Genomic DNA, 62,506 nt, shown 5'->3' with positions numbered 1-62,506 from the left:
CCAATGTAACACATTCATCCTCAGTCAATAGTTTAAATCAAAATTAAGCTCCATTAACTGTGTAACCACACATTTGTAGTATTTGCGTAAAGCTGTACTCGCTTCTCAATGCTTAAATGCGTAATAAATATAATAATTTTAATTCGGATTTATATAGAAATCATTTGAGAGACAAAACTGCATCTTATTGCGGCCATGATATCGAAGGTACTGAACATTTCCTTCTTAAATGCAGATCTTATGCTTTAAAAAGAATACAGCTTTACAACGCTACACGTATCTTCCATCCACTGAATACGTATCCAGTACTCTCTTGTTTGGTAATGGAAATTATAGAGAGAAGGAAAATTCACCAATATTTATATGTACAAAAATGTATAAAACATACGAAACAAAATCTGTAAAAAGGTTCTTTGGAAGAATGTAACAAAACATAATAAAAGAAGACTCGGTTTAATTAAGTCTGTTCATGAGAGGTAATGAAATATGCAACAACTCTCACGCCCCCTAGCACCGGCTTAAGCGGAAATCTATTATACATCAATTGAATGGACTGTGTGAATTGAGTTCTGTTTGCTGTTAACGAATTAGCTTAACGCGATAGCTCCTCTCCAAATTATGACTGCCTCTCTCTCTCTCTCTCTCTCTCTCTCTCTCTCTCTCTCTCTCTCTCTCTCTCTGTCTTAGCTTTGTAACTGTTTATATCAAATGTATTTTGTCATTTTACTTTTATGAAAATACAATACAGTATAAATTTTCACTGTAATATACATTCGAGGACAGATCTTACTAATGTTAGATGACCTTAAGCTTGTGGTCTAGTCATTTTTCCTTCTTTTAAATGTTTGTATTAAAAGTCAGGAAAGGGAAAAACATGATCGAATGACGTCATATTAGTAGGCTTTCTTTATCATTTTTCCGAAATAAAACACGATTTTGACATATTAACAGTCCCTTTCTGCATATTGTAAGTTTAATCAAGTGTTCATGATAAGTGAAGAAATATCAGCAATTTCCATGTATTTATTGAATACCCCTTTGCTACTAACGTTTTCGTAAACTACATTTAATTTATCTTCTTAACATTTGAAGAAAATTAAAAGGGTAAGGATAGATCTCCCGGAGGCACCGTTTACCTCCAACATAGCCAAAGAGCCATGCCCGCAACAACAACAACAACAAAAATAAATGTAGCTGACGGATTTCTTCACAAATCCAACAAGAAGTACATTTTAATTATATACAAATTACAAAAATGATCAAGGGGAAGATAAAATGGTGAGGTGTTTGAGGAGGTGGAAAAAGCAAGGATGAATATTCAAGAGGGAAAGCCACTCTCTAAAACGCAGTCTACATATAATGCAACGCAAACCACAGCAGCACAACACGCAAGCACATAGGGTAGACACCTAACCTCACTCATTGTAAAAGAAAAGCACGAGTAAAGGCAAGGGACAATGTAGGTGAAGAGGAAATAATATAAACAAAAAAGATACGAAACGGAAAGAAGCAAGTTAAACATGGGGTACCGCTTTGGAACGGTCAATTATCTGTCTTTGGGAAACTAGGGTGTTAAACTTGTTTAGGGCGTGCCCACCTCACACTAATACAATTTTCAAGAAGTTAGACGAAAAGGTGCAACAGTAAATAAAGTAACTCTCCGCTGAGAAAGTCTCTAACACTAGTGACGAAATACGACAATATATAAAGTAAAAGATGTATAGAGAGTCAATCTAAATCATAACACCAATGTATTCAACAACTTGTCGGAAGTCGGAGCACCAACAGTCAAACTTTAAGGGCATGACTAAGCAAGTATGTACGACAAATTTCCACTCCCACCATCTGTTTTTGTAGGATTTAGGAAAATAACATTAAGGATACTTTTATTAGTCTAGTCATCAAATAGGAGAGCGTAGGGGCCAACTGTAGAGGGATATTCACCAAAATCTATATCCGGGAAAAACACCTAACATAACATAACAATAACATCAAACAATTTAATCATATAAATTTGCTTTTTTACAATTATATTAAAGATATTTTCACAATTCCAAGTTCTATGTTAGGGATGATGTTATTTACCGAGTAAACAATGCATTTGCAATATATTTCAGACTGCGAGAATCCAATACCAAAGAATGCCCTTGCAAATTCAACAAACTTTGAATACGGTTCCGTAATAGAGATTACATGTAACACGGGCTTTACTCTCGTAGGAAAATCACTTATTGTTTGTCAGACTGGTGGCTCTTGGAGTGCAACGCCGCCAGCATGTAATCCATTTGGTAGGTTTAGCAGATTTATTATTATAACAGCCCTAATATGCCAATATTTTTTAATTTCTTACTTGTAATTAAAAGCAACAAAATTGATATTTCTTATTTTAGCAGATATTTATTGATTACATGTCTAAGCTTTGTATTGAGAAATATGCACGAGTTCTGCAGCGAAAATATTTCACGGCTTTATTCCGCTAAAGAACGAATGCATATTTCTCAAAGCTTATAATTTTGTTATTACATACGTGTCTACATATATCTGTTCTATAGCCTGAATAAAATTGACAATACTGACGAAACTAAAATACAAAACACGCAACGACACACATTAAACCCAAATATGAAATTCATACGTCAATATGGAAAAATAGTGACGTTTTCGGTTCCGTTGAACATTAACGGAGAATAAACAACTAATGATTATGAATATATTTTGAGGATATAAAACTCAAAGATCAAACATTATTATAACTTAATAAAAATGAGGAATCTTGTTGCTGTAATCTTTATCATATTTATTTAGAAGTAGCTAAAAATATTGTTTAATTTCATGTCCAAAATGTGTTTGTTGTTTACTTCACGCTCTGGAAACCTCAGTTTGCGAGGAAGTCGTACTGCAAATTTAAGAGATAATCTAATAAATGTTATCACTTGTTGTTCTCTTCTGAGTTATTTATTTCAACTCAGGTACCGTGAATATATTTTTGACGTCATTATTAAGTCTCCTTATATTAATCGATAAATGGCTAATAAGCAAATATCATGCCTTAATCGAATTTCCTTGCTCATCTGGATTTCAATTGTAGATTGTGGACATCGGACAATACCTAACGGAAAGTTCAATGCTGCAAAGGGAACAACATTTGGACAAACCGCCACCTATGTGTGCAATATCGGTTACACTTTGTTTGGAGACATGACTGTAATTTGCACAGCCACTGGATGGAACAGCACTAATGCTACATGCGAAATTATTGGTTTGTACATTTCAAACGTTTTGGTTGGTGTTAAAATATAATATATGTCTTTAGTATTATAAATTAACCTTAAACGATCAGTAACATGACTGGGAAATAGTTGTCCTTTTAAAGCAAGGTTTTCACGTAAGCAGGTATCTCGGAAACTACTTGAGTTATTACTTGAAACATCTTAATAACATCAAATATCTCATCTTAAATATAAATCTGGTATAATAATAATAATAATATAATAATTAAATAGCTAACCAAAAAAACACCGAATATAATGTTTAGTATTAATGTCACTTTGAATTAAAAAAACTGCCGTTAAATTATTTTAAATACATCTGTAGATTTATTTGAAACAAAGTGCATACGTATCATTTCTAAAAACAATGCGTATGTAAGATGGTCACGTGAGTACATGGTCTTTTTTCACCATTAAAACTGGAAAATGTGCCCTCATCCAAGCGTTAGAGATGGATGAGGGGCATTATTTGAGTAAAGCCGGAGGCCGAGCATGTATGAATAGCAAGATGTTCTGCCGATACGGTTGAGAAGCGCGCTTTAAAGTTAGTGAAAAACTGTATCACGTGACCGCTCCATGCATCGGAAGCGGTGAACAGCTGTATTCATAGTTTAAAGCAAACTTTTGTTGACGATTACAATACAAGAATACAAGGGTTGGGAATCATACTTTACCATTATAATATATATACAAACATATATATGAGCAAAAAAGGGAGGGTTCATACATGCTCGGCCTCCGGCTTTACTCAACTAATGCCCCTCATCCATCACTAACACACATTAGGGCACATTATTTTTCATAAAGCCTTCAGCTCTCGCATGTATGAATAGCATCTTTAAAGTATCGTCAACAAAAAGTACAATAACAAAGAGAAATAAGTATACTTTTACTCCAAGTAATCCCACATATATTTCATTATATAGAGACCGTACCATAGCTCTTCGCATACTTTGATTTTTCAAACTAAAGTGATTTTTACAAGTGCACCGGTTACGATAAAACTGTAAACAATGGACTCTGTCTATGAAACTTTGAAATGAATAAATGACAGTCGATCTTAGTCATAATACTGACTGACAGTGAATGCTAATGACTCCATGTGTTGCAGAAAGGTATTTAGTTTGTAACTGTAATTTCCCATCAGTTGAAATCCTCTCAAAACTGGTAAAATAATTACTTATATTTGGACAAAACTCACCGTCTTTGCCGTTCGACAGCTGCAAAAAGGGCAAATATAAAATATTCAGTGTAAGTAATATTTCACTGGTACTACCAGTTAGTAAGTTCTGAACAACACGTCAGAGAAATTTGGGTAGATTTGACCGATTATGACGTTGGCAGCATTAGATTATATTTTTTCTTTACACAAAAATTGCCGTTAGGTAACAAAGCGAATACGCCAATAATCCGGAGTTCACCGATTATTGTTCCAGTTCACGCAATGTAATCCAGCAATTAAACTGCATAGCTATTAGCTACTGCTGTTATAGGGAAGTGGTAGAGTGTCTGCCTTAGGTGTGAGAGGTCTTGGGTTCGTGTCCCAGTTAGAGCTTAACTATTTAGATTCTGCTAAAGCATAGTTCTGCTGTTAATAGACTGTTCCAGATGTTCTAAATTTTTAGCACACAGTATCATGGATCATTATTTAGCAATCCAGATCAAAGTTGAATGTTAAATCAAATGCACCTAATTAGAAAATATTGACTATATTATGTCCCTTTGATGTTTATGCCCTACATGTTCAAGAAGAGTTACATTTCCTTGATCACAAAATTTTCGTTAACATGAAAATATTAAATGCTCATAACTCCACATTTCTGGTTAAAATATTGTCTATATTTCTGTTTTAGAGAAATATATGGACATTTGTATTCATTTCAAAGCTTTTTAACTTCAGACCTATGATTTGAAAAATTTAGGTACTATCTCTACATTATATATAATTCATTATATATAGCGCTGAAAAATATTCCAGAACAAAAATCAAAGTTCTGATCAAACAGTCAAACCTTTACGTCTAAATAATATATATCAATCACTACATATAAAGGGCACAACACCTACTTTTTGCTCAAAACTGCTTCAGCGAAAGATAATTCTGATGGAATAACATTTCTAAAAGAGAATTTATGAAAGTTTTTCTCATTACTCCAATCAGCAGTACTCAAAATAGTTTGCAAAGAACATGTACTATATGCTGCTGACACTGAAGCTGAACGAAAGGAATGTGCCTTAAAGAAATCACTGTCTATCCCTGCTAAACTAAGCACTGTCTTAAGCCATCTGGTTATAGTACTCGTAGATACGGCTTTATAAGTCGCGTAAGAAATAAGGAGTTGTCTAGAATTCCTCAAATTTTCAGTCTGTTTTACATAATAAGTTAAAGTATGCATAACACACAAAGATTCATCTGGGTAATGTTCCAGTTTCAATACAAAATTATTAGGTCTACCTGACCTTGTAGTTTTCAATAAATATAGAAAGAAGAACTGAATCTTACTGTCACCAAAATGTACATGATCTAAATTCAAAGACACCAAAGTTTGAGCTCTGGGAGCTGTTGTCAAAGCAATAAATGCAGTGAGTTTAAAAGTCAACATTCTTAGGTTTAAATCCTCTAAAGGAAAAAGGCTTTTCAGATTTTTAACACTACTGAAACATTCCATGTGAATTTATACCGACAACCAGGTGGTTTTAAATTAAAAACTCCCTTCATGAATTTGGGTATCAGAATACTTGAAGAACACCAGGAGTTTCCAAAGAAAGGCAATGTCTGCAGTAACATACGTTTGTGTGTGTTGATTTTACTGTAAGACGAACCACTTTTCAGAAGAAAACAAAGATAATTTACTACCTTACTTTCAGTTGTTTGAAATGGATTGCAATGTTGTTTACGACACCAAATATACCAGAATCTGAAGGCCAAATCATACTGTTTCCTGGTTCCTTTTCGCCAGCCCTCGAGGATGATTTCAATAGCTTGTGATGAAATTCTTGCACTTTGCAGCGATTCCCTAATATGACTGCACCAATCAAGGTGATCTACTTTGCCAAAGGATGAACCTCTCCACTGTGTGTCAGTCGCAACAAATCTTGATGTCTTGGTAACCTGACAGGATAATCAATCAAAGTTGATAATATCAAGGGAAAATAAGCTTGTGATTTCCAGTGAGGAAAAACAATAATTTATCTTTATCTACTTCATCTTGTATGATTTTATTTACCACTTTTCCCAACAAATTAAAAGGTGGGAAAATGTAGGGCGAAAACTCTCTCCAAGAAAAAGTAAAAGCATTGTTATGAAAGGCTCCTGGTTCAGAAAACCATGTGACAAATTTTCCCAACTGTTTATTCAACCTGGATGCAAACAAATCTATATCAGGTTGAAAGAAATGTTTGCATAAACGGACAAAAATGTCTTTTTTCAACATCCATTCTGTTGAATTTGAGAAGTTTCTAGAATAGAAATCTGCCATAGAATTGTTTGAACCAGCGACATGAACTGCAGATATAAAAATACTTCTTTCTAGACACCAATTCCAAATCTGACATGCAAGTCTATCTAGTGATTCTGATGCAATACCACCCATATCATTGATATAAGTAACTGCTGTGACATTATCACACTGGAAGAATATATGAACATTCCTTTTATTGGAATACAAAGACTGCAAAGCATGGAAGATTGCTAATAATTTTTAAAAAATTATATGCTTTACACATTCAACTCTATTCCATCTTCCACTTGCGACTTCACCAGAAAAAACATCATAACAACCCCAGCCTAAATTCGAGGCACCTGTGCTACATTGTATAGAAACTTTATCCGGTCTAATTGGCTTTCCATTTTTGAGGTGTATGTTATTTATCGACCAAAACAACTCTTTTTTTTTCCAACAACTGAAAAGTACACTTTATTCTGAAAATCGAACTCTGAACCAAAACCTACAAGTTTGTCTCTCTCTAAAGCTCTATAGTGCATAGGAGCTTCTAAAACTGCATAAAAGGCGTTAATGATCATTCCAATGAAGGATGCTAAATCTTGTACAACAACTTTTTCCCCTATTAATAAAAATTTTGCTTTCATCAAGATTTTCTGAACCTTATCTCCTGTTAAGAAGACTTTAAATTGAATTGAATCTAAAATAAAGCCAAAAAAGACAACTCTCTGTGTAGGAACAAGAATAGATTTGGATACATTCAAAACAAATCCTAGAGAGGTCAATGTAGAACAAATATACAATGTGTTACCATGACATATTTCATAGATTTGATGCATATTCAAAGAGTTGTCTATATAAAATGAACACCTGACGCATTGATGTCTCAGCCAAGCATAGATTGGTTTTAATATTTTGGTAAAAACCCTAGGAGCTGAAGATAAACCAAATGGGAGTACAGTGAACATCCATAGGATATCATCCTATTCAAATTTTAAATATTTTTGGAAATCATTGTGTATGGGAACAGTAAAATATGCATCAGTTAGATCTACTGAAGTAAAATAATCATTTCTCTGCACAAGATCCAAAACAGTTTTGAAATGTTCTTAACCTGTTATTGTTTGAAGAAACCAAGGATCATTTGTAACTTTTTCCCATGTGTTCAGAAAATATTTTAGTCTACCTACCTTAGGTAAACTGTTCAATTCTGTTCGTTTGGGGATGTTACTGTTGCACTAGGCTTTCCCCGACCTCTAGCACCACGCCTATACATAGCTCTAGATTGCCACGGCTGGTAGTATGTATCTGTACTCTTTGGCTGGTTAGAGGCATAGCCGCCATAAGGGTGAAAACGACGACCCCTGTTTCCTCTGAAGGAGCCTCTATCTCTAATAAAAAGTCTACTAAACTGATCTATACGAGAAGAAATAGAAATACCAGCATCACAATTTTTAATTGCTTTAGCTATATCGTCTCCGAACAATTGCGATGAGATAGGCGTACTCTGACTGCACAGATTTCCATATTTTTTCTTTAAATTTGGTCTCAATAGATACCTTCTACGAAGTGATAAGTGATACTAAACCTGACCAAATAAGGTCATTGCATCAGATACAGTTCGTTTTGCATCATCATTTTTCGACATAACCTCTTTCAGTATAACGTAAATCAACCAACTTTATAATAGAGGTAACACCTGTCGCAACCAGATTTTGTATCTCAACTAGCATTCTATCATAACTTTTGGGCTTCTTATCGAGAATTTTCCAAATTTCTGAATTTATCAAAGGTGGACACAACTTGTCACAATTTTGAGGGACGTTATATTTCGACATCATGTCCTCTAAATCAAACTGTGAGGTACAAGCAGTATTGATCATAGAGGCTAACGATGAAACAATTGGGTCACCCCTGACCACAGATTTTAGTTTTGGCTTGAACCATTCAGTATTAGAAGGATTAGTGTTTTCTTTTTAATCACTGCCAAACATTACATTTAATTTATTTTGTGACATGTTTTTATCTTGTACAAAATTATCTTGGTTTTACCTGTAAGACAAATCAGAGTCTGAAACGTCCCCCGCATCTACTTATACCCTTAAATTTGATCTAGGTTGATTGTAACTCTCAAAATCGTCATAATCTGGCTGAAAAAAATGCTTCATCATCATAGTTTTCTGGGTGCATACCAGTGGACAAGCCCAGACCTAATTTTTCCTTCAATTTTGCAACGTCCTCAGAGGACAAATTATCTAAATCTATCATATTACTTTTCTTTGATTTTTTCTTTGGGTTTTGGATTTTTTTTTTCTGTTTTGATTTTTGAATACTTTTCTGATTTTTACCATTTTTACCGAGTGGGTTGAACAACCTCTTTACTTTTATTTTTGCTATTTTTTGACACGGGTTCATCAACCTCGCATCCAATTTCTACATTAGCACCCACGGGCGGGATATCTTTATCTTCACAGCCCGAAACTTCCCTCTCTGATTCCGAGGGACTTTGGTCATGGCGGGGATCTACGTCCTCGCTTGAGCTCATATTTACAAGCTAAATGATATCACTCGGGATACTACGTCCTCGAGTAGCTCAAATAGTAATCTATAAATGGAAATACTTACGATAGAAACCAATAAAACAACCCGAAAAATAAGAATTTTAGCAAAACACGTGAACGCGATGCTTCTCTCGCCAGCGCAAAACATCGACTGATTACAGCTGTTCACCGCTTCCGGTGCATGGAGCGGTCACGTGATACAGTTTTTCAGTAACTTTAAAGCGCGTTTCTCAACCGTATCGGCAGAACATCTTACTATTCATACATGCGAGAGCTGAAGGCTTTATGAAAAATAATAACAGTATGCTTATACATGTTTAATTGTGTGGATGGTACTTAAAAAACCTTACTTTTCTTTGCTGTTTCAACAATAAATATTACTAAGCACTACAGAAATCTCCAGCTTTTTGTTTTTGTTTTTAATAAGGACTAATTTGATTTAACTGTTGCTGTTATCTAAATAGACTAAGAACTAAATTGTTCCCTGTTTACTGGGACAGTAGGTAGGTATGTTACTTATTGACAGTACACAATTAATGAAACTTCATATAAGCTTCGGGTGGAATGCAGGTAGGGACAAGGACACTACAAAACACCATGAAGAAAATTAAAGAGTAAATTATTAGTTGATGGTTGGGGAAATGTCAAACTTCATATGCAGAACATCATTTTTAAAAAGCTTCATTACTCTAGGTCAAATACTTTCTGAGGTAGGTGCGACACAACCTTTAAGGTCTTTTATATATATGTTTGACTAAATCAAGCGCCATAAATCTGGTTCTGCTAAGAAAATTCCTATACAAAACCCAAAATGCAAAACTCACCCTTAATAATATTCATATACAGTTTCATAACACTATGTCAAATAAATTTTGAGATGCACAACTTCACATGCTGAATGTTTGCCTGCTCAGCTCAATAAAGAGAGCGCAGATCCACGAATCGCGGGTTCGTGAGTTTGATCCCTTGGCGAGGTATATGTTCTCTGTGACGATTGTGAAAAGACATTGTGTCTAAAATCATTTGTCCTCCATCTCTAAATCATGCGGAGAAGTAGGTAATTACTTGCGGAGAATACTTTTACAGCATTCGAGAGAACACTGGTAAGGTATACTGCTAGCTGTTACATAACTGAAATACTGCTGAACATTTGTACTAAATGCAAAAGGAACGAACAAAACATATATATATATATATATATATATTGATTTTGAATATTTACTTAACTACTTAACTACAATTTAATGTATCTATTAACACATGTGTAATGAAAACCTGTCTTCAATTGTTTCTACATATTTCAGACTGTGGTGATCCTACACCAGAGAATGCCATCACAAATTCAACAAACTACGAATAAGGTTCAGTGATAGAGATAACATGTAATACGGGGTACAGTCTTACAGGAGAGTCACAGATGGTTTGCCAGGATGCCGGATTTTGGAGTGCAAGTCGACCATCATGTAAACCATATGGTATGTAAATAAAAACACATCTATTTTGAAGTTTGAGATAGCTTACATCATGCATGTATAAATTCCTCTAAATTTAGAACAATAATCGTTTTATTTCTTCTTCAAAATATATTATCCTCTCGAGGATGTATCTAATGCGATATTGCAATGTTTGTTTATAAGTTATATCTTTTTAAATTTATCGTTTTGATACTTTCCTTAACTTCTAAATACCTCAACATATATATGCAAGTTATTCTCTAAAATAAAAAAAACACATTTAAGAAATAATACTTTTAATATATTTAACATATTATAAGAAAGAGGTCAAACATCTGCGGAATAGTATCGCGAATGAATGATCCTGATATGATATATTATTAATTTCCAATGTCTTTTTTGTAATCAAGGGTTTGAAACACGAAAGAAGTATTTCATAGTGCATGTATTAGTCGGTCAGCCAAAGCAAAAAATAAAAAAATGAAAGTCGTAACCTAGAAATTAGGCAAAGTTTGAACTGTAGCACAATGTAATAGAATCTGTTAGGAAACTTATAAGGGTGGATGTCAATCTTGGCGACATGTCATTAAGTATCTAATCACAAATCTTATCTTTTATTGCATGAAAAATGATTCATATGACTAAAATTCTACTTTGAATATTTTAAAATGATACTTTATGTATTACATACCGAAATGAATGTAAATCGAAGGGGTTGATATATCCCTACTACCATATTACTGCATACACATTTACGGAAGATCTCAAGAACCTCTAATCATTTATAAAAAGCATTTTCCTCATGTTTGATAGAAAAAATAATAACAAAAAGTAATAATTAATAAAACGTTAAACGTATTTGCATTCAAAATTCAATCAGCTTAAAGTGGGTCCAAGGCCTCCGGAGCCAAGTGGTAAAGGTCGCTGACTTCGAATCACTTGCACTTCACAGACGTGGGTTCAAGCCTCTCTCGGGGCGTTGAATTCTTCGTGTCAGCTGGCTTACAGAAGGTCGTTGGTTATACCCAGGTACCCTCCCGTGATGTGATTATGTCCGGAAGGGAGCTGGGCTCTTCCTCCACCATCAAAGCTGGAAAATCGCGATATGACCTATGATTGTGTCGGTGAGAGGTTAAACCCAACAAAAATAAATAACTGTGGTCCGCGTTCTTGCAAATTGTGGAGAAGAAATCATAAAAAAGAAGTGCAAAAGCTGATACAAGTAAAAAACTTTTAACTGGAACGCAAATTTGAAAGTATAAGCCTTAAATCAAGGTTGCAGTGATTTCAAACTGGCTAACTGAAATTATTGCAAAATTATAGAGAAGACCAAACGCTAGCTAGTACTAGTATTTCGGTGCCTGTTTTTACAGTTTTAGTCTAATTTCAGGTAGCCACGGCTATTGAAGTTAAGATGACCACTATCTTCCAAATGACTTTCCGGCCTTAAATTCGATTAAACATGTATATGTGGAAATTCTTCCAATAATCACATCCATTACAAGAATAACCTTATATTGATGCAAATATATATGTTATCAAAATGACCATCGGAAATAGGTTACATAGGTTGCATGTACATATACTAATGAGCTAAAACTTACTATACAAATATTTGTTATTATCTTACTTCCTACAAGATTCTTGCATTTCTATTGGTCAATAGACGTCGCGTGGAGAGAGGATATATTCCATACCCTGCTAGTACATTTCAGATATTAATTTTGATTAAAAAACAAAATGGCTGCCGCATCGCTAGCGTAATTGAATCAAGTCAGATTATAAGCTCCAGCTATAGATACCGTTTCCGAGATGAAAAAGGTGTTTTTTGGCGTTCTATATTTTGCTATCTAAATTAGGTTCATGAAGGTAGTTGCAATAAAAGAACAGTAACTCTGTATGGGACGGCCGCGATTGCCAGGTTGAAATGTTGTTTTAGTTATATCATCGTAAAGCAAAGGAGTTAACACATTTGTAAGACAGTAGTTTGCTGTAGGATCATTTAATCTACCTGCAAGATAAAGGAATTAACAGGAAATGGGACGAACGCCGAAGTTTTAAGATATTTCGACATCGTGTAATCTGATGATTTTTCGAAAGGATGGAATATAAAAGGTTTTCAAAACCAGTTCACATAATATGTATAAATGAGCTTCTGTGTTTTGTAATTCAGTCAAAAGACAGTTCATTTTACATTTTATGGCTGGTGTTAATCAACTCATTCAACTATAATCAAAGCATGGAGACCAGAGAAGATTGCATGATTCCAGTCTGCACTGTAACTGTAAGTAGCTTTATTAATATAAAAATATGTCAATTACAGCAAGGATGTAAAAGGTTGTCAGCAAGATAAAATCGTCACACTGTTTGTTGGTGACAGGTTACTGGATATACGCTGTCTCAAAATCCATATCAGATGGATTACCTCGACAGCGTATATCCTGTCACCAATCAGCAGTGTAACTTATATTATAAAACGATTTATTTACATAAGTACATGTAACATTTCAAGAGAACGAAGAACTTACATTTTCAGTTAAATTCAAGGTTAATGATTCTATCATTTTCAAAATGTCCACTTTAAGTAAAGTCACAAACAAACAGATTGATATTATATAGTTGTAAAAATAGTCATTGCTGCAATAGAAGACATCTGATTTTTGTTAAAATAGTAACAATAATAATTTCAATATGTTTCGAGAGCCACTGTTTTGTTTTAATAATTTAAAGATGGTGCCATTTTTAAAAGACTTTAAGTAATATCAGTTAGATGCACGCTTCATTTCTATTAATTCAAATGTTTCCATTATTTCTGTTAATTTAAATGCTTCAAAACTAAATATACAACTCACAATTTTAATTCAAAAGGTTTTGAATGTATCAAACATTCTTTTTATCACTGTGGTTGCCTGCTAGATGTTACACATAAATTGCATCTGGATAAAACAGCAAGCAATAAAGAAAAAGGAGATATAATGATTTAACTGTAAACTGAAAATCGTCACTGTATAACATTTACAAATGTATATAATCTTTTCATTTTTAAAAGGTTTAGAAAATTCATGTTTAACTGAAATTTCTGGTTGTAAAAAAACAATAAGTTGAATTTTTTACGACCTGTTTTAAAAAAAACAACAAAAGCTGAATCACTTAAAGAAACAAGCCATACTACATAATATTTATTTATTATTATACCTCACTTTTATATACAATGGTAAACCCCATAACCCGAAAAAAGATATTTTGACTATTAGAAACATTTTCTTTTTGACTCGTGACCAAGCGAAAGTGACTGTCAGGTCATGTGACCGCGCTGATATTTTGAATGTCATATAAGGGCAAATAACTGCTTTAATTGTTTAGTCAAATGATTGTCTCCTTTATACACAATGTCATATTGTAATGACGTCACTAGTCAATGTGTATACAGGTGATTACCGCGCTAAAGATGAAACTATTGAATTAAAAACATTTTAAAAACTTTTTATGTGCATAATTTTGTTTCGGTATAATAAAATAAATATCATATGACAGTGTGGGTGACATTGATATTTTCAACCCTCGAAACAGAAACTTTCGCCTCGGGTGACATTCTGCCCTCGGTTTGACAATATCAATGCCACACACGCAGTCGTATGATATTTATATAATGTACTTTAAATTCGCTTAGGCTGTCTTGTATGAAATAAATCGTCAATGTCCTTGATAAAAATCTTTCAATGCGTAAACTTCCGAAAATTTGCCATGATTTTTGCGTTTGTACGGCTATACATTGAGCATATTCGGGATTGAAGAAGTATGTCTCTTATTGTAACATCATTGCACCACCTGCCTGTTTCAAACAAAATGAACAGGTTTTTTCATCATGGGCAGGCGCCTGGGTAGAACCACCGACCTTCCGTAAGGTAAGCCAGCCGGAGAATCCAACGCCCTGAGTGAGGCTCGAACCTACATAGGACACTCTAAGTGGTAGAGGAGTGACCTGCTTTATCATGATTTTTCTCCAAATATTTAAAAAAGAAAACGTAATATGTAGCACATCAAAATAAATGTGAAAGATTGAACTATACCATGGTACTAATGTAATAGCATTTCATGCATCATGATTCTTTTAAAAATATATAAATCTCTATTGTTATCTTCAGTTAGATTCAACTCTCCATCAGTCACTTCAAATGAGCCAGAATTTTGTGCGCAGTATGGGAGGCCCATAAACTATCAAAGTCTTTAACAATTGTTTCCTAATTTGCCAGAATTACAGACAAATTCATTGATTGGGTACTTTTTCCTTCCCCAATGAATTAAAAATGGGTTCATTTATGAAAACACTATGATACACTTTTATAGATCACCATTCAAAGTAACAGAATTTGTATGCAATTTCTTCATAAATAAAGCAATTGAATCACGTCAAATACATCCAAGCTGTGAATGTTTGTTCTGAGAAAAAGAAGAAAATGTATATGAACTAAATCCTTATGTCCCACCTTCAACAAAGCATTAACTTCTCTTATTTTTCTGTCAGTGATTCACACTTCCTCATTATTCCATTCCATGTATTTATAGGTCGACAGTTTGAACATTATTTATAATTTTTCACAAGACATCTCCACTAAAACAACCAGTCAAAATCCAATATAGTTACCTGGGGAAAATCATCCATATACATGTAATTTTGATTACATCAAAGCAATATAACTCCCATTTACGGTCCTTCTAGAGCCTCGGATGATCATAATAATGTTTACTGAGATTCAGAAAATCAAATACTTGGCTGATTGTCAAGAAATACCGTAACTAATTTCATAGCATGGCTTTTCTTTTTCAGAAGGGTGCTTTTGTATACATACGTCAATTATTTGCTGTTTATTCTGGAAATTCATCAAATAAAGGTTTTAAATTTTAGCTTTTAAATTCATTGTTTTAGCCTTTGATAGAGGGAAGTATGGTGAATTTAAATGAAATAAAAACAAACAAAATATCCAATAAATGTCAATTCACCCATTAGAGAATCCTTAAACGCAGTTTCGAACTTAGGTAAATTATATTATCTTTAGAATGAAGTTCTTATTGCACTAATTAACCTTTTGTAAAAGATTTGTTTTGATATTTCAAGAAGACCAATGATATCACAATCAAGAATAGAAACAGATACTCTCCATTATGTGTTTTGTTAAATGAGATGTAATACGATTACTTCCATTAGTAATTCTAATCGCCAGTATCAGTGTTATTTAAAAAGCATTACAGTCACAGATACAGATGTATTTCATAAAAAAATGTTTACCAAAAGTGACATATGTTTCACATCCTATGCTGCACCTGCGATATGCTATAAGATATTACATCAGCAACTTCGAACACATAATATATAAATCGATAAGGTAACTGAAAACAAATATCATCTTCATTCAAATATCAAATTAATACACAAACGCATTGGAACTACAACAGGAACAATAAAACTTGTACATTGTCCTTGCTTTAATATTACCAAATCTTGATAACGTATGTTTCATTTCAACATTGTAACGCAAACAAAACCGAATGACTTGGTGATTTGCAATGCTTATTTGCTTGGTTTATACATTAGACAGAAATACATGTTTATGGGATATTTGACTAATAAAGTGTCATATTAAACAAAGGGAACGTGTGTTTCATTCTTAAATACCATCAGTTTCTTTCCTTTTAGTGAAAGGCGAACATACTCAGGTATCGCACGCATTGTATCAGATCTACATTTAACTTCAAATATGTTAACTTTGATTTAGGCAGAAATCATGAACAAACTCTTATCTTTAATATTAATTGCATCATTGTTTTGTAGTTTAACGACATCTGACAATGATAGTTGTCCAACACATGCATGCATGTTCAGGAAACATGGTTCATTCAAATAAAACATTCAAATGCCACCGTTTGTGTGTTTTTAATGCTGCTGCTTCTACGAGTTGGAATAGCGACAGTAACGTATGTTACATTTTACCTTTACGCACTACAAGTCAAGATTATACAAGTATCTCTTTTGATATCTGTAATAAAAGGAAACTATCGGTACGCTGACACTTTCTTGTTAGGAGTTAGTTAATTATTCTTTGAAACATTAATTGGCTCGGTTTATTGAGAAACAGCGGCTATTTGGTATGTATTGCATTTGTATGCACGCTGTCTGTTTCCTTAACTGATAACTGACAAAATATTACAGTTTGTAATGAAAATATCCAAACTTAATAATCTATATATAATTGTTTGACGATATTCTATTAAAACCAAGTTATTTTGGTTATTTGTTAGTTATTAAAACTGCCAAAAATGTAGCTCGTGAGGTTGGGGTACTTGGGTCCTTAAATTCATGCCACAAAACAAACTATTAGTGTTACAGCAAAACTTAATTGCTTCAAAGAAAGAGAATTTCGTATTTTTTATATACAAGGTTAACTAATTCGTGTTTGAAAATGGTAGAAAATGACATCCGGCCTTTTACGATTTCAAAATGAACTTAGTTATGACTGAAGTAGATGAAAATTTGTATAATTTCTAGGTTATTAACTTGAAAAAAACAACTAAAAGACATGCAGAAACTGGCCGACTGAAAAAGTCGTTTGACGTGATGTAACGTGACCGTGTTTCAGTAATATTAAAGCACAGTGGTGTAGGGAAACGTCCTGAGAAATAATTTATGAATTAATACCCGTCTACAGAGTTATTCTGTGCGTCTATTAATCGATTATTTGGACTGTAGGAATTAAGTGTAACACCGGTCTGTTATAAATTTGATTCCGAAATGTCTTTTTATATAGATACTGGGTGGGATTTTTGAACTTTTTAAAAAAAATTCAGAGGAATAACTTATCAAGTATTACCTCGTGAACGGTCCTTTTGTGATTATAGTTGATGCAAATTAAGTTCGATGTTCTCGCTCCTTTATTGTTTGCAGCTTCGGTCGTGATACAGGTGGCAGACATAAGCACACAGTCATTTTGCCTAAATATCGTTTTCGTGTTTCTGCAGTTATTGAATAGGGTAAAATAATGTCTTCCTTATGAGTGACTTATTTTATACATTGTCTTAACGTGACTTTATATGCAGATTGTGGGAATTCAACAATTCCTGACGGACAAGTCACTGCTCCAAACGGAACAACATTCGGACAAACAGCCACGCTTGTCTGTAATATCGGTTACACGTTGGTAGGAGATACGACTGTAATGTGTACATCTTCTGGATGGAATAGCAAAGCTTCAACTTGCAAAAGTGTTGGTATGTACATTTCGAATTTCAACAAAGAGCTTTTGTTGCCAGTCTTTCGTCGGCGTCGGCGTCTGCGTCGGCGTTGGCATCCGCGACCGCATCGCATTGCATGAAGCAGGTTTACAAAACACTACTTTGCCGGACTCTTATAGTATTAACACATGATGAGATGACCTCATGCAACTAGTTAAATAATTGTAGCTTTTATTTTGTCAAAAATTATTTCATCTTTTAACATAAAGGTTTTTCTGAAAGTAAATGACTGGTTGCTTCCAAACTCATCATTACTCTTTGGCATCATAAGATTGTATAATAAAATTCATGAACAGATAAAGCAGGTTTTATTTTAGCAAACTTCTGCTCTTCTTAACTGAGAAATCTTATTGAATGTTTTGCGAATAAGCAGGTTTAAATGAGCACAGGCTGTTTAAAGGTATTCTTAATTTTATTTATACATACCATCACTTTAAATACTACAATTAAAAACTTAACACATGTATCGGCTTTCGACTTGGTATAGTATTTACATGACTTTTAAACAGGGTGTGAGAGCCAATTAATAAATAGTTGAAACATAATATAATGATGTAGCTATAATGTGACAGTCAATTACTTGATGCTCATGGTTGAATTTTAGAAATTGATATATTAGGGACCTGTACCATCCTCCTGTTTGAAATCAAAGTGCTATGACTGCACAAGGCTAGCTTACAAAATGGAAAGCAATATACCGCAATGGCGTATGATGCCCTTTTTGGATAAATATGTTATCTTAGATATAGTGGAATATAGCAATAACGACGCTGTTCCAGATTCGATACCTTTTTAATAATGACGTTACATACAAAACATTGCAAGGATGTGACGTTTACGTTACGTTACAGCGCGCCAATTCCCGACATACTCGGGGCCACGAAATGATACTTTACACATTAAAGAAAATTACTTAATCACAATAAATCGCGTGTATCAGAATTAATACTTAAAAGTTCATGAATATTGCTATCACATATGAAAGTTCATTAGTTTATAGTTCACACATCGTCAGTGATGTCGTCTGTGGTGGGTACACTTCCTACTTCTAGTGGGTATAGCTTCACGATTGGTCGTGACGTCACACCTGTAGTAGTTCTAAGTTTGACTGCTCGTGTTAACCCGTCCATACCAGTGAGTAACCCGTCTACCAGGCCAAGTTTCCATCGTATTCTCGGAGAGTCGTCATGGATTAGTACAACGTCACCCACTTTTATCGTTTGGGCGTTACATCCTGTCTTCTGGTGGTGTTCACGAAGAGCCGTCAGGTACTCGGACATCCATCTGCGCCGAAAGTGGTCTATTAGCGTCTGCTGCATCCGGGCTCGCTTGGTAAGTGATGTGTGATCTGACGTAATATCACAGTTAGTGGCATCAATGTCGTTGGAATATGGTAATGATGTCGCCTGGCGGCCATACAACAGGTGTGCTGGGGTCAGTGGTCTAGGATCATCTGGACTGGATGGAACGTGCGTCAGCGGTCGATTGTTAATCATGCACTCTGTCTCTGTAGTGATGGTTTGAAGGGTTTCCAGGGTAACGTACGCTCGTCCAATAATCTTCTTAAGGGTCACCTTCGTCAGGCCAATGAGTCTTTCCCAGAATCCTCCGTACCAGGGAGCTCTCTTAGGTATAAATCGCCATTCTGTACCCATTTCACTCAGTGATGTTCTAACAGATGCAGACTGGAACAGTTTTCTGAGACTGGTAGCAGCAGACTGGTATGTCGTAGCGTTGTCTGATATCATGACTTTAGGAAGGGACTTTCTGCTGACAAACCTTCTAAACGCTTGTATAAATGTAGATTCTGATAGGTCGGTGACAACTTCTAAATGTATGGCTCGTGTAGCTGCGCATGTGAAGAGACATATGTATGCCTTTGATGTGGTTCCTGTATTGTTCTTAGTTTGGATGGCTCCGGTAAAGTCAACACCTGTGACTGTGAATGGAGGTGCATTTTCAACTCGTATCTTTGGCAACGTGGTGGATCAGGGGCACTGTAGTGTCTCCCGGTGACTCGTCTGCATGTCACGCACTTACGGGTTATGGCGTTCACACACTGTCTAATGGCCGGTATCCAATACTTCTGACGAATGTTGGTTACTGTAGCGTTCGTTTCGGCATGCAGGTATTTCTCATGGGCGTTCTGTACAATTAGGCGGGTAAGTAGGTGTTTCTTAGGCAATAAGTAAGGAAACTTCGTTGATTCAGCAACAATGGCATTCTGGATTCTCCCGCCACATCGAAGTAGGCCATTACCGTCTTGAAACAACTGTAGCTGATTCACAAGCGTTGGATGAGGTATGCGGGTCGTAGGGGACTTCAGGTAGGTAACTTCATCTGGATAAGCGATTTCCTGGCAATCTCGCAATAACATTTGCTCAGCATCTTGTAGTTCTTGTGTAGACAGAACACCTAACATTCTATGTTGAGTAGTTCGACAATTGTATACGAATCGTCGTACGTAGGCCGTAACACGAAGGAGCTTGCTGTATTTGCTGAATCTGGTTATGTCAATCAACTGGAGTATGCTAATGTCTTGGCTAGACGTCGTCTGCTGGTTGGCGGGTATGTTAGAATTATCAGCTAATGTCGTCTGCTCTTCACTGGTCGTCTGCATTAATGCCTGTGTAGAATCCCAAGTAGGCCACGTACTAGTGTCACATAACCAGGAGGGACCGGTACTCCATAGACTGCTACTCAGGAACTTATCTGCAGTGGTGCCTCGGGTAAGTAGATCCGCTGGGTTACTATCTGTTGGGCAATATCTCCATGACGACCCTGGGGTTAAGTTAGATATCTCGGATACTCGGTTGGTAATAAATCTCTTGGTAGGTTTCGATGACTTCAACCAGTGTAGGACGATCTGGCTGTCGGACCAATATGTAATGTCTGTGACCATGAGCGACTTCTGTAGATGGGAACCTAGTCTTGCACCAATCAAGGCAGTCATCAATTCTAGTTGTGGTAGTGTGAGTTTCTTGAGGGGTGCCACTCGATTCTTCGCCATGACAAGTCGTGCGTCGGTGCTATAGCAGATGTACGCTGCGGCTCCATATGATGCCATACTGGCGTCTACAAACACGTGTAACTGCCCTGAGGTCTTGTCAACTCCGGAACTAGCGGTAGGCAGCAGTAATCTGGGGAAGGTCATAGTTTGTGCGGAATTCAAATCGAGGCTAAGGGTATGCCATATGTGCTGTATATCTTCTGGTAACGGGACATCCCAGTCATAACTCTTCTTCCATAGATCTTGTAGTAGAATCTTGGTTCTGATGGTTACAGGACTAAACAGGCCTAGTGGGTCATAAATTCTGGATGTATACTTCAAGACTGCTCTCTTTGTCACTTTGTCTAGTTGGGGAATAACTCTTGGGGGAAATGACAGCATGTCACTAGTGGGATTCCAACGTAAGCCTAGGACCTTGGTAAACTCATCATTATCGAGTACGCCGACGGTACTTGCGGTATGACGTAAATTGTCGCTGTTAGAGGTCCAGGAACGTAGATTCATGCCGGTGTTGGACATCAGTGTTCTGGATTCCCAGAAGTAGTTCAAGAGGTCTAATTCATTTGTAAAGCTGGATACTACGTTGTCTACGTAGAGGTCTCGCTCTATAATGGTAGCTGCTTTGAGGCTCGGGTTCAAACGTAGATGCTTTAGGAGGGTCGCATTCAGCATGAATGGCGAACATGTAGCGCCGAATAGCACAACTTTAAAGCGATAGGTAATCAAGGGACTGCAGGGATCGTTAGTGTTCTGTAGCCATAGGAATCTCGTAACATCTCTGTCACTCTCGTGCAGGCCCACGTGAAGAAATGCCTTTTCAATGTCTGTAGTAACTGCGTATCTGTTGTACCGGAATCGGGTTAGAAGGGAAGTCAAATCGTTCAGGATTGGCGGGGTTGATTCTAGGCAATCATTCAGGGACGGCTCATCACGGGATTTTCGGCAGCTGCAATCATACACAGTTCTGATGGGGGTGGTAGAGGAATCCTTTTTCACTGGGTGATGGGGTATGTAGTGCACTTTTGTTGTCTGGAAATCTTCGTCAACTTTCTCTATAAAGCCTCTTCTTTCCAGCTCTGCGATGATCTCGCCATACTTCTGCAGTATCTCTGGCTCTGCACTTAGTCGCCTGATAGTGTTCTCAGTTCTGCGTTTGGTAATCTGTTAGTTTGTGGGAAGTGGAGGATGGTCTTGTTTCCATTGTAACTGGGCAGTGTATCTCCCATTACTATACTGAATGGCATTCTGCTGATAATTCTCAAGGTAGTCTGTGATCTTCTCGTCATCGGTACTATCGGCGATCCCCATGCTCTCTAGCTTCCAGAATTTCTCTAGGCTGTGGATTTCATCTGCACAGGAAGTGATAACGTTCAGTGCATGCTGGGTAGAATCTCTGGAGGTCGAATCAGGTAAGCGTCCGGATAATAGGTAGCCAATCTTGGACTTTACTGCCGTGGGACCATCTCCACATCGTACCTCATCTTCAACAAAATCCCAGTAGAAATCAGCGCCGATGAGTAGGGATATGTTAAAACAACTGTCACTGCTCACTGGATGGGCTAACTTAAGACCACGTAAGTATGATAAATTAACCGTGGAATCTTTCAGGTGATTAGTAATGGGATTTGTTATGGTCGGGACAATAATAGTTTTGATAGGGATCTTTTGCTTAGAATCTGTTATCAGGTAGACCGTAGTGGTATCAAGGTGCTGAACTCCGTCACTCCTCCCTCCAAATGCCGACAAACAAATTGTTTCGGTTGTCTCCCTTGGCAGTTGTAATTCTTGCGCTAACGACTGTGTTATGTACGATCGTTGTGATCCTTCATCAAATAGGATAGTAGCGTCTAATGAATGGTTTTCTCTGGAACATATAGGGGCGATGGCTGTCTTCAGTAAAACTCCGGATAGGGATTTTTGGGTTGATGATGCGTGCATCGTAACTTCCGGTTGGGGATAGGACGCTTGAGCTGGTGCCTTTGGGTCACTGTGAGTCTGTGTAGGTCTACTAGGTTGTGGGCGTTTTCTGGCTGGCAAATACTTGTGTGATGCTTCTTGTGGCACTTCTGACATGTACGACGTGACTTGCATCTGGACATCATGTGTGAACCAAGGCAGTTGAAGCATAGTCGATTCTTTTTTACGACGGCTAGTCTGGATGCGACGTCAGGGTACTTGGTACAATCTATGGAACTGTGTGATTCCTGACAGAAGGCACACTTTACTGGGTTTCTATGTGATCTTTTAGGGGGAATCATGGGGTTGGAAGAAACTGGCGCAGTTCATTTCGTCTTTGTACCAGTATAAAACGAAGCTGTTGACCCATACATGTCTACTTCCGGCTGATGACTTATAGGACCGCCTGCATCTAATATGTTTATTTCCCTGGATATTGCCTTGCGTAGATCTAGTAACTGCCAGTCACCGTCGCCGTGCTCTCGGGCTAGGTTACGTCGTACTTCTCCTGGTAACTTACCTAATATTATGGGAACTAGTAAGTTGCCGTACGTGTCCTGATACTGACCATTGGACTCTAGACTACGGATATACGATTCCATCTTATCGTAGAAACTGCGCAAGCTATGGATACTATTTGTCGGGGCTGGAAGCTGAAGAAGGGCTTGCATAGTGGCGTGGGTAATTTTTTGTCGGCGACCATACCTTTCTTTCAGTAAATCTATCGCTCGAGCATAATTTGCATTGGTCAGCGTAAAACCTTCCATGGTATTGGCTGCTTCAGATTCAAGCTGAGATTGCAAGTAGCTGAACTTTTGCACATCAGTTAGATTATAATTTAGATGTATGGTGGATTCGAATGAGTCCCAGAACGTTTGCCAACGTAAAATATCCCCGTTGAAAGTAGGGAGCGTAAGTTTCGGCAGTCTATGGAAAATGGACGAGTTTGTAGAATTAATTGAAGCATTACTTACAGGTTGGCATGTATACTGTACTCTGTCTGTGGCTATACTCTGTGACTGAGCGCTTGCGTTGCTGAATGGTTCTCCAGGGCAGACGTCAGTGGGATACAACTCTGTAGACCGGATACCCTCCGCAGACTGGACACGGAACTCTGAAGGATGGAAACTGGACCCTGTAGGTTGGATACTGGACCTGGTAGGCTGGACATCAATACTGGTGGTAGTTGCGGCTTGGATAGATGGGGTGGAAGATTTGCGGTTGTTCTTAAAAGCTTGAAGACTTTTGATCTGAATTTTTACGCTCAGCATGTAATCATCGGTCTCAGTCATCTCAGGTAGTAAATCTTCGCCATCAGTTTGCGCTAGTATCTTTTCATTAGTACCTTCCAGTGACTTGAACTTGGCCTCTACTGCCTCAAGAATCGTGTCTAATTCCACCATGTCGACATCGCTACTTTATACATCTTCAATCTTTTTCATCTGTGCAGTAATGACGGCTTTCTGTGCCTCTCGTACCTGGAGTAGTTTCTGCTTCATTTCTGTTGATTTTCTTTGGTCACGGCACCAATATCTTAGATATAGTGGAATATAGCAATAACGACGCTGTTCCAGGTTCGATACCTTTTTAATAATGACGTTACATACAAAACATTGCAAGGATGTGACGTTGACGTTTACGTTACGTTAAAGCGCGCCAGTTCCCGACATATGTACCGAAAATGTAGGTGGACGCTAGTTCAAAAGCCGTCATTAAGATATTAGGAGTACAACATTCCTATTAGGTATCTAATACCTTAAAATGTTAATCGCGTACAGTTTATGCATTGCTTGAAGACAATTGATTTGCATTACAATTTCTCTGATAGTATTTACAGGGCAGTTTGAATATGGCGGCTTTCTTTTTGATTGTTGATGCGGCTATAATTAGCATTATGCGGAACTGTACTTCGCCAATTCGCCAAACTTAATGGGCCTTGTCCTTTGAATGTGGTTATTCTTACTTCGCACTTGTACGTTTCGCATTATTGTCGGTTACAGAAATAGATTATATATTTTTTAAGTGTAACTTAGTTTTAACTAAAGTCTTTTTTGTTCAATGTTAATGGATACGCATCATGTCAGACCTATTGTTTTAATGTTTAACATGTAAGTGACGTATTTTCACAGAAAAAAATCGATTTTTAAGAAAAACAAGTTAAATGTGATTGTGATTCCATAAAGTTTGTCATCATGTCCGTTTATTTTGTAGCTTGTATGACTATTTTAAATCTACATGCAGATAATGAAACAGTGAACTGATAGATTTACAAATATGCCAGGAAACGCTGTACATGACATTACCACATTATTTTATATTTTACAGATGCAGAAAATGATACTCTTATTGCAGTCTATGTCCTAGTTCCAGTCATTGTAGTTATTTTAGCCATTCTATTCATAATCTTATTGTTGAGGTAAGAGTTAGCATCATATTATCCCGGTTTAGAAGTGAAACGTCTATAAAATGCGTTTAAATCGAGTACTCGAATATGGTACTACTTTATCATGTTTTTTAGGAAGTAGGTCCATTCAGATTTCGTTGTGTTTATTTAGTTCTGAAATGTGTTACAAGTATTACATAAGAAATCAGTGAAATGCTTGACATTATTATGGGTGTTTTTGTTTATTCAGAAGAAGATTACCAAATTGCAAGAAAGTGTCCGAGAGTAAACACGAATCTCGCAAGAACCCCGTAATGACAGCTTCTAATAAAACATACACTGGAGTAGCTCTCGAAAGTCAAAACTACACAAACAACGCATATGAAGACGGATCCGCACAATTAAATGACGAATATGCAACGATTACTGATGAACAAAATGTAAACTCAAATAACCTTTATTATAATATTGCTGGCGCCGCAGGAACAAGTACGGAACATGATGCACATAACTATGACCACACGAATGAAACAGCAGCACACTTCGTAGATGAATCATATTCACATGTATCGGGAAATAAAAATGCCAAGACGTTTGAGCCTAGTTACAGTACGACACTGCATATGAACTCGGGAAAAGAGTCCGACTACGACCATGCACATGCAGGGGGAATTGATCCCGTTGCACTGGATAAGGATGACTATTCCCATCTTAATGATTTAAACATAAAACAAAAATGTCGTGCCTCTTTTGGTAGCGGCAATGACGATGAATTTAAATATTCATATGCAAATGAAAACAGCCGAAGAACAGGAAAGGAAGTTGAGAAATCTAAAGCTGGATATAAACAAGAAAGAAGTCTGAAATACGAGCTTCAGGATACAATTAACGACGACAGGCACTACTTCGTGTTGGAGGCAGAGGAAGTGAAGGACGATAATCATGGATCTGATAACCATGATTATTTTGTTCTTGAGGAAACTGAAAGCTAGAACTTCATCAGTAGAGCAGTTTTGTCATATATTTTGTCATGTAGATATTATAGTTAATCAGTATAGTTTTAAGTATATATTCTCCTAAAAATCTAAAACTTGTGACACCTGATTTAGATTTTGCATCCATATCATTATAGTGTGTGTGCTCAATTTACTAGCTCTGTGTGTATAGAATGAAAAGTAATGAGAGTATATCAAATTTATACAGTAAAATCATTTAATTTCGTGGGCATGAAATTTCGTGGCTTTGGTCAAAACGGCATTTTCGTGGGGATATGAATTCGTTGATTTCAACTTTTGAACATAAAATGAACGGGCATTTTACTTGTTCGTTGGGGTAAAATTTCGTGGATTGACTCAACCTAGAAAATCAACGCAAATTAGTCCCCCACGATTATTAATGATTTCACAGTATTATCTTGAAATATCGACTCTTAGATGTAATCAGAATTTTGTAAACTTTTAATATTAATTCTATCATTTCCATCCAGTTAACTGTACATAGCGATTCGGACGTTTTATCAACAAATCAGTATATTCCACTGTTTGCGATTGATTCTGGCATCACGTAGATATATTTTCATATTATGTATTGTCTGATTCTTTGTAAATTTCAGTGCCTTGATGTAAAGAGAGACACCACTAGATATATCATTTTGTTAGAAATTCAAAGAAGCAATTTCTTTTGTATGTAAATATAGAAAAAGTATATATAGTGATGTAGTGATGTAGTGAGTTCTAAACAGTATTGTTGTATGGAAATACGACTGTTGCATTAAGAATATATAGAAATTGTCTTAAAGACGTCCATCACTCATAAAAGTTCAAGTGTAATGTCGTCCAATTTAGTTTTACCTGGTTATAGCCTAAAGATAAAAATTATCGTATTCTAATGTTTATTAAAAGCCTCTCTGTTTCGCAAATTATCTTCCAGACAATGAAATTCATGTCTCTGAGGAGGATAACTATGAAACGTTTCTTTTCATATAAAGTACATTTACTAGCAAGTTTCATCCTGGTAAATTACTACATCTACTAACAAATAAACAAGTTTTATTTTGGTAAATTATTACATTTACTAACAAATAAACAAGTTTCATGTCGGTACATTATTTACTTTCAGTACTGTAGCTCCAATATGGTATCATGTTATATTCATAGATCCTACTTGTTACATACCCTGATATCCCGAAAATAAGCCGATCTCGAAAATAAGGAACATTTTCACTACAGGCAAAATGGGCTCAGAAATAAGCCGCTCTCATAAATAAGCCGTCGAGATTTGTTTGTATCAGTACTTGTATAAATGACTTTTTAGGACACCATATGAGATAGCAAAAGTTATCAACGTGTACATAGCTGATTTATTTCCACACGTAATAACAATAAAACATACTTTGGAATAAAACACTTAAACAATGCAAGTTGTGCTGATATTTATGGGTTATTATCTGTTAGCATCGGATTATTTTCATTAAGAAATTGTAATGAATTGTAATAAAACTGGTATGTATTTCAAGTTAAGTATTTATCGACGTCGATGTTTTCACTGATTAGCAATCTATATTACATCCTTATCTTCAGTACTTCGAAAATACTCGAAAATACGCAAGTTTTTAAACCGTTACTAATTATGTACTCAAAAGTTCACTGGACTCAAAAATAAGCCGGTCTCGATAATAAGCCATAAAATCCTTACGAAAAGTTAAAATAAGCCGCGGTATATTTTCGGGATTTGAGGGTGTATATTCAAATGTATCTAAATAGTTATGTACATCTTTATTTGCATCGCAAAATAAAATATGTAAACATCACAAACATTTGATGGTTATTTGCTTTTTAAATGATATTCTAATATACTTGTTTCTGTTAAAACACGCTTACGCTAAAATGACGTCACGTTAACGTGCGATGACGTCATATTTTTTGTTACGACCAAGAAAGAGCGCTACTATATTTTATCTATGGTTTTAGATTAAGGGCATATTCGAATTGAAATAATTTATGGCAATGCCGTGTTTTAACACTATTTATGCACTCGGGCGGTCATACGTCGTACAAATAATTTCACTCGGGCTGCGCCCTCGTGGAATTATTACGCCCGACTAATAACCATCCATCGTGCATAAATAGTGTTAAAGCACTCTTGTGCTATAAATTATTTCTTAAATATGTATAGCAGAATCCGAAACCTACAGTCTGAAAACATCATAATTTTTCAAATTGGACTAGAGTTCAAAACGTCCGTATTTCTATGCCCCCGAAGGGAGGCATATAGTTTTTGAAACGTCTGTCCGTCTGTCGGTCTGTCCGCAATTTTCGTGTCCGGTCCATATCTTTGTCATCGATGGATGGATTTTCAAATAACTTGGCATGAATGTGTACCACAGTAAGACAATGTGTCCCGCGCAAGGCACAGGTCCGTAGCTCAAAGGTCAAGGTCACACTTAGACATTAAATGATAGTGCATTGATGGGCGTGTCCGGTCCATATCTTTGTCATCGATGGATGGATTTTCAAATAACTTGGCATGAATGTGTACCACAGTAAGACGACGTGTCGCGCGCAAGACCCAGGTCCGTAGCTCAAAGGTCAAGGTCACACTTAGACATTAAAGGATAGTGCATTGATGGGCGTGTCCGGTCCATATCTTTGTCATCGATGGATGGATTTTCAAATAACTTGGCACGAATGTGTACCACAGTAAGACGACGTGTCGCGCGCAAGACCCAGGTCCGTAGCTCAAAGGTCAAGGTCACACTTAGACATTAAAGGATAGTGCATTAATGGGCGTGTCCGGTCCATATCTTTGTCATCGATGGATGGATTTTCAAATAACTTGGCATAAATGTGTCCCACAGTAAGACGACGTGTCGCGCGCAAGACCCAGGTCCGTAGCTCAAAGGTCAAGCTCACACTTAGACGTTAAAGGTAATTTTTCATGATAGTGCATTCACGGGCGTGTCCGGTCCATATCTTTGTCATTCATGTATGGATTTTAAAATAACTACGCATGAATGTGTGACACAGTTAGACGACGTGTCGCGCGCAAGACCCAGCTCCGTAGGTCAAAGGTCCTAAATTCTAACATCGGCCATAACTATTCATTCTAAGTGCCATCGGGGGCATGTGTCATCCTATGGAGACAGCTCTTGTTTCTTATTAGACCGGACAGTTCTTCCGATTCCTTAATGACAATAGCCATTCTGGATTACTTCCCTGGTGTACAGCCTTTCATCTTTAAACACCAGTAAACTTTTAAAAATGCGATAACATTTTTATGTCTGAAAAAGACATAAGTACAAACATTGAATTCCTCATTAAGAACATTTGATAATCCGATGGTCACAAACGTTGTTTTTATTGTTTGTTTTTTTATTTCGCGCCGGGTGCGAAAACATCTAATAGTAAATGAACTGACCTATAGATTATATAATATCAAGTGATCTTTACTTGTTTCTATTCAAAATCATTGGCATAAGCTAACTTCCTGGAAAACAATCTAGAGCCACCACGTTATGTTTTTAGAAATGATACGGCGAGCGGTCGACAAATTATCTCGAGTGTACGCACGTCATCTAATATCGACTTATCACGATTGTACGACATCTAATCTCAATGGTTTGATAACATATCTCGAACAAACGACATCTTATAATCTGATCTCTCCAGAAATTTATCTTGAGTGCATAACATCTTCAATCGCTTGACATCTTATCTGAAACATACGACATCTTTTCTCGAGCGCACGATACGTAATGTCGAGCGTTCGAGATAATTTAATTGAAAAAGATCAGAATAATTATGACCTAAACAAACCACCGCAAAAACGTGTTTCATGGTGATGATATCATAGCAAGGAAGGTTTTGATTCACATCTGTCTGATTAAGGAATAAAGCTCTTGCTTTGTTTAACAATATGAGATAACGAGTTTTGTGTAGTTGATTTTAGCTTGACCTTTGTCGAATATATTAAATACAAAATTTCCTTATTTCTTCAAGGAAGATTGTTATTAATTCAGTAGTTTCAAATGAAATATAACGATATTGCAAAAACAAGCACACACCATGTAATTTCATGGATTAACCCTTTTCATGCTGGACACAACTGATTCTGTCTTTTCGATTTGTGCAGTCTCGTCACTATTCGCATTTCAGTCAGTATCTTTTTGGTATGCACCCTTTTTAACAGTTTGTTTTCCTGTCCAAATTGAAAGATAGACAAGTTCATTAACAGAAATTTAGCAGGTTAAGGGTTAAATGTATATCTTCTGTTTATTTCTGAAACTCGGTCGTCACTGTGACACAAACGAAGATCAGGTTCATCAGTGGTATTTTCAGAAAGGATTGCTCTGACAGCAAGTAAAAAATAGCGTGGCAAGATCTGACGGTCAGCTTGTTGATATTTAATAGAGGTACATTCTTGTGATTCTACAGCTAAATTTTAGTGAGTGACCAACGGTTATATTAGTTTTCTACGTATTATCATACAGATGATACTTGAATGTTTTTGTATATGGTATAAAAGTAACGAAATGCTTTGTGTTATGTTATCAAAATGAAGTAATTCCGAGAATACAGGAACTTGCAGAGATCATTTCACAGTAAGGGGAAAAAACAAACGTCATTCCTTATTGGTGAGTTATCTGGAATTATCAGACATTTTAAGTTCCATAATAGTTATCATTTTACAATAGAATTGCAAAAACCATAACACAATAACGGGAAAATAGATCTATTCTTTACTCGCTAGTTTCAGAAAAGTTATCATGTTTATCAATATTTTGAAATAAGGTTGTAAACATAAAAACCCGTTAGGGGGAGTGAAAAAGGGTAGGAGAAACCTTATTTCTTACTTTTAAGTTCCAACAAAGTACCCATTCTGTCTACATTTTGAAATAATGTATTTATTATTACCTACTTTCTCACTAAATTGTACATAAAGGCATTGTAATTATTACGTTCATATTTAACTTCCTGTTTACAATTCGTATGGCAATTATGTCACAGCGTATTTGTTAACCTATTTATTTATTTATTCCTCTATATGTCTGATCACTAAATGCAATTGCTTTATCATTAGTATAGTGTATGCAAGTTTTAGACCACACAAACAATTATCTTTATATCAAAATAATATTGCAGAAGTAAACTCTCATTATATCCATATCTTCCTACTTCTCTGATCGGTATCAAGATTTGTTCACTACATTCCTTCAATGGTGTTTCATGATAATATTTTGAAAGGCAATTGGCATAGTGACTATTACATTTTCCGCTTCAGATGTTTTTTAAAATTGTATGAGCTTCAGATGTTATTCAAAATTGTATAAACTTCAGATGTTATTTAAAATTGTATGAACTTCAGATGTTATTCAAAATTGTATGAACTTCAGATGTTATTTAAAATTGTATGAATGTGAAGTTTTACTTCCGTTATTTGGGATACCAGATATTTAATTTAAATATATCATCGAGACTAAAATCTATAAATGCATAAGATATGGATGGATTTTTAACATATTATATGTTGTGCTATTTGTTTCACATCCCTAAAGGTATTTTTTTTCTATTTATGAAATTACATGTTTCTTTTTAACTTAAACAATTTCAACTAATTTTCCTGAATTTATAAAAAGAAAACAACTAAAACGGATGGACTCAAACAATATGTGAGATTATTTCTGACTGAATGTTTGTCGACACAAGGTAACATTTCAATTGCAAATGGTAGATATTTTTAGACATTAGCTTTTCTTTTATTTGAATGAATTAAATATTACAATACCTTAACGAATAACAAATTGCTAAGGAAAATAAAAAGAATATAATTATCATTTACAATATCTTTAATTATTGGATTTAATATTGGAAATATGTGGAATCAGTAAGATAAATGATAAGATCAATCATACTGACCACACATATTGCTGTCGAATGCCACTAGCAAATCCTATAGTTAATTTTTATGGACCACTTATTTACAGCCCAGATTGACATGAACATCTTCTGCACCTCTACAGATATATACGTGGCATCAATGCTAAAATCTGATGGGAAGTAAAACAAGAGAAAGAAATTTCAATTTTATAAAACACTTTTATCTTATTAAACTAACAATACACACGTGCCCGAAAAATATCAGATATTTATGGTGTTTGGTTTAATTTTACTGATTAAATAAATACATGTTTGACACACTTCAATAGTATGAAATTTTGGTGGTTAAAGTATTTGCTTTATGGACGTGTAATTAAAGTGTCTACTTGAAAATTCTGACAAACTACTTGATTTCAAAGTAAACATTTCCAAACAGCAACCTTATAATTCATCAAATCCATCCTTAAATATGACACGAAATTTCGTAACGTGATTTATTAGAAACTTTCACCTTGACTTATACATATTAGACTTAAATATGTATAAAGAAACTCATTGACAATAAAAACACCCATCAATATCAAAATAATGAAAACGGTCATCCCAGTGAAGGTGATTTTACCTCTGTATGTATATACACTTACTACCAAAAATGGCAAAATAAATTTTAACGTGCAACCCCATCGGAATAAAAACAAAATTTAATTAATATCGTGTTTCCTCTGTATAGAATGATTGGCAATGTAAGTGAACTGAGGCAAGCACGTGATAACGAAACAACTCCTTATGTTTTAAAAGAGAACACAGATGAGAAAAAGCAGACTCCATGAACACGAACAGTCAAATGTTTTAGACAGAAAAAAAAACACCATTTAGTAGAAGATACTTCAAGAATAGCATGAATATCATTTAGTATATTCAAACACCATGCTGATACAAAGTGTCTTCAACTAATAGCTGTCTATTATATAGTGTGTTTCAACTTCTTACAAAATATGTCAACCGCGCGCGATGAATGTTTTTGTACACTTTAACGTACATAAAAGTTCACATGTATATATCGTGATTCTGCTTAGAACGGCCACAGACTAGGTCAAACGTTAGACTCTAAATAACGACTATTTGGCTTACTGTACTGCTATAATCAAAGTAACAGGTAGTTTAGTACTCTAATCATAGGAAAAGGCATGAGTTGTTTGATAAATCTTATTAGCGACCGCTTTAAACAGATGAGTCTGTAGTTTTGACTGGAACTCGCTATATAAATAATATGCGGTATAAATCCGCCCTTAACGATATCTTAACCAAAAACTTCCGAGTAATCGGTCGATGCCAAATAGCAAGGTCTGATAATCAACATTCGCTTGAATCATGTCTAAAGCAATCCTTTCATTTTAAATGGTTTATTTGATTTCCTCTGAAAAATTAGATAAAATATGTATTTTGTAAAACGTTAACTTTCATATAAACGTTTTGACCTTATTTATAATGTCTATACGGTAATATGATCATTTGTTTACATCCACAGGCAATAATTTTTAAAATCGTAGGTACGTATTTATCTCTTATGTCCGTGTATGACACCTGTTTAACAAAAACTGTTTTGTTAAATACTTGTTGATGAAACATTTCATTTAAATCACAGTTTTTTTCAGTAAATATTGTTATATATGAAGTGAAGCATACTTTATCATTATATCTAAATTTCGTCTCTTTCTTAATTTGGTGCAATTGAAACTGCGAATCATATTATGTTTGTCTGACATACGGATAGGGACTTTAATATGAACGTCTGGCAAATCCGTGAATTGCACAAACTCTAAAATAACATCCAATCCTTATATGTACATTTTAAAAGAAGTTTGCTGTAAAAAAGTGGTATCTTTCCATGATAACTGGAAAATAATGATAGATGTATAGATGTCAGACTATCGACATTTCAAACTTGTAGATAGAATAATCAAAAAGACCCGTCCACGTTTTATTGAAAATATATGCTGGTATAATTCTCAGTTTTAATTTGAAAATCGATTTAACCCTATAAAAATCAATACTTTGACTCGATTTTGATTGTCTGAAAATAAGGTGTAGCTACAACTGAATTATAAAAAAAATGCCACCGCTTATTTATGTCCGACTCTGTGGAAAGATGCACAATTGTTGTAGATACATTAATAAATTAAAGGTTTATTTCTTTTTATAAAATGTACAAAATATATAAAATGTGAATATTCATTGTTGATAATTCTTCCCCTTTCCACAATAACTGATATAGAACCTCGGTTTGTTTTCAATTCAGAGTACTTTGCCTGATTTGTTATGTTAAGCACCACGATAAAGGAATCATTGTCTGTCGATGTTCTTGTTGTATTACAACTCTAAATCTATTCACGACAAGTTTTTACACATTGCTGAAAAGTTTAGCCCAAATGTATTTTATGTATCATCTACATATTTCATACCAAATGTATAACTGTCAAATCTGTGGACTCGGGATAAATCTGCATACTCTTTTCAGTTCTATCGAGTGCTGAATGCACTTTCAAAGACGGATTTTGTAACTGGGAGAACACTGGAACAGACGACTGGATAAGAACACAAGGTGATAGCAGGGATGACAGTTTATCGTCTCCCCGTACCAAGACAGGTCAACCTTTTTATGATATTAAAAAGGCTAACTGATTTAAAACAACTTTTTTGATGACAAATCAAATTGAATTCATAACTCGAAATACAGCACCTTCACATACTCTTTTTGTACTCTGTATAAGGCTATATCTCACTTAAAATCATAAATTAAATCGGTTAATAATTATAATAATTATTGTATTAAACAAAGTAACATGGACAGTAAAAGCAGAAAACTTTCGTTTAATATTTACAGATGGCTTTTTCATTGCAATAACTAACAATCAAACAGAAAGTGCAACAAGTACAGTAATTGCGAATGTCACCAGTCCACCATATTCAAAAGGACTTTCATGCATTCGATTATGGCATTCACTTAAAAGTGGTAGGCGAAACAACATTACAATTATCCTTTCGAAGATATTTTCCAAAGTGAGTACAGTCGTATTTTTGTGAATTTGCTTCCTTCAAAATCTGTATATGTTTCCTTATGTGTAACAACTTCTGGAAGTATCAAGATTGATACATTATACAGTTTTGGTAAGGACAAACATTATGGAACAGATTAAGTTCATCACAAATACTAAAGATATGTGTGAGTTTGAATTATTCTATCCCTTGAATTATAGTGTTTGTGTTTTTACAAGTTTATTTTAGACATTGCTTTTAGTTTCGCGTTTCTTTCAAATTCATTGTGTTCCTCTTACCAACTCACCCCTACTTTTCTACATACATGTATATTCGGATATGCCCTTTCTACTTTTCTCCGAGACAAATTGAAATTTACCCGACAGCATGAAATCAATTTGCTTTTGTGTGTGAAGACATCGTTTTGAACATATATATATATATATACAAATCACACGGGGAATAAGAGACTGCATTATTTGAATATGTACGGGTTTACATGTTAGATTGCATTCTTTATCTTTAAAAGCGTTTAGCTGTCAAAATTCATAATATAATTGTACTGACATTAATCTATTGTACAAAGGTAAACTGTGCTTGCAGAACCTCGATAGGTATGTGTTTGTAAAACCTAGCATTAAACGTACATTATAACATCTAACAAGTCTTTCCCTAAACATAATTGGACATTTGGTAATTTGCCACACCTAATTATTCTACTCTTATATACATGCTGCAATCTAACAAGTTTTGATAGTATATAAGGATATTTCCTGTATATTTCAAATTGAATATTTAGTGGCATTTGGTTTTAAATTTTAGTGTATCACCAGTCTCACACAGGCTATACAAACTATATGCGTTTGTTTGTTTTAGCCAATTATAGTTTTGATTTCAGATTAAGATTATCGGAAATCTTGACATCGACAGTTTGGGGTATGTACCAGTTGATGATATTGTTATAACATTTGGCAGACTATGCTCAGCAGGTTCGAATATAAAACATTGTCTGCATTTATTCAGACTTATTTAATTACAAACGTAACTTTGTATACATTTTGTGTTTTCATCTGAAAAACATTGCTATACATGCTAAAGCTACTTCATATCTTAACATCTTGAGCAATTTCGCAGTTTCGAAATATCTATCTATTTCGTTAGACTGAAGTGTATTGTGATATTTACGAATAAGCAATTATATACTCTATCCAATCGGCTCCTTGAAGTTACGTAACACAGGAAAGTTTGTATCATAATGATAAGGAACTGGAACTTAAGTGTATTACACTGATAATTCAGATTGTGACTTTGAAAGTGGATTCTGTGCTTGGGAGCAAAAAAAAAGGATCTGAAGATGACTTCAACTGGAAACGAATAAGTGATCATACTTCTGGAGGTAGCATATATGTCAAATAGTAGAATACTAAAATACAACTATTCAAACATATACTACAATAAGAATATTTGAATAACTTTTATCTCGTGTAGTGCTTACTATGATTACGTGTTCAGTGCTTTATGTAAACACTTTGTATTATATGGGCTGGTTGTTTTCTTTACAAGTGCACTGCTTTTTAAGACTGTTAATAGTTAGCATAATATATTTATTTATATGTAACATCATTTTTTTTATAATTTCCAGATGGATATTACATATACATTGAATCAAATAAGGAAATGGAAAATAACACTGCTAGACCTGACGGCAATGGACAAAAATGTTTCTCATTTTTGTTCTACATGTATGGGGATGATGTCAACTATCTTCACATATTTGTTACAACGCACGCCGATGGTGAACAACGTGTATAATCTGCACACAAAAGCAAGGGAAAGCAATGGGTAGAAGCACAAATCGAGATCATTGATAAGGCTTATCAGGTACAGGATTGACTTACTTCAGTTTTATCAAAAAGTAGATAATCATTTGTTTAGTTAAATGTGTGTTTCTGCCACATAATGCCACTAAACGAATGTCAATCATTGTGAAATGATAGATAATTTATTTTAAACAGGATTTGAAAACAAATAACACAATATAAATAGAAATAATGGAAATCCACATGTCTCCCTACACGGCATAAATGAAAATGTCGCAGGCTAAGTACAATTAACGTATATTTCAGATCATACTTGAAGGTGTAATAGGTACTAGTGATTTAGGAGACATAGCCGTTGATGATATAACGATAAGACCTGGTATTTGTAAACCAAGTACATTGTAAGACCAGTGATCCAGAAGATCGCATCAGTTATACGTGCCCTGTGTAGAATGTATTATTACATTAATTAATTGTTATGGCCTAGTATTACATTAGCACCGATTTGTACGAGGATTGTTCAAATATGAATGCATCTAAGCATATACAATGTATTCTTGATAGATTTCAATGACAATTTTATTTGATCGAAGTATTCACCTCCAACAGATATGCAAACTTTCAGTCTTCTAATCTAATCCTTGAAGGCATTTTCATAGTCTTTTCTAGGTAAACTATGTTGGCACTTGAATATTGCAGAACCGAGGTGTTTGCGCTGCATAAATTTTCGACCAGAAATAGGTACAGCAACCTGAATGGCAGGACCCTGAGTTGTGAAGAATATGGCATACATTACCTTCTTGACACTCATGGTCCGCTTTGCAATGCATGGTCTTTTGCCAGACTTTGTTGCCCATGTCTCGTCGCCAGTGACGACATTTGCGAAAGATCGTGCATTGTAATTTGGAAACTGTTTAAGCAACAATTTTGCGCATTGCACGCGTGCCTTTTTCTGCTCATCTGTCAACAGATGGTGAATCCATCTAGCACAGATCTTTCTAATTTTCGAATCAAGTTTCAGAATTGTATGAGCTGCTCCTAATGAGATGCCAACCACACTAGCTATTTGCCTAGCGGTGTATCTTGCATCAGTAGCAACTATTTCTTTCACTCTAGCAACCATCTTAGCAGACGTTGCTGTTTTCGGCCGACGGCTATCTGATGCATCTTCTGGTGAAACTAACCCAAATTTAAATTTCTTAAACCAACGAATAACTGTCGAAAAAACATTTCATTATGCCCATAAAAGAACATATTTCATCAAAAACGTCTTTACACCCTATGCCAAGAATACATCGATTCTTAATATAGGACCGTATTTCAACGGCGTACGCTGACCTTTTTCCAACCATTTTTGTATTAGTATACACCAGTAGGCAACGTTTAGCGAGCGATAGACAAAGCTAAAGTCGGATTTTAATGGGCGTGGTATCAATGTAAATCTAACATGTTTATCTACCCAATAATCTTAATTTCCTCGTGATTTTCGCATTATTGAGCGAGATAACGTTCTAGATGCATTCATATTTGAACAATCCTCGTAGTATCCTCCATGTGAAGAAGACATCAAACATGGTCTCGGAAGGTCGATTGTTTTGCTAAGATGCCTGTGTATGTCTTAATTCGAAGCACCAGCTGGGTCTTCCTCCACCATCAAAGACCAGTAAAGTCGCCATATAGCCTGAATTGTATAGGTGTGACCCTAAACAATTGGAAACAAAAGAGTATATATAGATCTATGTATGGTTGATTTCTATCTAAAAACAACTTTTTTTAGATTAATGAGTATAAATGTTTTAAATGGTGTTTTTTTTTTAATCCTTCAAAATACATTCATTTTTCCAAAATAACACATTTAAGGTCGATCAGTTAACGTTTTAAACAATCTTTGCATTATTTAATAGGTACACATGTATACCCTTTAAACAATTGTAAATAGTAGATCCATGTTCCAACCATAATTCTCAATCTTCCAATTTTCTCTTTTCGTGGGTTTTCATCATTATGTTTGAAAATACTGCTTTGTTCATTTTAGGTGAAAAAGGAGGCTCTCTTATTGTTGTTTATATTTTGGTTCAACAATCATTACAGTTGTAGTGGTCAGTAGTGTGGCAATATTTATATGGAGGTATGATAAATGTTCGTACAGCTTTGCAATAAACGCGCTCTTTATAAGCTTACAGTTTGATGGAACATGAATATAAGATATCTTATATCAAAGGTATTTATGGATGATATTAAGAATTGAAAATAGTAACAATTTTTATATTACTTTGCTGGACAAAAATGAGTACTAAACGCTGACTATTAAATTTAGGTTTTTGACAGGCAAGTTCAAGTTGTTTAATGTCATTTTATTTTGAACGTTAAGTGCACATAAATTTGTATTTCTCCTGTAAAAGAAAAGATATTCGAGCAAAAGAACATCATCCGATGCTCCACGTGAAATATCGTCAGAAACTACAGGTTATGTCAATTCTTCAGGAACCAATGAAACGTACACAGGTCGTATCGTTGAAAATCAAAACAATAATATGCACTCTAAGGCAAGTAAAACAGCATCTGATGAAAGTGAATATGCGGTAATTACTGACGACAATATTCATCCACATGACTCTAACAAAACGGAATACAGCATTATTGATATGAACCAGAAAATTAAGCAAGACAATGATCACGTTTATGATCGTCTGAAACATGCCTTATAACATACTCGTTTCTATTCCCGTTAAGTTACAATGGAACCGGAAACGTCAACATTTTACCATACACTGACGCCTAAATTTCATATCGGGTGCGTGATGTAATTTAATGTGTGTCATTGCATTAATTCCTTGTAGTTAGTCAGTGCTTTTTAACAAAGCCATATTATTGACATTACATTTATACGTGTAGATACGTATGTGATAAACAGCTTACTGTTTTTTCATCGGGAAATTTGCACTCATTCTTTAGCTGAAGAATATTGTTGTTTGCTGCACCTAGAAATGAAGCTCAGAGAGGAGGCTTCATACTTGCTGTTTAGAGTTGGACGGAAAGACATACACATATAACGACACATACGTGAACAAATGATAGAGAGCTTGAGATTTCAACCTTTGCCTTCCCCTTCAACGTCTCTTGCGAAGTTAACGAATGAAGTTGCAATTGAAGTTCGATTAAAATTCCTTGAGATTTCAAACTTTAGAATGAACCTTACTTCTTTTAATCCGCCCATTCAGTTTATCCTAAATTATGATCGTTTTTTTTTTTTTTCGTGCATTTTGATATCAATTGTCCGAAAGGGCAGGACTTAACAAGAGGTTTTAAAAAAGAAAATCAAATAAAAACATTTCAATTAATATAATCATCGCATGAATATTAGTGCGATTACGATAAAAAGAAAACGAAACAATGTAAACAATGTAAAAACTCGTTGGTATTGCTCCGAACATTTAGGTTTTATATAAAATGATGTCAGTCTACAATGCATATGCACGTATTTGTTTAAATATACTATTTCATAAGTAAAGCATGTGCAGATCCAGGAATTTTGGTCAGAGGGACGCCAACTTTAAAGTGGGGGTCACCCATTTCAGGAGAGGTGAGTGGTTGGTCACACCGAGTTTCAAGACCGATTTTCTTTGTAAAATGTAAGAATCAAAAGGGGGAATTGACCCACACTGCCCCTCTGCCAGGCTCTGGGTCCGTGCATGTAAAGAATGGAGTTATCCCATACGGCTAACAAGAAGCTTCTCGGATCTTGATATCATAGATCTGAAATTGTCTGATTTTTCCGTCTTACTAGTACCATTTTATATTTATAATTAAAACGCGATTGTCGTATTAAGTGTCCGACAGAAACGGATTGATTTTATTTGGAAGTGAACATACAACGTTCAACCAAATGATAATCGCGCGATATTATTCATTTTTCAAGTAAGATGACTGTCATGCCATGTGCCTCCATCCAGATTTCAGTCTTTGATGCCGAGTATGTGGACAGAGCAGATGTAAAAAGACTGAAGTTTTGACTTTCGTGATATCACATCTTCGGACGTTCAAAACTTCACTTCATACGACAAAAAGGTCCATCTGGTATAATCGATACCGCCTGGGGACACAAATATGCCGTAGAAGTTAAAGTCTGAACAAAATCTCAAAGTTTCTAAAATCGGTTGATAACTTCATACTTCCAGGTTCAATTCAAAGTATTTAGTTAAAATCATTAGCCATACAAAACTTCATTATTCTTATACTTATTGATAGTATTTCACATAAAATTTAGTCTTATTATACTTATGGATAATAAAATAACTTAATAAGCAGATATCCTGAAACTAAGCTTTTTATTTCACATAGTAATAAAGAGAAGTCTAAGGCTTACTTGATATTACATGGAAAACTTTAGTAGCAACGTCTGATATAAATGAATACACGGATATCGGTGACGTCTTACCCCAAATATACACGAGAGACGTTGGAGGGGAAGGCGAAGGTTGAAATCTCAAACTTTCTAATAATAAAATGTGTCAACATCCTGACAAACTAGACATATTGTCTGTATTAATATATATTAGAGTTACAATCTAACGTATTTCAAATTTTCTCAGCAAATATCAAAAAAGCGGAAATTACTTAATGTTGCCAACACAATATATAAGATTATTTTTTCAATAAGAAGTACAACGTAATGTTTCATCGAGGGCATAGAAATAAAATATTTCATCTAACACAGCATTCGTGCCAGATGGCTACATTGGATGCTTTAAAGATTACCACAACAGAGTTCTTAACGAGAGGAAAACAGACTTCGACCCTAACAACGGAAAGAGATGTAAAAATTTTTGTAGAGGGCATGGATATAGATATGCTAGAACTGAGGTGACCTCTCATGATATTCCTTTGTAAACGTATATAGTTTTGATATAATTCTGGCTACAATAAGTTTACACATACATTTGTATCTAACTTTTAAATCAGAAAATTATTGATAAATATAGAAGAACCATGTATTAACATGCCGAAACACTATGATGAGGTTATGCGCTTGCGGAATACTTTGACGAGGGCGTGACCAGAGTGAATTATATACGCGGCATAAACCGAGTCGTTTTGTTGAAATATATTGAAAGATGGGTCTGCTAAAAAAAAAATATTTCTATTCTAATATGCCTTTCACGTAAACAGGTTAACTGAAGAAATAAGCACTATTTCATGATGCAAAAATGGCGCCAGATATGGTAGACAGACGTGACATCAACACGTACCTGTGCTTTAACAGTGTTAAAATACGGGAAGTAACATGTCCAGCAGATAATCTTAGGAGTGCGTAGACGTCTGCTGATTCATTATTCACGCCTAATAACCCATACAGTGTTTGCGTATTAAGTTTAACACCAATCTGTTACATCATTTTAGTTCTTAAACGTCTTTTGAAAAAAAAATAGTTGATCAAATATATATTTAGTAGCACTCTTTCCGGGCGCCTGTATGGCGACAAATGACACGTGAAAAAGACGTCAGATGTCTGTGTTTTAACGGAAATACACATGGATTTTTCATATCAGTACACGTCACAAACAAGACTATATTTTGAAAAACTCATTCTAAATTTCAGACCGGAACAGAATGTTTTTGTGGAAATGAGATTAGGTTTAAAATTCCAGCTAGTAACTGTGATTACAAATGTAAACCCTCGGACTTCTGCGGTGGCGACTGGCGGAAATTTTTTATTTGACACTTGGTGTAGGTATATTACAATGCGCGTTGTATGTAGCCTTGATATCGTAACAGAGAGAAAACGTTTAAGAAAGTGATATTTAAAAAAAAAAGCGAAAACAGGTTTTCTATATAATATAGCATTCGATGCTGATTGCTGAATTTGTTAGTCATATTATTTCTAAAGCGTCTCTGAACTATTGAGTTTGTACTTTTGAGGGCTTCGTGGCAAAACGTCACATGACCAGGTCACATAGAAGACCATTTCGGCAATGTACACATTATAATTTTAATGATTTATGATATCCTTATTGTTATGGTACATATGTCTGTAGTTTATGTTATACACATTAAAAACTATCAAATTTCAACATCTAGGTTAATGTTTACAATGGTTTTATATATTATTGGTTGGGTTTAACGTCGCACCGACACATTTTAGGTCATATGGCGACTTTCCAGCTTTGATGGTGGAGGAAGACCCCAGGTGCCCCTCCGTGCATTATTTCATCACGAGCGGGCACCTGGGTAGAACCACCGACCTTTCGTAAGCCAGCTGGATGGATTCCTCACATGAAGAATTCAACGCCCCGAGTGAGGCTCGAACCCACATCGATGAGGGACAAGTGATTTGAAGTCAGCGACCATAACCACTCGGCCACGGAGGCCCCTACAATGGTTTTGGTAAGACCATAACAAGGAGAATATAATTTTCTATTTCTCAGAATGTTTTGATGACCTTTAGACTCTTTGTTTAACTTGATTTTTAACATACAATAAAGAAAAAAAAATAATTATATTTACACTGTTGCAATTTGTCAAAGAAGATATTAAGCTTACTGTATTTCTAACAAATTTATCTTTTTGAGATTTTACAGAGGCTTATGATTCAAATTGGAGAAATGTCGAATACAATGGAAACCAATGACAAAAGGATAGTTGTCCATCCTGCTTCATATTTTAGGTGATCATATCTCATAGGGCATGATGGTGTTGTTCTGAATTTAATTGTTTTACATCTTCTTAGATAAAATATACCATACTAAAATCGTTCGATTTAATTCAATCGAGTACACCCCTTGTAAGATTCAGTGTAACAATTACACCCAAATATGCCTTATTAAATATTCGTACATCTTTTCCATCCTATAACCCTATACTTGACAAAATAAATTACCGTTATCCTTGTCTACCCCGGTCCCCGACCTGAATTGTACTAACCTTTAACCCATGTCTTTGTATTGCAATAATCGAGAGCAAGTGTAAATGCTTCGTTACACTTGAATTCTTGATGTAAATGCATCTATGAATAATAAATGTTTTCTAAGATATTACTTTGTATCAGTGATTGTTCTGGGAAACAAATATTAAGTGATCCCAGGTGTGTAGCACCCAAGAACGAACCCACATCTACCAGCAAAATATACTACTCAACTTTTGCTAAGCACCACAGTCTTTGAGGGGTATATTTTCAAGAATAGTTGCATTACGGGTATATGCTTGTATATGCCTGACCGATACAACAGCTTAGTTCTGTACCGGGGGTTATCTCAAAACCTTGTTTAACCGTCTGGTGAAAGAACTGTAAACAAATCTTGTAAATTATGTGTATAATATAGTATGAAACCTTTGGTGCTTAGTAAAAGTTGAGCAGTATATAAATATTTGACAGAAGGGTTGAGTTAGCCCTCAGGCACGACAAGGAAAGCCCTTCGTCACATATCTTATATCAAAGTTTACCTATTAAGTAAAGCGATGAAGAAAATCATGGTATATGATTGATTAACTAGCTCTGAAAGCTGACTTAGTTAAAAATAACAACACGTGTGTTCATTTCGTGCGGAATTATTCCACAATAAATGTATTCGTGAATGTTAATCATATGGCATTCTACGACTATTCTATCGATTTTCATTGATACCGTCTGTTATTTCTTTTTGTCTTCTCAGATATCAGCCGTTTTGAAATCAGTGAAATTGGGCAGAGTATCTACATTTTCGTTTAAATGGGCTAACCTCAGTAATCATATATCATTTTTATCAACAGATTGTGCCAACAAACCATGTCTGCGTGGAGATATTTACAAACGTTTACAGATGTTTATGCACTGACGAATGGACAGGAACATATTGCGAAAACTATAATATCGACATTTACTCTCATTTATTCATGACACGTAATTTCATTTTTCACATATATATGATATATATGATATGCAATAATAAGTGAACCTCCGGAATATATAGCACTTCGTATGTTTTCCCTAACACAGGACGTGTCATGCGCAAATCCTGGACTCCTGACTCAAAGGTCAAGGTCACAATTGGAGGTCAAAGGTTAATAGGTTTTTCTGTCCGGTCATGCTCACCATGATGAGATGATGTGTCATTAGAAACACCAAGAACCCTAGTTTAAAGGTCAAGGCCACACTTTGAGATCAAAGATCAGTGGGACTGTTTCTTTTCCGGTCTATAACTTTGTCATGCAAAACAGGATTTAAGTATCAGTTTGCACAAATATTCCTCTGGATGAGGCAATGTGGCGTGCGCAAAACCTGAATCCTTAGCTGCAAAGTCAAGGTCACACTTGGAACTGCTCAACAATACTTAAAAAATTTTAATATTACTTGGCACAAATGTTCGCCACTATAAGACAGAGTGTCATGCGCAAGAACCTGGTCCGTAGGTCTAAGGTCAAGGTCACACGTGGAGACAAATGTCAGATACAAGAATGACTTTGTTCGGGGCATTTCTTCTTCATGCATAGAGGGATTTTGATGTAACTCTGCACAAATGTTCACCACCGACCGTGAGGCACCCTTGCTTTTAGAATTACGTTCCTTTGGTGTTACTATAAATAGATCATATTGTAACTTATTTATTACTGGTCGTAGTGAAAAATCAAGAAAATGCCATATGAAAACAAATGTAGGTTTATATACATGTAATATATAAATTTTAATCCGAGTGTTTTGTTATAACATATTATATATATAGTACAATATTGTTTATACATCATTGACATATATCAGTTCATTATGTTATACTGCAGTAGAGAAAATTAGCAGCCTTCCAATAGGGGACTTTGTATTGCATGACAATACTTCATTTACTTGTTTATTTAGGGTCATACGCCTCATAACAGAATGTTTCTCTTATATAATAATTGCGTAGTTATATGCTATTATACGATAGGGGTTATATCACGTACTGGTGACTTTCTATGCCACTACTTATTTAGAAAGGCATATCAACGGCCGATTTATCTAAGCACAATTATCTAAGACATTATAGAATTAAAATGCTAAACGTTATATCCGGATAGTACTTAATTTCCAAATTCTTATTTCGTTTTTTACTGCATAAGTCTATAAGAAAAGAAGGCTATGCTTTTCATAAATAAAGGGTTTCAGTTTCTGATATTAACATTTTTACTACTTACAGATTCAGGAAATAATGGCATGATTGCCGTGTACGTTCTGGTTCCAGTTATTGTAATAACTTTAGCCATCCTTTTTGCAGTTTTTATCTCAGGGTAAGTTGGTCAGTAATGATAAATAAGTTTCAATGCAACGAAATGATAGAATTAATTTGTTTCTCTAAACGAAGGCTTTTTGTTACAGTGTTACTTTTTTTATATTTACAAAGAATATTCATCATACGAGGGATGTTCGAAATGAATTGCTTATTTCTATCTGGAGACTTCAAATTTCAAGTTAGCCCAAAAGGGCTCATTTCATGCCCTCGAAGTACTCCCCGTGGCTAGAAATGCAAAGTTTAAGCCGATGTATCCACTTCTTGAAGGCGTCACGGTACGCTGATTTGGGCACAGTAATAAGGTACTGATGAATGGCAGATCCAAGTGCCTGTCGGGACTGGTATTTCCGCCCAGCAAGGAATGATTTCAATTTCGGAAACAAAAAGAAATCACATGGGGCAAGGTCTGGGGAATACGGGGGGTGAGGCAAAACAGTTACTTCTTCTTTCTTCAAAAACGCCGTAACTATTGCGGAGGTACGAGCGGGGGCATTGTCATGTAGAAGACGGACATGTTTAAAACCAGTGGCAGGGCGTCATTCTGATAATACTTTTTCAGTTTCTTCAGTACTACGTCTTTGCAGTACTTTCCGGTGATGCTTTTGCCCTTTTTCACCGGCACTTTTATTGCAACTCCTTCACCAGAGAAGAAGATTGCATACAAAACCTTCTTTGCACTCAAAGAACGTTTAGCAATTATTGGGCGTTTGCTGTGTTTAGTGGCCCAGATCTTATTGCTAACCTTTCTGACGGGCTCAGAATAATGGACCCAGGTTTCATCACCTGTGACGACATTGGCAAACTGCTTTTTGTCATATTTTGGAAACATTTGAAGCAGCTTTTTGGCAACTTTAACCCGTTGCCTCTTTTGCTCATCAGTCAACAGATGTGGCACCCATCTAGCAGAAATCTTTCTGACTTTCAAATGCTTCTTCAAAATAAGGTGAACCGTTGAAAGTGATATGCCTACCTTTCGTGCAATATCACGAACTGTAAATCTGGCATCTCCTTCAATGATTTCCTTTATTTTGGAAACGATTTCCTTACGAGATGCAGATTTTGGCCTACCTGATTTCGGTGCATTTTTGATGGACTCTACACCAGACTCAAATTTCTTTTTCCACCGCCGAACTGTGTCATAAGACACACAAGAAGGTCCATAAGCAGTAGAAAGTTCAGTCATCAGCTGCTTCAAAGAACAACCAAGTTTTGAGCGAGCTTTGATGTAAGCCCGTATTTCAAATTTCTTGTCGACGCTTTTACCAACCATTTTTACTACAGTGGTCAATGATTGCGTGTATTCAAATGGAAAATTTTATGTCTTACACTTAGTCTAACATGTACATTTATACACCGTTGTGTAGGTATCGAATAACCCTATACAGGTAGGTATTGGTTTTTATCGTGCCCCACGTGGATATCGAGCTAGAGGACAATAAGCAATTCATATCGAACACTCCTCGTATTACCTGTATTTATTTCGACCATAGAAACTAAAATGGCGTGGAAGTGTTGTTATGCATCTGCAGACAAATCGCAGTGCAACTTTAGTACATATTGCATTGTATATTGTATTGATTTATGTTTTATAGATAAATATATTGCGCTGATAATTATCATTAGCAGACATAATTAACACTGCCGAAAAAAATAACTCATATAGTTACTTACATTGATCCCCATTAAGAAGAAGATAATGGTTTTATTGTAATGCTGGAATTTTATATAATACAGAAAAAGTCCATCGAAGTGCGTGCGCACGTTAAATGTTGAACAGGAATCGAACCAGAACGCTTCTAAGTATTAAGAAAACACGAAACATAATACACAGCGGGGTACAAAGAGATCGCAGCAATCAGACAATGAATATAAAGGTACCAGAGATGGTCAACGTATAAAGACAGAATTTTCAGGTGTCGCATATTACAATACTGTTGGCGATAGGAAGGGCTTCGAACGTAACTACGAGAATGTGAAAAATTCAGAGATGTCTATAGGGGATGAATCACAAAACCAAACTGGAGCCCAGTACGAGTCCAGTTCTATTACCGCTTCGTTTCAGGGTTATGAATCACGACGAAAAGACACTCAAACGAAAGACAATAGTTATGACTGCTTGCATATTAAGGAATGATTTGAATGGAATTTAGTTAACAATGTAACATACCATTTTAAATGCATACTTGCATAAACGTCTGTTCAAGATCCGGTAAATTAGTGTGACTGAAGCTGTGAATTAAAATTGTTAATACAAAACCCTGTTTTCATACAGCTTAACATTATTGATATCGGTACCATTTTACCTGATGAAACATAAAATTAAATCGTAAATGCGTTTGAGCTTTTAAAAGGTATTAACTTACACCTTATTCTGAACAATGGTTCAAATTTATACAAAAAATAATGAAAAAAATGTAAGATAAGGGTTGATCTATTGTAGAAAAATATGAAGGAAACGGTCACATCTACAACTAGACAAACCGCTTGGTTATTATATTATTATAGTTAGCAAACAACTTTTAGCTCACAAGAGCACATCATGCCGAGCGAGAGTTATTGTATACACTTACCTTGCGTCGTCCGTTCGTCATCACTCCGTCGTCTATCTGCATGAACTTGTATGTTTTACACGGAGGAGAATGACCAGACTACTCCTTGATGTTTTTGGGTGGTTCAATCTCACTGTCGTTCAAGCAGCTAAACTTGCTTAGTTATTCATTGGTCAGCCAGAGGTAAAAATTAAAAAAATCTTCAAAAAAAAAAAAAAAAACCCAAAACATTGATCTGATTTTAGAATTATGTCACATCAATGTACCAAAGTTGATCGGATAATATCGATTTAACATACACTAGGTAACAAGGAGCCGTAGTCACATTTCCTTATTTGTATATAAAGCAAACATTAAAACCTTCTTGTCAGAAACTGATGGCCCATTTAGAATATTTTCAAATAAATGATACTTGGATGACTCTCTCTCTCTCTCTTTCTCTCTCTCTCCCCCTTACTCTCCCTCCCTCTCTCTCTCTGTCTGTCTGTCTGTCTGTCTGTCTGTCTGTCGGTCGGTCGGTCTCTCTCTCTCTCTCTCTCTCTCTCTCTCTCTCTCAAAAGACGAAAAGTCAATAATGTTTCTTGGGTGACCTACAACTAATATTGTTGACATTATTCTGATTCAAGGAACATGGCCGCCAGAGCTTAAAGGCGCTCGCGATAGTGTCTTCGGACGGGTCGATATTTACCCCAACACCGTGCCGATTAAGTTGTGTTTCTAATCAATGTAGCTCCTTGCAGAGTTAGATCGATCTTTTGCGCATGCCCGGAAGTGATTATCTAATCTCGCGTACGGCAAAAATGCGCACATTTTTGTATGTTCGCATGCATTTAATGTATAATATGTATAATTCACTGACTAGATATAAGGGTAAGTATCACCATGGTTACAAAATATATATATTTAAAGAACTTTTAGTTCAAATTGCTTCAATCCGGCATATACTGGAGTCTGTAATTTATACCGTCGCTCCAACTCTGCATTGAGTCACAGCTGTTTATAATCCAGTACCGTACCTATACCGTATTTCCATGTTGTTAAACTATAGGTTTTCTTCGGAGAAAGGCAGAAACTTTCATCGTTCTATGAAATCTAAATACTTCAGAAACACCTTAGAATTCGCTTATTAAGAAATCTGTCGTTTGATAATTTGATATATCTCTAAGTCATTTGCTCAAACACTGAAAGGGTATTTCGTACCAACCTGCGTTGTGTGTTTCATACAGTGTCTGTGCTGCTACCACCAATGTCATCAGCTTGGAATTATCTGTCAACACCTGTTTCGCCCTTTCCATCCCAGGACAGGCTCGAGATGGTAGGGCAGTAATGTTGGCCAAACATTACCCATTTTTGGTTGACTTCCAGCTTCTAGCGTTCCTTCTGTACCACAGCCAGCTGGAGCTTTTTTCAGCAGCTAGAGCTGACGGCAGCTCTTCTTTCTTTCCCAACAACCAAATGCATTCAACATTTTCCACACTGAGTGGGCATTGAAACCCCTGCAAGCAACCTCAACAGGAAAGTTCATTGTCTGCCATCCTCCTTGCTGGCACTGATTGAGGAGATCCTCGTACTTTCCTCTCTTCCGCTCGTTTGATTGTAGGCACATTTCTTCCCATGGAACTGTAAGTTCCACAATTGCAACTGTTTTGACCTTTCCTGAGGTGATGACAATGTCTGGTCTGAGCGTTGTTTGGACAATTTCTGGGAATTGCAGTTTTCGGCCCAGGTCGACCCTCATCTCCCAATCGTCTGCACCTTGAAATATAGATCGCGCGGGCGGTGATGTACCTTCCCTAGTTGTGCGTCCTGCTCTAACAAAGTTGATAAAGACAGGTCCTGTTTTGGGTTTTGGTATTTTTCTTGCTTTCTCAAGCGTGTCGGCAACCTCACGCAGTACTTTGTTGGTCGTGGCGCCATTTGTATCTGCCTTGAGCAAGGGCTTCTTTACAGGATGACAGAATATGTTCTAAGGCACATTTCGTATGGTCACAGAGAGTGCAGGCATTGTCTTCAGATAAACCCCAGCAACAGAAGTTTGCTGGTGTGGGTAGGACGTCATACACAGATCGGAGGAGGAACTGGAGTTGGAGTGTATCCTTCTTCCAGATATCGTGCTATGAAAGGTTTCTCTCCCACTCGGTCCATCGACCCTGCCCACCAATCTGTACTGCACGTACTTTTCTGTCTTCCTCCTCAGCTTTTCTTACTTCAGTTTAAACAAGTTCTCTTCTCTGTATGGCTGTTGTTGTGTTCCATCTTTGGACTTCATTTTGGCCTAATCCCCGGCGGCCTACACAAGGGGTTCCGACGATGTCGCTATGGCTGACTCGGCTTGTTGCATCCTCCACTGCTTTGCTGGCTGAGAACTTAGATGCCTTCATTACGAATTTGTCATCCTTGGAGGTTCGTTGTGTCATGACGAGACTTGCCTTGCCAACCTTGTATTCATCGACGATAGAAGATTCGGGAAGCCTCAACTGTCCTTTTGTTGTGTACAGCCCGACGCTGGAGAAGGACAGGTGGTAAGCCAAACCACTTTCGCAACTGACGGTTGATAGTGCGATCCATTATCTCCACTAATGACGAGGATATCTCGTAGATCAATAGAGGCCAAAGGACTCTTGGCTGCAAGCTGAGCTGGAACATCCAGGCCTTGAACTTGCCTTGAAGCCGAGTCTTTTCAATCTTTTTTCAGTCCGTCTTCAACCATGCGTGTTGCTTGTACTGCATTACTGCGGTTACTTAGACTATCGTCAAACCACTTGCCCAAACACTTTATTGGTTTGTGTACAATTGATGGTATTTCTTCCCCCTGTACTGACAACTTGAACTGATCCCCTTCTTTAACCTTTGCCATGACGTGTTGTAGTCATCAACGGTAAAGCGAAGTTTGATACTGCTGAAGTAGCTCTTCACTATACCCTGGATGTGTTCTGGAACAAGATAGTGTTCTAAAGCCTGTTGTATCAGTTGGTGGTCGATAGAGCCGTAAGCATAAGCCAGGTCTAGCCACACCACTGTCAGGTTCTTGTTTTCCCCTTTTGCCTCTCTCAGTAATTGGCTAATCGCGCTTGTGTGTTCCACACAACCAGAGAACCCAGGAAAACATTCCGCCTTTCTGCATTGAAGTGTCCACATACTGGTTATTGACCATGTACGCTGTCAGTCTTTTGGCCAAAGATAGAAAAGAAAATCTTGCCTTCTACACTAAGGAGTGAAATCGTTCTGAACTGAGACAGCTCTTCTGAATTCTCCTCCTTAGGAACAAAACATCCCTCTGCTACCTGCCATAAGCTAAGAACAGTGTCTCTCCTCCAGACAATACGTAACAGAAGCCAATGTCTCCTAAGCAGCTTGGGACACTTCTTGTATACTTTGTAAGGTATCCCGCTGGGACCTGGGGCTGACTTGGCTTTAGCTTTCTTCACAACTTCCTGTACTTCTTTCCATGAAGGTTCGGCAATATTCAGGCTCTCTGTAGGTGGTTCACCTTTTCGATGGTTGCTGTGAGTTTCATGGAGGAACTCTTCTACCTCTTCTTAGGCCTGACAAGCCTTCCTGATTTTTTGTCACCAAGCAGGTTGGAAGCAAACTGGAAAGTGTTGACAAGGAACAATTCCTTCTTCATTTTTTTTAGTCTCCTTGTCTTCCTGAGCTGCTCTGCTTTCCTCAGGTCTATCAGCCTGGCCCGAAGCAGGTCTATTAGATACTTGAGGCCGAATCGTTCCATTTCTGATGCGTTCTTGAACCTCTTGTTAAGTCCACGTATCTGGCCTCTGAACTCCATGATCTCTTTTTCCCTTCTGTTAGGCTGTAGAGGTGTAGCTGAGTGACGTCTCTCCTCAAGCCAAAATCGCTCTTTGTGTAGATCAGTCTTGTAAGGGTGTTCAGATTAGACTCTACATTCCCATGCCCTGCTGTCTGGATAATGGAGTCTGTGTCATCATCAAAAGTCTTCCTTGTATAAATGCACGCCACACAGTCTAATCAAAACCTTCATCAACATCACCACCACCACCATCATTATCATCATCATCATCAACACCATCATCACTGCTTAAAATACATCGTGAAAACATGATTAATAAACATTGTAAATATATCACAGTCTTCATTATCATCATCATCATCCGGATAATGCCTTAATGATGAAAGGCAACTATTAAGTAATAACAACAATATTTCTTGTTGTAACTAAAGCAGTAATAAAATGTTAATTAGCGTCATCATCACCATCAAAATCTCTTGACCACCAGTCGCCTTCAAAAACATTATCTTTTTCTGTACAAAAAGCCAGTACGGTATCAGCAACTCATTCGCAATATTCAAATGAGAATAGCAACAGCCATAGAAAAGTACATTTCTTTCACTTTCGAAAATTATTTGTCAAATGTTCAATTATTCGTAGATTTTAAAATATTATTTATATTAGAGTGTATATTTAAAAGGCAGATACAATTAAAATGTTGTTGATAAGATAGCTTTACAATATATTTTTGTTTTCAAATACATTGCTGAAATTTAGGACTGCAGTTAAGTTTCCCCTTTAAAATGACAAATACAGTCATCTCCTCGCAACAGGTCACCAACGAAAATTCCACTAGTTACTTAAAGGCCACTGTGTTTCCTTTCTATTTAAATATAGAATAAATTTACCCTTAAAAGAAAGATTTCCAGTCATCATATATACTCTTTTTCATATACAGAGGGTATTCTTACAGGTTTGACTATACGTGTATTGTGTCAAACGTGCGCTTTTTATGCGAAACTGGGAAAACTGTGTGACATGTTAAAAAAAGCTAGGATATGATTTAAACCACGCGCTAAATGTAAAATTGTCAGATGATTTAATGTTTTCACATTATGTTAACAAATAAAGCAAAAGGAGATTTCCCTTGACCATTGTTGACATCTGAAATGTTTCAGTATTATTCAGTAACTACTGATTTTTCGACATAAATATGGCAGGAATTACTTTGTGAATTAATTTATTAGGCTGTGCGGACAATAAGACCAGAATAAACTAGACAATTTATCTAGTTTGTTAGTCGACACAATTATAGGTCATATTGCTACTTTAATTAGAGTAGAACCATCGTAAATAAACATATGGTCTATAACGTGAAGAATTAAAATGTACAGATCTGCATGCATATATTTCAGATAATTGACAATATTAAGAGTGAACTGCACATTTCAAAATATGTTGAATTTTTTATCTTTAAGATGTTTTAATATCATATTGTCATAATATTATCTTTAAAAAGATATAAACAGAGCCCTTTTATTAATGTAATCAAAGGTTGCCATTTATTCATAATATGATTTTCAGTTCCGTGCGCAAAATTTGGCTTTATTCTATGTTTTCCGGACAAATGACGTCACACCATCACTTCCGGTTAAACGTGCAGAACTACCTTGAAATATAAAATGACCAAACACGTGAACTACGAGTGTATGAAAATGATTATTCGTGGCGCGTTACATAATTCAAACAGGAATGAATTATTAAATCATTTCTCAAGAGAACATAAATCCCTATATGTAAGATAAAACCTTAGAGGATTTAGCGAAAAAAGATCACATAGCTTTAAATATATCGGAACTTATTTTTGTGTAAAAAAATGAATATAGATAGGAGGTTATGCCCTTAGAGGTTTAGATGATTTGTAACAACACTGACCATGTCTAAAGCATAAAACTGCAGTTTTGCAACTTTTCGTTAAAAAGTTGAAAAAAAAATATCCGAGGCCATCAAAACATTTAAGGTCGTGTCAAATATTAAGGGTAGGACGAAATACCAGAAACAAACATTGTTCAGTTTACGCCTTTTGTCAAAATCATCATATTTCATGTTATAATTCACTGCATACGAACCAAGTTTTAAACACAAAGAAGGAAGTACCCGACGAAATTTAAGTGGATATTTTACGGCTGTTTAAGTGCAACGTATTGTATTAAGTTGTCATATTTTATTCAAAACTTAAATTCGTCTGCTATCTGCATGTACAGTTATTTGCGACGAATGGCTTAATATTGGATGACATTTCAAAACATTCAAATGTGCATCCAGACGGATCAGGTTTATATCATATAAAATGCAGCTGAAAATGTGCTTGATGTTTTTAGCAATATTTTTTTTTGCTCTTGTGTCGGTTAAAACCCCTATGCCTCTTTGTTAAAGCATATTAATGACAATCAGACAAATGGTGTAGCGTAAGAACAGAGCGGATCTCAAACGCAATACGGTAGATGTGTAAATAACCTGCATCGTCACCTCTTGTTTTCGTTGGTTTGTTTTGGGTTTGACACCGATTTTCTACATTATTTCAGTCATGTAACAGCGGGCAGTTTACCTAGCCAGTGTTCTTGGATTTACCAGTACAAACCTGTTCTCCGCAGGTAACTGCCAACTTCCTAACACGAATCAGAGGTAGAGGACTAATAATTTCAGACACAATGCCGTTTATTAGGAGAACATACGTCCCTTCCGAGGATCGAACTCACGACCCCGCGAACCGTAGACCAATGCTCAATCTACTGAGCTAAATGGGTGGGCGCGTCTATTCTTGTGATAATGTGGTTTGGCTTACATTTCTTTTCAGTTAAATCGAAGCGAATGGCACAATACCTTTTACATAAATGAAATGCTTTAAACTAAGCGCTATAACAATTGTGAAATAAAATCAGTTAAAAAATAACGTTTACTTGATATGGCGGTACTTTCAAGCAATCTTCAAGGAATTTCGTACCCCAAAATTACCTTACCCCTTACAACTAATCAGCTGTAAAGCGGACGAATGTATTTTACTCTATTCTTCACATAGAATAAATTTGCTGAAATACGATAGTCACTGTGGCGGATAACTTTCGTCTTGAGAACTTAATTATATTAAAGCATGTTTGTGTTAATGTCAATATATGTAGTGTACTTTTACACGGGTCTCATTGTTACTTCCTTGTCGTGTGGATAGAAGGACAAAAATGTTGAAAAAGATTTTATATTGTGTTAAATGTGCTAATCTCTTAATGTTTTTATGTCATGGCTTTCAAGGTATGTTAATATATATAACTTATGTTATATTATATATATGAATTTCGATAAATTTACAAATCTCGTAGTTGTTGTGGACAGCAGTTTAACATATTAATTGGCTGAACTATAAACACCGTTTTCTAAAATCCGATACGGTGCGTCATATCTTCGTGTAGGAGGAGATTGGGACTTTAATCAGATTGCAAGTTACCTTCTTTTTCATGTTGATAGAAGTACAAAACAAATGTTGTAAGAGATATAAAATTGTGCTAAATGCGTTTCTTTCTTAATGTTTATGTTCAGTCTAAAGCTGATTCTTTTGATACTCCATTAATAATCGATACCACGGCTTCCTAATAGACACATTTACGGAAACTGGTGTTTTTTTCTTTATGTATTTAGAATAGGATATCACAAATAAGGTTTCGTAGTCCGACCTGTATATAAACGACCTGAAAAAAAAATCTTTTAAATAGTGCTTGTTTCATTTGAAAAAAAAAGAGATTTTCTAGCTATGACACATTATTTTCTTTTCAAATTCGTTGAACGTGCTTTTTCCCTTCTAAATTTAACCAAAACCATGCCTGAACAGTTGAATTAAAACAAATTCAAATGATTTTTTATACAAGCATGTTCCATTTTGTTTATTTCAGATTGTTACTTTATGTGCTGTATTTTAGTAAAAATAAAAATAGCAAAGATATATAAGCTATTTTGGTCAAAACTTAAATTGTATGTAATGATAGGTGTTTGTCCTGTAAGCTGTCGTTTATATGTTTTAGCTAATTAGCCTGTTGAGTATTTATACGTTCCTTTTTACAGAGACTCAGTTGAATCTATAACTGTCTGATCGGAGTTTTAATTACAAAACAAACTGAACATGTCAAGATGGCCGCTTTTTCCGCGTTTATTTAATAACGGCATACAATTATTTATCTATGGTACGAGTGTTCGATGTCTGACGAAGCATTGTCATGCAACAATCTGACACCACTGAGACCACGGGCAGACGGATTGCGAAATATATCTTTAATTCATAAAGGACCTTGCCTTTGTAAAACTTGCCATTTACAGATTTACCCTTTCATACGGCAATTTGAATAGCAGTACCTTGATTTGTAAAGAAAATAACATACATTACCTTTTTGACGCTCATGGCGCATTTTTTCTGTATATTTCTTTTGGGCTCATAAAAGTGAACCCATGTGTCATCGCAAGTGATGATATATACGAAAGATCGACTGTTGTATATAGGGAACTGTTTCAACAATTGTTTGGCAAGTCTTACCTTAGCAAGTTTTTGTTCTTTTGTAAGGAGATGGTGTATTCATCTGGCACTTAATCCCCTCATTTTAAATCACGTCTGAGAATTTTATGAGCATTTAGCTTCACTGAATCTACACAACTTTTAAATTTCTTACACTCCCATGTGACAGACGATAAAAGTTCATTGTTTCGATAGCACGAGATATTTCATTTATTATGTCTTTCGCCTGTTTTCCAAGAATGGACTGCATTTGGTCAGTGACCTGTTTCCAACCATTTTAGCCTTAGCGTACACGAGTAGGTAGTGCTAATCGGGCTATTGTCAAAGCTTGACTGAACGTATTTAAACATGTGTTGTATCAATGGATAGCTTACACAACCCTCTATACGATACATGTGCCTATTTTGTGCAAACAAATAACGGATTAAAAGCGAGATAGTGACCTATTTGCATTCATATCTGAAAACCACTCGTATGCAATCAAGCGTAATATAACCCCCAGTTTTACCTGATTAGATCAGTAATAATTACTCTCTCTTCGCTCGTTTTTTTTTTATTCTATCATGAATCTCTGAATTAAACAGCGAGCGTTTAAATGTGGCAAGATTATCTAAGCCATAAAAACCGGTTTCAGATTGACAAAACTTATACACGGGCGGGCTCAAGTAACGCAATTTGAGTAGTGTAAAACATGTTTGTCGTACTTCATGTTTCACTTGTTGAACGAAAAGGCAAGCCGATATCATGATCTGCTAAACACAGTCAAAAAGCATTAAACTACAAACGAAGATTATTTTTAAAAAATTAAATGCATACCTCTCAAGTGCCGCAATTAAACATCGAGTACAATTTGACATTCGAACCATGTCTTTGCAAGATTTTTAAGTATAAAATGGTGATGCATTTAGAGTATATTTTGCTTCCGAATGGAAAAGATAGGAAAAAGAACAATTATGAACTGAATTCAGATTAACAAATATCACTTAACGGTATTTTGATCAGTAGTAATGCAAACTGTTCACCAGTTCGATTAGTGATATCCTGTTTCAAAAACAGACAGAATATAAAGAAAAGTAAAGTTACCGACTGTAAATCTGCCGACATTATGTGTGCAGATCGTTCACCGACAGTGCTACAATTTTATTGAAGCTGAGCCACCAAAGAGTGGTTTACACGTAATAATCAAAACCAATTTAAGTACCAGAAAAATGGGTTTAAACTGTGGTGTAGATGGATCTGTCAATGCAACACAGAGTGTAAGTCCATGAAAAGCGACATATTATCCCTAATTAAAGAAATGGGTATGTACTAAACGCTGCTGTAATAATAAAAAGTAAAAATGAAAACAACAGGTCACCCATCACAATATGAATAAAAACGTTGCAGGCTCGATTTGATTCATACTATTCTAGACCCTATTTAAACAATAACAACAACAAAAAAAGACACATACAGCAAATGATAACATACCTAGACAACGTGTCGCTTGCCCCAACATCAAAGGCAATGTCATATTTTAAAGTCAAAGGAAAACAGGGTTTGTATTATGTCCGCTCTATACCTCTGCCATATGTCAAGGATTTTCAAGATTACTTTGCGAACATAATTATTTTACATGACGAGACGACATGGCATAAGCTGAGATAAGAGCTCTATAATTACAAAGGTCAAAGCTAAAGGTAGTTTTACTTGACAGATCAACAATAAATAATGTCTAATGTTTAAGTTACTTCAAAATCAGAAAAAGACTAAAACATTTGAAGTATGTTTCTAATAGTATCCAGATATAAAATTGATATATACGGTAAATACTGAACTTGAAAGCTGTATAAGTTTTGATTAACATGTAAGATTAAAAATAAAATTAATGCATAATGAAAAGTAACTTAGTACACTTTAGCAAGCAGACATCCAACCAGTCAGGTACCAGTCACTTCATCTCAGTGATATCATCACTTAGCGAAAATAAGTCTCTACTGGGAAAAGAAGCTAAGCGTAACAATCCTCTGCATATATGTGTTAATGATTTTGTGAGCATTTGATACTCGCATCAGTAGTCAGAAAGAGGTGAATTCCTTGCTCTTTCACTCGAGTGAGGTGATAAACATAAACTACTCCGGTTCCTTTTGTAGAGAGTAATATTACTCTTAAATCCCTGCAAAGGCAACTACTGTTCCTATGGTTTGTGATTTCTTTATTTGTGCATTGATGTTCACCGGTAAAAAAACCCGTATTTTGGCAAAAAGAAAACGACCGGAAGTATTTTTTTTGAATCTGAAATTTAAAATTTTTTCACGTTTATTTTTACTAGCGGTTTTAATTTGAATCCCAAAAGAGATATTTTTAATGTATAAAATGCTTTGCAAAATAGTTAAAACGAAGATAAATGTATTTAAAAACCCTAAAAAACAAAATGATACGCCCCAAAACCCTTTTGTAATCCACTTTTGGTGTATTTAGACAAGGATGATTTCATTTAAAGTTTAATACGGGGCCAGATAAAATAAGTAGCGAAAGAAAAGGGAAAGATCATTTTTCTACAGCAAGCATAAACACCCTTTTCCAAAAGGACAGGGCGGGGTAAATTTACTTGAAAATAAATTCCCCGGTTTCGAACCCCCCCAAAATTTCGGTAGGCCGTACTACGCAAAAGGAATGGTAATCGTAGGGTCCGTATAAATAGTGAAATAAACCGCGGGGGTTTTTTCGTACACAGTTTTGTATTACATTGTAGGGCATTCAACTGATATTTTTCAACCGATTTTTTTTACTTTTTTAAAATTTCAGTCGCATAAAAACGGGAATGTTTTCAAATATGAAAAAAGCGTTTTTTATTCACGGCAATATTTGTTGAAGTTGACACAATTAAATTAAATTAAATTTCAAAACATTTTTTTTGATTTTCCTCTTAGTGGTATACAAAAAACAAATATAAAATGTACAAGAAATTTAAACACAAACCCAATCTATACATTTTTTGTAAGAGACATACAAAAAAAAACACATTACAAAACTTTTCAAGATCACTGTTCATGATCCCTTTTAAAAAAAACAGTTTTTTACGCAAAATACTGAAAAGTTATTAATCCCACTTTATTTACATTATAAACGGAAAAGTAAAATAAAAAACAGGGGAAAGTTTGCCCCAAATAAAGACGTTTCTTTTCTCACAATTTATTTTACAGGTTTTGGCGGAAATAAATACTACATTTACTTTATTTAAAAAGGGTTTTTAAATCTTTCATTATCGACTTTGTAACACCCCACAGAAAAAAACACACTTCTTTTAAAGTCAAAGCTCATACCCCCTGTTTCAATTTCGGGGGTGCAACACCAATCTAAATTTTGTAAAAGCTGAACGATAAAAAAAAGGGTTTAAAATTTTTTTAAAGATAATCTTCTGTAAAATATTCGATTTAAACAACCTATAGTACGCATTTTTTGCCACCTAATCCACGTAAGCTTGATTATTTTCTAACATACTTTCCTTTTTTTTTTCAATATCAAAAAAATTTTCGTTTCAATCAACGAGATGAACTTTTTACATTTGTAACCTTTTGCCCAAAAAAATGTTACATTAATGTTTTCAATAATTTTTTAATCTTAAACCATTTTTAACCTTACATCTCTTGCCCAAAGAATATTTTCTTATTTACCTCGTCCCCCATTATCACAAAAACTCATTTTTTTCCCCAAAAAACATTAGTTTGAAACAACCCCCATCATTTTAAAATGTATGACTCTTAATAGTTCGGGAGTGGCCGATAACTGATGTCCAAAACTGAAATATTGTTTTATCTTTTTTTAAACTAAAACTTGAAATTTTAATTTGTGTTTTAATTTTGCACCAATTTGTGTTTTAAAAAAGGCTTAATCAGCAAAGTGCCGACCAGACTCGCCACCCAGTCACGTCAGTCATTGAAAAAAGGGGACTACTAGTTCTGGCAACAAAACTAATGACACTGTTTTTATTTTCTATGGTAGCATCATTAAGTTTGGAAACCCATTTTTTAAACTAACCTTCAACCCGCAATATCTCCACAGTTCCTGGAAATCATGACTCATGAAACAGTTCAGAGCACGTGGTTCTTGAAAATCATACAAAATTTTCCCTTTTTAAAATTTTTAATTTATCCAATAAAATTTTTAAACAACAATTCTCAGAAAAACATAAATAACGAAATCTCTACCGCCTATTGGTTTAAAAAAAATGAAGATTACCCTGATCGGGTGAAAACGAAGGGGACAAAATTTTGGCAACGGGGGTTTCCCAATTTTTAAAAATTTTTTTTCAAATTATGCGCGGGATTATTTGCCAGATAAAAAGGGAAAAACGATTAGAAATATTGTATAGAAAAGATGGGCATTGCATTTGATAAAAAAAAGGTGACAATTCTGGAACGTTTCCGGTTGGGTGTCAGACGGAAATATTTAAGCCAGAGATCTGTAACAGCAAATATATAAACTTTGGGCTGAACTTTTGGGTAGGGACTACTGTGCAGATGTAGAAAAATTGTTTGTGAAACTCACCGAAATACGAGCCACACTGAATAAATTGTTCGGGGGGGCCGACAAAGAGCCCCTAATTTTTTTAAAAAAACAAAACAACAACATGTCCCATTCGATGTTTTTGGAAACTGCTTTCCTTTTATTTTAACAACGGTTTGAATTTTATAAAATATATTGTTGTAGAATGGCATAAAAAAACAAAATATTTGAAAAATTTATGCTTTTATCCTCGTCTTTACACAAACTCCTACACGGCCGTACCCTTGTTTCGACGTTTTAAAATTTTTGTCAGTGACCGGTCTTCTTTTTGGTTTAGGGAATTTCGGCGAAGCCTGGGAGTGAATTAGTTCCCGCTGGAATTAAATATATTATAGTTTTTATTCTATCTCAACATTTTGGCCTCCAATTAAAAAACGGGCGAATTTGTTCGTTAGTTGTTTTCTACAAACACAATTTTATTTGCTTCTTTTTAACGTTGATTTTTAACAGGTTTTATAACTTTAATTTAAATTTTCGTTTTTGCTTAATTAAGATGTTTTTGATTTTTTTTCGTCTTGTGTTTTTTAAAACGCTAAAGGAAAAATTTTAATAACTTTTTTTTTGTAATTGTAAGTTTAATAAGCCGTTTGAACAAAAACCTGATGATTTGTTATCTATCTAGAATTTTGGTCAATGACTCCCCTCGAAAATTTTTGTATGCCTTTTTAAAGCCGCGTTTTTTTTTTTCTTTAAAAGTCGTAGTTTCTTACGCGATTTTGAAGATGGACTTGTAAGGGAAAAAAACTCTGGCGTTTTGACGGGAAACAGAATTCTGC

General features: G+C 35.5%; 1 protein-coding gene across 2 annotated transcripts; it reads left to right on the top strand.

Annotated features, from left to right (window-relative positions):
* Positions 1-2,117: 2,117 nt before the first annotated feature.
* On the top strand, positions 2,118-31,620 carry LOC128553151 (uncharacterized; the record flags this gene model as incomplete). Of its 2 annotated transcripts, XM_053534270.1 has the most annotated exon segments (5): positions 2,118-2,288; positions 3,089-3,259; positions 17,820-17,990; positions 25,306-25,396; positions 25,614-31,615. In XM_053534270.1, coding segments are annotated over 5 exon segments (1,346 nt in total), but the record flags the coding sequence as incomplete, so codon positions are not given.
* Between the last annotated feature and the right edge of the window lie 30,886 nt (positions 31,621-62,506).

Source organism: Mercenaria mercenaria, unplaced genomic scaffold (genome assembly GCF_021730395.1).
Source record: "Mercenaria mercenaria strain notata unplaced genomic scaffold, MADL_Memer_1 contig_3535, whole genome shotgun sequence".
NCBI lineage: Eukaryota > Metazoa > Mollusca > Bivalvia > Venerida > Veneridae > Mercenaria > Mercenaria mercenaria.
Note: the sequence above shows the minus strand (reverse complement) of the source record. Positions and strands in the feature narration are given on the sequence as shown.